The sequence below is a fragment of the Tachysurus vachellii genome, chromosome 22 (genome assembly GCF_030014155.1).
Source record: "Tachysurus vachellii isolate PV-2020 chromosome 22, HZAU_Pvac_v1, whole genome shotgun sequence".
NCBI classification, from domain to species: Eukaryota; Metazoa; Chordata; class Actinopteri; order Siluriformes; family Bagridae; genus Tachysurus; species Tachysurus vachellii.
The window spans coordinates 1054429-1110000 of NC_083481.1; the positions used below are offsets into that span (position 1 = coordinate 1054429).

Below are 55572 nucleotides of genomic sequence, written 5' to 3' on the forward strand. Positions count from 1 at the left end.
TGTGTTTGATTGTGTGTATCTGTGCAAATGTGTGTATTAATTCAATTAAATAAAGGTGTTCATCAATTCCTAACACATCTAAAGAGGTTTCTGTTCAGAAAGTAAATAAGAAAGATCTATATCAGTCTTCCTCAAGAGGTGCTAATAAATATCTTGGAAAGTAAACCTGACAGCTAGAGTAAACCTGCTGTTTCTTCTAAACTACGGTATTTACGGCATAAATTGATCAAACAAACCAGCGCGTTTTGTTACAGTGTTGTAATATAACGAAAGACTATTACAATTGGGCTCCATAATGTAATAATCATGCTATACATGTTATGTGTACGTTAGGCTTAACTACCACATGGCTGAAACCTTCTGAACTGACACACATCTTAGTTCATACCTTCTCTTAAGATGGTTTCATTTAAAGATCGATTAGATAGATATCTAAAGTCGAATATATTCTCCCGTGCATCCTCTACCAAAATGTAACATACTTTGATTCACATCTAGAGCTACAAACACTTACTGGAAAACCAAATGTGTTAGTTGTGGGTTAACATTAAATTGTTTAGTTCTGCTAAAGTAATCGTACTAACGTCATTTAAGCATTTAAAATACAACACATTTAGATTAGTTAACAACGCAACATATTTACGAAATAAAGTTCATGACGTGAGTGTGCTTTTTGTTATAAGATGTGATCCATATATCCAGCAGTAGTTGCATATTTGGAGAGCGAGCTTGGCTTCAATGAGAGAAGAGCACCGCCATGGGGTCAAAAGTAGTATAGCACTTTAGGCATTATGATCAGTCTTGACACGTGAAGCTGTAAGAAATTGCTGCAGACTACCAGAGCTCAGAGTTATACTCTACAGGTTTCTCATCTAAACATATCCCTCGTAATATCATATCTTAATAATAATTACATGCATTAAGAGAACAAAGTTTTAAATGATTCGTCGTTTATTTCAAACACACATTTTTTAAGCAAAAATAAATGTTTTTATCAGTGCACAATGTCTTCATTAAAATCCAGCTGTAAATCCAGCTGTACATAATGGCACATCTCATATAGTACCTGTTGTTATTTAAATAATAAAAGACCTTCTCTGTGGACTGTGCTGTAATGCACCTTTATATGCTCTTATCTTTTAAGTCCCAGAAAACGCCCAAAACATAAAGAAGAGATGAGAATGAGAAAGAAAGAGATGTGGAATGCTAGCAATGAAAGTGAAGCCATAACGCTGATTTAAATATCAGCCAGGTGACAATAATAAGTCAGACTCATAAAATATCAGTGTCACTGTATTAGATCCGGATTGCCCGAGCTGGTTTTTATGATCTGCAAATTACAATGTGCTGCAGCCGCAGTAAAAAGTGTTTTTAACGTTGAAGAGGAGGATGGGCTTGCTGTGCTCGGCAACAGAGAGGAGCTTCTCCTTTTCATATGCTGTAGAACGAGTCAGGATCTTACTTTGTGATGGTTGGATTTAAAAAAAATAACTCTGCCAGGCGACGGATGAAAAAAGCCACGCGGTGTATTGGGACGAAGGAAGTCGTATAAAAAGAACGCATGGACGCGGTGAAAGGTAAGATCTTGGGCAAAGACATGGGCATTTTTCTTTGCTTTTGCTGACACATTGGACTTAATGGTCGTTCATCACTGATAAGCAGTTAGTATTGATTATATCGTCTCATTGCTACGGTCTATCGATGATTTTGATGTCTCCAGTGGCGGGAAAATGAAAACACTTGCTATATTATTTGTTCTGTCAAGGTGCACTGGATTTTTATTTTTGCTGCAGCAAAAGGATATAATATTGTTTAATAGCAGGCGGTGTTGTTCACGGGTTGTAAAATAAAAATGTTTGCTGTTTTGTTTTGCACGTGACAGTGATGGGTTTTATGTGATAATGATGTGCTTCTTTTAAAAGGCATGATGTTCTATTTCATTTTCACAATAGTGAAACCATAGTTATGACAACAGCCAGATGCCTGTTTGTATTCATTTATTTTTTACAGAATCTGCATACACGCAACTCAGTGACGGCATTTGAATGTTTGTTTGTTTTATGTCTCAAACGCCGTATTTTGGCCGGTCTGTGCTAGCTCTCTGCATGAACGTGGTGCTGTATTTCTATAAAAATATAAATATGAAAATCATACAAAAAATACGAGCATTTATTTTTTATTTAGACCTTGCTATTGTTTAATGGCATGCACGAGTGAGTTAGGTTTTCCCAGCTGTACAATTGTTATTTGTTGGGCGGGATTGGGGGTGGATTGTCATTGTCTGAAAGTCGTTGACTGGGGAGCCCGTCCATTCCAGCTGATGCGTGGTTTAGGTAGTTTCATGTTGTTGGGATTCTACTTCCTGCCTCGGCAACAAGAAACTGCCTTGATTACGTCAGTTTGCCTTCATCAAGGGCGTCCACTTACTACAAATTACCCTTCTGTCTGTATCTCTCTCTCTCTCTCTCTCTCTCTCTCTCTCTCTCTCTCTCTCTCTCTCTCTCTCTCTCTCTCTCTCGCCTTCTTTTTGTTCCGGAAATGGTATTTTGGCATTTGAAATGAACCGCAGTCTCGCCTATGTTATCTACAGAAAACCCCTGCCTGTTCTCTTTGGTTTTATGTGTCAATAAAAGTCTTCAGTGAGTTAAATTGCGGCTGTAAAAAGAAAAAAGGGCGACCTCGATGCCTCAAGGCATACATACCTCGTTAGAGGAATTGATAGGACTTTTTTCAGTTATTTTCATTTCTGTGGAATTTGTAAGATTTCAAACATTATGCGCAAAGTTATGCATGAAACCTGATATCATGTTTTAAATCTTAAGTATTTTTGATTTTAAAAGGCAAATCGGCAAACCTCGGGCATTTTTTATTTATCTACAAATATTTTGCATTTATTATGTCAAAACAAGGCTTTTGTGGCACGATGAGAATAAAAAAAGTTTATGCAACACATATTTCAAAACGTGTGTATTATAAATTTAACGGCAGATTGGTGTGCAAAAGAGCTGCCTTAATAGGTGTAACATTAATTCTTCTGGAATGGAATCTACTGGCCAATCTAGTGCAATTGGAAGGCCAAACACTAATCAGTGTTTGTCTATACGTATTATTTTCCTACGGCAATCACTATGTTCACATTTAAACTGTTCTTTGGTTTTAGAGCATGATGGGTTCTGAAAGGTTTCATTTATTTTATCAGATCTTAGGTTTAGTTCTCACCATTGCCACTGATCTGTCGCGACTGGCAACATTGTCTCACAAGCAACTCCTGAGTCAAAGTTAGGAATGGTTAAGGTTAGGGTGAAAGGCGGGGTTAGCGGTCGAAGCTCAAGCTCCATTTGTATAAGCCGGCAATCCAAACGATTGCGTTGTTAACTCTTGCCTGCTTTTAATATAATTTTGTGTACAAAATACTATAAATAGCATAATTAGCACTATAATTATGCATTTTATGGCTTCTCGCCCTAACTTTTTTGAATGCTTACACTACAATAGCACTATATGAAGAATCAACATGGCACAGGAAAAGCTTTCACAAAAGAAATTTCTTAAATTGAGATCTCTTATGCTTAGATGCTTGGACATAACCTTCTGTGTATTCATAAGGGTGTTATTTCTCTAACCGAACTCAATCAAATCAACTAATAAACAGCAGGCGAGCGTTACCAGTTCTACAATCTTATAGCCAATATAGCATTAAATGCTAAAAAATATGCATGGCAAATAAATACCCTATTTTTTAATGTGTGTAAATTAAAATAACACAACAGGATATGTGTGGAATAACTCCGCATTGTTTTGCATTTAAAACAGCCAACTTCATTCTCTTTGCAGTTATGCAGCGCTTCATGTAAGGCCCAAAATAGGAGATTTTATTACAAAAAGAATACATACTCAACACCAAGAGGGACGAACTTTACGCCTACACTATCATACAACTCACCATGCTGCTTGTACAGCTGTGACTGTTTCCTGTAATGAGAGTGAATGTAAACAGCGGACGTGATAAGTAAAATAAATTAAATATATTTAGATTTCTTAGAAAGCTAAAGTTATGACGGATAGTAACTTGAGGATTGATAAATCTTCTAACTGTAGATTGTCTTTATTTGATCAGTTAAGTTTTTTCTATATGCAGTTAAATCACGTCAAGACATAAAACTCTTCTTTGAGATTTTATCTGTTTTAATAGGCTAATACATACATAAATGTAGAGGTAATAAAATTGCTTGATAAACACACATATTCATCAATTTTTCAGCTTGAGCATTAACGTAAAAAATGAACAGCTTACATTATTTTAGTGTTTGTTAAACTAGAGATAAAGCTAGACGGTATTAGCAGAAATTAGGCTAGCTAGGTAGCTGAGGTAGTTAAGTATCTTGATATTTTTCATTACTTCATTAGATCATTTAGATAAAAAGTTAAAAGATGAGTGTAGCTGGAACATTTTTACTGCAGTACAGCTAGAGTTTTCAGCATGTAGTCCATTTTGCAGTGTGGAGCATTATTGCAAACACCAATTACAGTACAAATAACCTAAACCTTAAACTATTTCATTAATACGACTAGAAAGACATATAAAGATTAACTGAAGGGTTTAGTTTGAAACTTATAATCGTTGTTCTGTTTTATTTAAAATAGATATTTTGCTATACACTTTGATGTAAATCTAACATACAACAAGTTATACACAGAGTTGTTTTTAAAAGATTGCTGAACCGTGTGCTTGACCGCAGCATGTTATGGCCTCTTTGTTAAGTTGGAAGCTTTAACAAATACCGTTAAATTGTTCCCGTTAATAAAATGTTTGAAGTGTTCAAGCCGTCAATGAAGCTTTATTATATGGATCTCATGAGGAATGTCTGAGCAAAACTATAACTAATATTTACAATATCTGATGATTTAACATGTAAATTAAATATAATTTTATTTACGAATTGAGGCATGTGAAATGGCTCCATGCAGTTCATACAAGATTATTTGTATTTATTAATGGAAAGCTAAAATAATATTATGATCTCCAAACATATTGAAATGTATAAATAAAAGACATAAAATCCTAGATGTCTTTTTTCATGTTGCAGTTTTGGAGATGCCAGACAAAATAAGCAAGTGAAATATAAGGCTTATAAGTAATAAGAATATAAGTATTTGTAAACGATTTGGAGCACGAACTCTCTGATTCCGGAATGAACTCCGTTAGTTAAAATTACTTTAGCAGTTTACTGTCTCATGGAATTGTTGCTTCAGCCGTAAGTTGTATGTTTCATGCGTTTCAAGTTCATATTGCGCATTTTATTTGTGCTGAGTTTTGTTAAGTGTCTACTAAATTTTACTGGCGTTAGGATTTGATTAGTCAAGGTCTCAGACGACAGACAGAGTTGAGTTTTGTTAGGTAATACTTTGGTAAACATTTTTCTTCAATAATGACCCTTGTTACGAGAATTACAAAAAAAATAAAATGCCAGAGACGACAGAAATATAGTGGCTGAGTTGATCGGCGACGCCCCGGTGCTATAATCCTTGGGAATGGGTGGGGGTTGGGGGTGTAGATGTAAAGCTCGTTATCATCAATGTATTTTTATTATTTTTAAATAAATCCAGTTTGAAAAAAAAAGTTTGATTAATGAAGCTAAAGCAAAAGTCCCTAGCGCATATTAAAGGTAGAACCAAAAGGCCTACTGTCCACATATTTCGACAGTGTGGATTTCCCCCCTCACGTGTTCAATGTCAACCAATGGCTAAGAAGAATACGAGAGAAAAATAATTACCTGTCTAGACTGTATCACTAAACACAAACAGACATTACACCCCATATTAAACCGAAAGCGCGTTTAGGAGACTGGGGACGTCGTCATGTCCGCGAACTATTTTGTGGATTCACTGATAAATAATGAACCTCAAGAGGTTTTCAAGGCCAGCGGACATTTCACAGACATGTGTTCATCGCCATTTTTATCAGCAGACTGTTCACACCTTTCTTCGTGCAGTTATGCATCTAAAAATGCTCTCTTTACTTCGGCGTGGGATCCTATATATTCACAAAAATCCGTCTTTTATGTCAAACATCCGGCCATTGGCGCAGACTCGAGATTTTTACAGCCATGGATTGAACCTGCAGTGAGCAGTAGAAATTACGACCTGACGTGTGAGGACTTATCAGACATGAGACATAAAGAAAATTCTTGTTATGTATATGATCCATCGACGCCTACAAAGTTTCAGCAGCTCAACTCTACTCCACTCAACTCCGGAAAGACTAAAGAAGACAAACCCGGGTTAGATCCCAGTAAGTCAAACGCTTTACATGTATTACCATGACGACAACTGAAGATAATGCAAAGTGGATTTATTTACTGCAAAATACAAAAAATACACGTTTTAATGTTAATTATATCTATAGCCCATGCACACTTTGGAATGGAAGATACATGTTTAAAACGTGTAGTCCGTTTAGAGGAAATGGCATTAGTAGATTAGATAAGACGATAAAATAGCTCTGTTTCCAATGGGTAGATGTGTTAGGTTGAATCATTTCATTTTAAATCATTTCATTTTAAATGGCTTATTTGATCTATTTTGCTGTATACTGTGTAATAACAAACGTTTAATATACTATTGTTTACATTTTATTGAAGCTAATAATCAGTTTTGTTGGCTGATGAAAATAAGAAAAACAGTAACACGGCCATTTAAAGCAACATTGACGATTTACTGTAAAATAAAAAAAAATAATAGTTCTTTAGTGTCTACACGATGGCACAAAATGTCACCTCCGGAATTCTTTTTTTATTTTTTATTTTTTACAAAGAATGAACTGGAGAAAATTAAACCGTTTTCACCTAACCATCTTGTTCTAAGCGCTTTAAAATGGAGGCTGCATTCAATCCAATTCATAAGATGTTGATACGACTCATTTGTAGTGAAATTAATAGTCTACTGTAATGTGTTATTCGTGAGAACATATATTAAGTTGTGTAGAGAATGGGTCATAAACAACAACAAATCTGATTTATTCTTTGGTTCTGTGACGTTGTCCTGTGTTAAACAGGATGTAGATTATAATTTGGAGTCACTGAATAACACTTTGCAGTATTTCTTTTACTACATACTGTAAACATGACACATTTAAAATTATTATCTCCAGAAAGTTTGGAAAGTCACCCAGAGTTTTATTCAATACGATAGATAGATAGATAGATAGATAGATAGATAGATAGATAGATAGATAGATAGATAGATAGATAGATAGATAGATAGATAGATATGCCATCCTTAAAATGCTGACGATGTATAGAACTCAACCTTGTTATGGGAGAAGTTGCTCAGACACATTCAAAGGTAATAAATCAAGATGAAGAGCTTCCAGCTATGTCTTAGTTATATTTATTTATTAAGGTGTTTATATTCTCAGTCTAATTATAGATAAAACTCTGCACAAAGTTTAATGTTATAAACAGACATGGGTCATAAAGAGGCTATTAAATCCAGCCTCGTGAAAATTAGAAAATACTATCAGACACTTTCAGCAAAATTCTTTATTTCTTGAAAGATTCCTATGAATTTCTGTTAAATTACACTTAGAAACACACACTCACTCACACACTCACTCTCTCTCACACACACACAGAGACACACACATAAACACACACACTTTATAGTGTCAGCATGTCAAATGTTTGCAACTAGACCTCAAGACAATATTATTGTAAGATTGTATTTTCGGCGTTTTAATGTTGACATTTAAAACATGTAAAATCTTACAAATACAACAAAAACATAGTAATTGAGGCTACATGAGGGCTTTAAAAAGTCTTTTATGAGGCAATAAAGCCATGGCATGTCCTTGCACTTTTATTTTGAAGTCTGTTTAACCTCAGTAACAGCTATAGCTTTGAAATGCGGACAGATATTGAGAGAATTATTATTTTTAAACATAATTAGCCTTCTTTTAATTTGGTGTAAATGATTCATATACATGAGATGATGATTGTTGAATATGCAAACAACCATAAAGAACAAATAATTCTTAGTTTGGTTATTTGTTTGTTGATTTATTACTTTATCTATTATCTATTTTCCAGATAATCCTGCGGTCAGTTGGATAAGTGCAAAGTCGACCAGAAAGAAACGCTGTCCTTACACGAAATATCAAATTTTAGAGTTGGAAAAGGAATTTTTGTTCAACATGTACCTCACCCGGGACCGTCGGTATGAAGTAGCACGAGACCTCAAACTCACGGAGCGCCAGGTCAAAATCTGGTTTCAAAATCGACGCATGAAAATGAAGAAAATGAGCACGGATATAACTCAAGACAGAAAGTCATGATAAATTAGCTAACATTTCTGGACAAAACAAAATGGATTGTATGTTTTCCAGGGAAAACCATTTATTATTATAAATATTATGTTACCTAAAATAATAAATGTAACATAGTATTAGGTTTAAAAGTGAAAACATTTAACGTCGTCTCAACTGGAACATGCATTAGTTTCTACATTTAAACGATTGTTTTTGTTTAAATTTTCTTAGCAGTATTTTTTTTTACTTTGTCTTTTTAGTGTACTGTTACACTATGTTACTGAAGGAGTATCCGTGATAGCTTGGAACATTAAGTATTTCGTATATCTTTAACAATTTTGTAAAAACATACCATTCTTCTGATGACAAAAGCAAAAGGAGGAAAAGTGTTGGACAGACTAAGCCCCTGCAGGGAGGTTCATGTAACACTGCCTCATTATTGTGTACTAAAATAATGTTTGTTTCAGAGTTTCAGAAACTTGAGCCGTTTAATGTGCCATGCTAAAAGACTTTCGTAATTGTATTTCATGCTTACTGATATTCCAACAAGAGGTTATAACGGGATTGTTTTCTGTCTGCGAAATATAAAACCTGGATTTGGATTTATAAGGTTTAGATATAGTTGGATTTTTAGAAGGTTTGGGTCAATATATATAAACATCTTTCTGCATATTACTTGCTGTTGTTTATCTCATTTGTTCACCTTGTTATATAGAGCCTTCTATACAAAAAAAAAACATCCAGGAGAAATTTCCTCATTTTTTAAACTGCACCACAAACTGTAATGACAGGATGTGGAGAGATTTTAAGGCTCTATCTTGCAAGTGTCTTCCGTTCGCAGCAATGCAGCTTTACGACACTGATTCGGAAGCGCTGTTTGTCTCGGGGGTCAAACAAAACAAAACCTAACTGGCTAGACGTCTAGCCTAAATTACTTTATTGTTTTTATTGGAGGCGACGCTGAGACTTGTTACAAAGGGGTTATTACACTTGTTTTCGGTCCGCGACAAACGCGTCCAGCCTGTTGTCCCTTATCACATTCCCGTCACTTAGAAAGGGGTTTTTTGTCAAAAGCGAATTTCAGTTTTCGTCAAGGGTGAGTACTGTTTTAGAACAAAAATATTGTACAGCCTATTCCTTTATTTCTTTGTCTTGTATATTTGATCACGATCAAATTATAATAAATTGAAATGCACACAGTGCACTTAAATGTCCTTTTCTCAAAACAATTAAATGAGTCAGATCCAATACAGAACCATTTTTGTAGGTTATTAACGAAAATGGTTTTGAAAGATGTTTAAATGATGTTTGAAGGCAAAATATTTTTTTTATGGATTTGTTGTTTTAAAACGCAAGGTTTGTTCATAAACCTTAAAAAAATACTTGTTTTCTAGACAACTAGCAAACGAGCTCATTCACAATAATGTGTTGAAGCAAACCACATTAGAAATAATTTAAGAATAAGTTTTGGAAGTCATCACGGAATACATTGACATGAAAATTAACTAAGATCATTTTTAAAAAGTACGATTAAGGAATATTAACTCTAATCAAAAATATACAAACCAAATATATTTATGCATTCGTACATTTATTTAAAAAAAGTATTGTTTATGTGAGTATATAGATAGAGGTGATACAGGCAAACAAATGATTCTTGATTTCTGTCCTATGGGTCTAACATGGATATTATTATGAACTAAACAAATCCAAAATGATCTTTCTATCAAGATAAAGAAAGTGTTAAATACATCGTTTATGGACCAGTAACTAAAATGACCACTAGATGTCGCTGATCATCCACCGTCAGATAATTCGAGCCTAACAAAATGGAGACGAAATGTTTTGATGGTGATGTGGTGCGGTGCAAGAAAGAAATATGCCAGTTGATATTAAAGCGTTCTGTTTAAAACCTTTAGTGTCATTGGTTTCATTAACACTTAAGCTATCATCCTAGCATAATAAGCCATATACATATATTTATATACACACACACACACACACACACACATTATATATACATACATTATATAAATTATAAGTGATATAGATTGTATCTATTTAATTTTCATTTAGACTCAATGGAAGCAGTCTACTCTTAATGTAGAGAGCAGTCTAAGGATTTTATAAACATATTTTAACATTACGGTAGATATTAAGATGGAGAGAGAGAGAGAGAGAGAGAGAGAGAGAGAGAGAGAGAGAGAGAGAGAGAGAGAGAGATCAGATAGTGTATCAGAACAACGCAAAGAAGGATTTACCACAAATTTACGGTTTTAATAATTATTTGTGGGGAAAAACATATTTTTTCAACAAATGAGAAGTCATGTGAGAATGTGCACCTGAGGCTTGTCATGCTCCCTACGGCTTCGCGGTTGATGCAAGCTGGAAATTGGTCTTTAAAAAAAGAGCAAAGGGACAAACCACACAAAAATGCCAAATATAAGAAGATATATTGAACCTCATTGTTACTACAAGAATTAAATTTAATCATTGACCATTTTTTGGTGTTTTACAGCAATTTTATATAAAGTATTAAATATAAAACAACTACCGATTGCACTGTTGTATTACAAAATAACCAAATAGATTAAATATATTTTAACCCATTTAATATGACTGCTATAAATACTTTGGATAAACTTCTAAGGATCCAATGCAAGGATCCACAGAAATGCCTCATCTCAATTAGACTAATATCCTCATGTAGCTGGTTTCATTTTGATTTCCATCAGCAGCATATTTATAAAGATCAAATGTATTGGATTTTGGTATATATAATATATTTCTAAATATCTAAACCACATTTAAAATCGACAGATGAAAAGTTTAAAGGAATACAATTATTTAAATGTACATGCATAAAGAAAAAATACCCTTTCTCCTTCTAGCACTTTTTTTTATCTCACTAGTGAACTTCAGAAAGTGTTTTTTTTTTCACACGGAAGTGAATTTTGTCTAAGAGATTTGTCTATTCTTAAGATCTTTGAACTTTTTTGATGTCCTAAAGGGTTGTAAAAGCCTGTAAACTTTATTGGACCATAAACTAATTAAAGTTTAAAAGAAAAAAAGGGGGAACCGCTGATATATTTGCAGCTCCAACACGAGTTCTTACATTTAAAAGCGTTGAGATTATCAACCAAATTTAATTACAACGATACTGCACAGGATGTGCAAAATATAATAATTACATTACACAGTATAATGAGAGAATAAATTATTAAATAAATTAAATTTGACCAATTTCACATAAGTCTCTGGTTATACATTGACTTGGTGACTGGTCATCTTATTACTACTAGCTGTTCTGTTTCTTTTTTTTTTATTTTTTTTTATAATATGTAAACCAACCCTTTAATATTATTTGTAGTGGTACTAAAACACTAAGCTGAACGGATGAGTGTATTGCATATTAAATGAATATTGAATAGTTTAGTGTGGGGCAATATGGCAATAACACAGATTGGCTAGTTTATATCTTTGTGGATAAAAGATAAAATGTAAATTGTTTTTAAGCGTTTAAAATAAAATAACAGGACTGAAAGACAGACGAATTAAGAAGGGAAAATAAAGCTAAAAACACCACAGATGATTGAAAAACGAAATAGTTTCCTAGTGATTTAATAATAAGTTAAACAAATTAAAATATGGATTATGGAGCTTTTTACAATTTTAGTGGTATAGGCCTAGGAACTACCCGTGTTTTGCAAGGCAACATTACAGAAAATAACAGTAAACCAATTTAGACTATTAAAAACTAAAATATGATTTCGGATGTCTGTTTTGCAGAATCTTTTTTTTCTTGGTTTAGAGGAAACGGATCATTCAATCTTTTCCACTGTGTTTTGGCTTATTCTTAAGCAATAATATAGTGTATACAGAGGTGAGTATACAGTGTATACAGAGGTGAGTATGTCGAGAGCTGAGTGTGTAGATAGTGTGTATAAAGAGACCCGGGTATGTATGGAGCTGTTTAAATAAAGAACCGCGTATGTATGGAGCCGAGTAATTAGAGAACCAGAGTATATATGGCACTGAGTATATAGACATCCCTGCATGTAGAGAGCCGAGTATATAGAGCTCCATGAACAGCTAAGGCTTGAAAGGGGGAGAAACACATTCCTGGATGTTTGGTGGTAAATTTACAGCTAAAGTAATAAAAACTTTACGACTGAATCGAGAAGGGGATTGGGTAGGGTTTGCCACGTGACCTGCTCTCCGTGAACATGAACTTTATGCTTTTGGCGTTTGGTTTGGTGACTCAGATTCACTCTCAATCTCTAAAAGAGTAGCATGCAGTTCTTACTGAAGCTTGATATAAAATAATAAAATAAAAGAAGAGAAAGCGTTCGGTATTTGATTTTTCAAATGTCTTCTTCATCAGCTTCCTCGCATCTTTAACCAGAACAGCTACAATCATTTATTGATCATAGACTATATAGTGTAAAAAATTTCCAGCACTGACACTTACCAAATACGGAATATTTGAATGAAATGACTGGTGCCATGATGAAGTCCCGAGTGTTGGTAAGTCGGCATTCTGTTTTGTTACTGGTTTACTGCATGCAACACTTTACGATACAGACTCATACAAGATGTTGTTTCAATTTGTTTATGGTCATCTATATATATATTTTTTACTTTATTCTAAATTAACAACTGAAAATATAAAATGTTTAATGAAGATCAAGATTTACTTTGTTTAAACATTTTCGTTATTGACTATCAGACATTAACGTGTCCAAATGGTGCGCCATATTTGTTGATTTAGGGATGCAGATTTGCATTTAATAATAAGCTACATGAAATGTAAGCACGTACTACTGTACAGAAAAGCATGACCGAGATCTGAATTATCTGAAGTGCAAGTATATAAGATTATATCAGTGTTTTTATTTATCGTTTTAGTGTTTCAGCATTTTATTGTTTACGCAGACTATCACTTTTTTATATAAACCAAAAAAAATTTATCTTGTATGCCATTCTTGCTGTATTTCCTCCCAATATTGTTTTAGATTGAGGACATTTTAGTCCTAGTGAGTGAAGATGTTTTATTGGGTCTTCAAGGCACTTCTGTATGTCGCTCTGGATAATGACGTCTGACAAATGCTATGAATGTAAATATGAATGTTTATTAATTTCTCCACGTTGGTAACGTTTTGCTTTACCTTCTGGAAGTGTTTTTTATGCTAGCAACAATAATCAATATCACTGAACAAATATTATATATTAACCATATCTTTCTATATTTAGAACGATAATAATAGAGAACATATTTAATACTGAACAAATATTGTATATGAACCATATCCTTGTTTATAAAGATCTCTGTAAAAAACTATATTTAGAAAGATAACTTTTCTTTGATCCTTGGAATATTTCCAGGTTTTTATATATAATAGAAATCAACTGTCCAACAGTTACAGGGAATATTTTATATTTAATGAAATGATGACTGTAATTTAAAGATAAAAGCAATTTAAGTTACTCACTTTACAAATAAAACAAATTTAGAGGTCATCGGTTATTAGTGTGTTTTATCTACAGAAACAGTGAGATTGAATGAATCCGCCCATATTTAGAAGAGTAGTTAATGCTGCCATCTAGTGTTCAGAAGTATATCGGTTTTTTTAAACAGCACCATCTCAATACACAGTTCATTTTCATTTTTAATCGGTTATAGCAGGCATACGATATATCATGTTACAGACAAATTAACTCACAGCAAGTTAAATCACAACAGCTACCACCTTAATCTGTCTGGCCAGTATTTCAATAATAATAATAATAATAATAATAATAATAATAATAATAATAATAAACAACTATATGTAAAACTATAAATTAAAATCTAAGTCAAAACTTAGATAAACAAGAAGATAAACAATATACACTAATCGTTACAATAAACATGCATGTAAAAAGTACAAAAAATACTACAAAGTTAAATAAAATGCACTTTTATACACAAATATCGTATACATTACACAAATACAGTTGTAAATGAATTAAATAAATTAGTAAAAACAAAAAAGCAAAGAACGTCAATATTTAAGAATAAATGGTTAAAATATGTGACAGTGTTCATTTATGTAATGAGGAAAGAACGCTGAAGTAAAACAAGTGTTTGAAATTCATAATAAAAAAAGCTGCTAAACATAAGCAATAGATTTTTTTTTATTTAAAAAACAGACGGCCAGTTTTTTGTCACTGGATCTTTATTTGTAAGTAAACCCTTTATTTTAAAACTTTCAGTTATTCTAGGGCTTTTGTTCTTTAACATTGATTAAGCAGTAAAAAAAAAGAGTTAACCGTCCGGCCGTCCGGACGGATGTGTGGTCAGCAGTGTGTTTTCTCTGTGACAGACTGTGTGCAGACATTTCAGTTTACGGCCCCAAAAGGTCGGAAGTCTCCTTCTGTTGTTCTTTCCAACATCAGCGACACTTCTTAATGGCGTTCAGGCTAAATGTGAAGCAGACACACACACACACACACACACACACACACACACACACACACACACACACACACACACACACACACACACACACACACACACTTTCTTCTGGCTATGTATTACTTTACGGCTAGGTTAGTTATGCAACAGTAAAATAAATCTAAGAAAGGTTTTAGAGGCTTTAGTGCCATAGCAATAAGTAGCAATTAATAAAAAAAAAAAATCTAAAAATTTCTTATATTTTGTGTCTCATATTAAAATCTTGCTCTATAATTGTATTATGGATCTATTTAAGTGGCCTAGTGATTATATGATGCATTCAATTGTAGATATATTTTTATATATAGATATAGATATATATTGCGGTTGCTGTCTTTTCTCTTGTATCACCGTTTTATGTCATTTGAAAAAAAGTTAGCATGTTTCCGGAGCCATGTTGTTATTTGTGTTATTTCCTTAGTCCTGTGTTGTAATCCATATTTATGACTTAATTTGCCAAAAAAAAAAAAATCTAAACTCAGACAGAGTTGGTCCTACTGCACGATGTCCTAAAACACTTTAGCCACCGCTGAAAACTGATCATCAGTCCGATTTCTATTTTGTATTCACATTAATCCCTCGCTAGCCGTGTGTGCACGCTACCGAGGCTCTGCAGTTAACTTTATTAACATTTATCCTTATATATTCTTTTATCTATTAATAAATCCAAATAGCAAGGACATCTTTAAAATTCAGAAACAACAACAACAACAACAACAACAACAACAACAATAATAATAATAATAATAATAATAATAATAATAATAATAATGTTCTGTATTAATAAAGTTACATTCCGATTTATGTTTATGTCCTACAGGAGCTTCGATAGATCAGAAAAAAAATCATTTGTCCAGTACATTCCGAGTCTGAACAAAAGGTGACACCGTAAAACACTCTACTGAGCAGTTCTAGTGCAGAAGCAATCCTCTCCCACAGTTATTTATAAATACACCGTGATCATAGTGCATTTTTTGTTTAATTAATCTCATTATTATAATACATACTTTAAATAAACAGTTAAAAGCTAATCACGTACCACTTTAAATTTGTAAGAAAGAATTCGCATTTGTTATTTTTGGTGATTCTTCAAGGCATCGTTTTCGTTAGTGATAAATGAGTTTGTAAACAGCGTGCTTTCTGTCTTTCTACTTTTTTTATCTTTGTCGTGTGAATGGAATGTTACTGTAAATTATATTTCTCTGACGAGTTCAGTTTCAAGTCAACCAGGTTCTCTGGTTTTTACATTTACTTTTATTTACATCAAAACTCTTATACAACACATTTAATAACACAAGCGTTTGTTTTTGTCGTAAACTACGGATAAGTACTATTTAACATTTTTTTAAAATCTGATATCTTATAGATATATGGACTAAGTGGTAAGTAAGTTCAATAAAAGTAATTTATTTTAGTTTTTAGACTTGCTTTCAGATACTCGGATTTGCTCTCTGTGACTCATATGGCTTCAATTATAGAATGGACCTCTAAAAGTGTCCAAAGTTACAGATCAGAGAGATGTTTCACTTTTGTAGATGACAGAGTGGAGTGTTTGTTAGTTCAAATAAATACTGCATCGGCAGCTTATAATATGGATCAGATATGGAAGCAAACATTTCCTTGCAGAATAAAAAACAGATACATTTTGCATTGTATTCTGCTCAGGCTAGGTTAGCTGGTTAGTGCTGGTCTGATGGAGGTTTAGCATGACCATTTTGATTGACAAACAACGCTTTGCTGGTTAAACTCTTTTATTGCTGGTTATTTTGAAGTCAGTGTGCCTTGTCTTCTTCTTGTTGTCGACCAAATGTGCTAGTCTAAGCTAGCCTTTTTTTCTCAGCGAGGATATCTGACGTTCCTTTTCTGTCTTTTTTAATGTCGTTTTGACTTTGAAGTGAAAATCCTTCAAGACTACATTAAGAAGAGAAATGTATTGATTTCTCACGTCAGTGTAGTTTAATTCACTAATTTGTGGCATTCAACGTTCAAAATAAATCAATTTCTGCTAGGCTCATTGACCGCAGTACATGAAAGGGATTTATTAAAATGTCTGTGGGCAAACTTTGCTGAATTAGGATCATTTTTCACTCCTGAAAATTAACTACAAACGAATCGCATTGGCGTCCGGCATTGTCTTTAGCAATGTATTCATATACAAACACATGAAAATTGCACAAAATAAAAAAAACGAAGTGAATTTAATTATTATCATTTTATATGAACATGAGGTCTTTGCTCTACTTGTAAAGACGCTTTTGTTGGAAGTTGACATTTGTCTGGTTTTATGACTTTCAGCTCAGGCGTTAAGCAGTAAAACTGCCATAAACCTCCGCCTGCCTCCCTATAAATTTCCCTTCTGCACAAAAGGAGTCAACACACTAAAGTATGCACACAACATGCCCAAGAATGCTTGGTACAATTATACAGTAAAATAAATGTATCTTTCTAAAATATTTTAGACGAGAATGACTTTCGGATTTGTCCACGATGATTTCAACCTCAATTTATTTTGTTTAGCAGCATAAGTTAATTAAATAGCACTATAGACAGCGGCACGGAATCAATAATACTTAAACACATAATAGATAGATAGATAGATAGATAGATAGATAGATAGATAGATAGATAGATAGATAGATAGATATCGAATATTCAACAACAACAACAATAATAATAATAATAATAATAATAATAATACAAAATGTCTTTATTTTTATATAAACCACCTTAAAATATTACTATACTAGAATAACAATTCATACATTCATTTATCATATATTTCAAATATTTCATTTACACCTCATTTTATATTATATTTGACTAAGAAAATTATTCAGTAATTCAGTAATTATTCAGTATTTATTCGTTTCATGATTTATTACTATATTAAATATTGTCCGCCTTTTTCTCTCGTCTAAAGTAAAAGATAAGACTCAACAGTTGTGCACATTAATATTGCTGTACATTATTGCATGATGTTATTAGAGTGATAAATTAAAAATGAACATGAAAGTTATTCAAAATGATAACACTACATTAAAGAAAATCGGCATTTTATTAAGATCTGAAAAAGTTTGGTGTCATTTTTATTAACGGAGGGGGAAATTAAGTAATATTGTGGAAATGTGTAGGATCAGACCAAGGGAGAAAGGGGCCCTGTAAGATGCTGTGTGTGTGTGTCTGTGTGTGTGTGTGTGTGTGTGTGTGTGTGTGTGTGTGTGTGTGTGTGTGTGTGTGTGTGTGTGTGTGTGTGAAAGAGAGAGAGAGAGAGAGAGAGAGAGAGAGAGAGAGAGAGAGAGAGAGAATATAATATGTCGCCTTCCAAAAACTGTATAATCTGATTTTATGGGAGTGAAGGTCGAAAATTTCGACTTCATTTCTCTTTTCCCCCTCTCTCTCACTCTCTTTCCATAATCAAGTCTTTCATTGGTTGAAGTGTGGTCAGCTGACCCAGTCATCTCTGTCCATCTTAGTAAGGATGCTTTGAAAACACGTTGAGCTGCGCGCGTGCAGTCTTTCATTGGTGTCCCGAAATAAATTAGACGTCATACAGCAGTGGCATTAGAGAGAAAAAAACTGAAACAAATAAAGACTGCGAAAAAGAAGAAAAGAAAGAAAAAGCGTGAGTGAGGGAGGAAAAGAAGTAGGGAGGGAGTAAAATAGAGAAAGCGAGATCAGAGAAAGTAGGAGAGGGAGGGAAAGAGAAGAAGAGAGGTTTGGAGTGAGAGAGAGAGTGGGTGAGTGAGTGAGAGTGGACGGTATGAATTCCTATTTCACCAACTCGTCCCTCTCGTGCCACTTAACCGGAGCTCACGAGGTTTTGCCCAACGTGGCCCTGTCCAACTCGAGCACCTACGACCCTGTGGTCCGCCATTTCCCGTCGTCCTATGGCGCCGCTAACCGGATGTACCGCGCGCCCTTCTACCCGCCGCAGGAAGACGTGATGTTCGGCGCAAGCCGCGCACCGTACGACTACGGATCTAATGCGTTTTACTCGGACAAAGACGCGATTTCCGGTTGCAGACAAAGCTTCGCGCAGGACTTCACAACTTCACCGTCTTTAGAGCAATGCAGAAGCGCGTGCCAGGAGCCAAAAAGCAGCAGTATACAGATTTATCCCTGGATGCAAAGGATGAACTCGCACAGTGGTGAGTTTACAAGATTTGTTTATTGTTGGTATTGTTTATTAAATATTTAAAGTGACACAACGCTGCATGGGCTTTAAACACGTTTCGTGCTGTACTGCCAGAGAAAAAAACTTTTTATTGTTTTATTACCCCATAAAGCATTGGACGGAGCTCCTTTGTCGCTCAGGCAGTAAATGTCTAATCACTCAGGGAAATAAATCCCGTTTGGTCAAAAAATAACCAAAAACATTTTTAAAACAAAACCCTGAAATAGGGAGTTTGATGCCACTGTTTGTAGACAAGCGTACTCAACAGGGACCTTTTTTTTTGTTTATGGTTATTCTCAAAATGAACAGTGAAATGCATATATGCATGCATAGGAAACTAAAGTTGCTACATGCTCAATCACAAATATATTTTATTTAATCACAAACGTGTTTTGCATTAACAAGTTGTTAGTTAGTGATGAATGAGCTGGCATGTGTGCGAGTTCATAATAAAACCATAGTATTTAACAAACAAACAGGACAGACATGTCCACAGTCCTAAGTGTTACTTTAATCAGTTCATCTTTTCTTTTCCTCAGGTGTTGGTTATGGGACTGACAGGCGCAGAGGTCGTCAGATTTATTCTCGATACCAAACACTGGAGCTGGAGAAAGAGTTTCACTACAACCGATATTTAACACGGAGAAGAAGAATCGAGATTGCCAACACGCTGTGTTTAACAGAGCGACAAATTAAAATCTGGTTTCAGAACCGCAGGATGAAATGGAAAAAAGAGAACAATCTGACCTCCACTCTAAACGAACAGGAAACACGGAAAGAGGTTACAGAAGAATCCACTAATGACACTAAGGAGTAGATTTTTTTTGCATCAGGCACGTTGTATGTACATGAAACTACCTAAAAACCCATGTGCCATAATTATGTGTGATATTTCATACATATATGTATATTGAACAATATGGTTAGAAAACTACCTATCAATCAAACTACCTGTTGAATTTTGCTTCACAAACTGTTATGCGTATATATATACTTCACGTATTCGTCATATATATAAGTACGGCTATATAAAACTAGCAGTTAAGATTACCGAACGAAATTTGTTACGGATTCAAATTAGAAGGGAACCTGACTAATTATTTGGATTCATAATTATGTATACATTTGCATATATGGAAATTATGTTTATATGAAATTACCTTTCCTTAGTTATTAAATTCTATTAGACAAAAAAATATTGGACTGTAATGATGTGCCTCTTACATGAATACAAGGACATTTTTGGTTATACGGAACTGGTATAATTTTTAAATAAACATCAACATGTATCCACAAAAACGAGTCCAAACTGTGTCACTTATGTGTTATTTTAAATTGCACCAGCATTAGCAATATTCTCTATAGATTCAGATTCAGGAATAAACTTTACACTATACAGTTCCTAAAATATTTATCAAAGCGTTGAACATTATATTCCTTATAATTATTGACATTGTACTATGTTTAATTTGTAAGAATTGAACTCCACTGCATTCCAAAAAGTGATCCGAATTCTGTTTACATGAAATCATGGCCAACAAAAGGTCTATAGATAAGTTGAAAATACAAAATTAAAAACACATAAGCAAAAAAAACTAAATACTTAAGATAAATTACACCCAGCTCGAACATGTTTTTATCAAATGTTTGGGTATAAGCATGCTAGAGGTTTACATTTTAACAGAAGAAGTTAAATATGACTCCATTATAGATTACAAAATTGTAGATCAAAAAAGAAGTTTGAAAATAATTTAGAAATATTGCATTGTAGCTTTTACACCGTAATGATGTGGGGAATAAAAGCAAAGGCATATTTGATAATATATATTTACATACAGATTCTGTTTCCTTTCCCGTGTATTCATTGGAATAATGAGTGTAGTAACAGCACTTAAATCTTGAACTAAGTCTAAAGATTAAACCCCGCTACATCAAATGTTCAGTATACAAACAAATATCAAGGTCACTCCAAGAAGCACCAAACCGGAAAAATGTACATGTTTAAGAGCACAGTTCTGCTAGGCTTGGCTTTATTTATGGGAGTGAACTTCGAAATTTGGGTCATCAGCGAGACTTTCAAAGTGCAAAGTTTACTAATCAAGTAAGATTAGAACTCTTGGTGCCATTTATCAGTAGCACAGAAAATAATTCCGTATACAAATTATAAACTAGTGTTTTTACTAAAACTATTTCAAACTTTACCCCTTAAACCCATCACGAAGGAGAGCTCTTCAAAACGTATGAATTAAAAATGAAATGATTCCACCCTGCTAATAGATTTAGGTTCAGAGATACACAAAAGAGCATTATTTTAACTCATATACAAAAAAAATGTCAATCTTTTTAATGTCTTGGAAGAAGTCAACTAAAACGAATCAATATATATATATATATATATATATATATATATATATATATATATATATATATATATACATATATATATATATATGTAATGTAATGTTTGAAAACAATAATAACTTAATATAACGAGTTAAATTCCTAACAATGTCACTTGATCAGCAAAAAAAATGACCAAATGACAGAAGTATGTGACAGATCTGACGGTTAATAATATAATTATTCCATCAGAAGATCTTGTCTGTCACACTCTCTCCATTTTTCGCTATTTTATTTTAAAATGGTAAAACTTGTTTAGTAAACCTGTAGCGGAAAATTACTGAAATATAAAAGTAACTGGTAACTGGACGATTTTCTCAAACGGATCCTAAATTTAAGCTCTTAATAGGTTGAGAGACTAAAATGTGACGCTCGCGCTACTGTTTACATATATATTGCTTTTCGGAAAACTCAATTTAGTGTAGTATTTTACAATAATATTTTCAGTAACTTTAGAATCCTTAGTTTAAAAAAATGACGTCTAACACAATAATCACACGTTAGATTGGTTGTGAACAGTGTGTGTAAGTCTGAAATATCAGAAAAGCTATTAATAAGCATTGTTTCTGTGGTGAATGTGCACGCAAAAACGGAAATAAAAAAGAAGATTATTGATGGGAAGAGTGTTCATGGTAAAAAGCACACTTTAAAACAATGGTATAGCGAACATGTGTGAAGTAAATCTTGACATTTACATCCTGCTTAACAATATCCATAATGCTCCTACTACTACTACTACTACTACTACTACTAATAATAATAATAATAATAATAATAATAATAATAATAATAATAATAATAATAATAATAAATCTTATTATTATTGTTGTTGTTATAATTGAGGAATGTAAATGTTTTAAGTGAAACCTTTTAAAGCATCCGATTATCATACACAGTCACTTGTACTTGAAAAGTGCAAACTGCATAGGTAACTGCCGCTTTAAAAAGTCATTATTACGTGTGCCTGACTCCTCTGTTTTTCTACTTTTGGAGTGAAATGAATAAAAGTTTGTTCGTTATAAAAAAAAAAGTGAATTTGAAATAAATTCACTGTCCTGTACATTCTTAATCAGCAGGTGACGCTATTGGTCCTTCTTTCGAGTGTTACTGTGGCGCAACTTATCATGTTTTCACATCTCCATTAATAAAAGCCCTGACACGATGTAACCAAATATATGACTGGAGGAAACAAGCACGTGATCCACTTGAAACGATCTATATTTGGCCAATAGCGAATGAAGAAGGAAAAAACTTTCACATATAAACTCTGGATTAATTATATACAGTTCAAGCAAGACACAAATCATACGCATTTACAGCAAGAAATGTAACAAATAAATAAACAAATAAAAAATAAACTCCCAAATTTTTTTAACGCTTTGCGAGATGACATCTTACGTTTCCGTCTGAAGAAATCGAGTCACGAAGCGTCCGCCCTCGAAAAAACCAAACAACCGCGCCCACGAAGTCCACGCGAACGCACGCGCCCTGCCCACGTTACTGCCACCGCCGCCGTCGCCGCGTGCGGGAGATGAACTCCGGTCCAAATGCTGACCAACATCACCACCACCACCACCACCACCACCACCACGACTATGACTGCACCTCCAAACCGTGTTACGATGCACGAACCGGAGACGCGGACGACGGGAGACACGAGGTCGAAAAGAAAGCAAAGAACGGTGCGGAAAAGAAAGTGAAAGCCGCGCAGCTCGCACACACTCGACCGCAAATCTACCCGTGGATGACTAAACTGCACGTGAGCCACGGTAAAAAGTTTTCTCCTGTCCTCACTTTCGCTCCTTCGTGTGTTTTCCTCTCAGTTTCCTCCCCCTCGTTCTTTCATTGTTATTTTTTTCCCCGAGTTTTATAGACCTCATTCGGAAATAATAAAACCGACGGTCGTAAATTTTTATGACAAAAGGCTTCAATTGCTCGTAAAGCTGTCTGCTCGCAACCAAGAGACCATCCGCGATTAAATTTATGATGGCCTAATTGGATAAGGGAAACAACAAACCACCAAACCGAGCTAAAACTCTGAATCAGTTAAATAAACAGGAGAAATAAATAAATAAAAAGGAGACTCCAAGTGTCCTATAAACTGCTATAAATAGAAATGTTACGTTATGCCAGAAATATCTGAAAGAGTGTTTGCACTCTCTGAGATGAATAAACGTTAAATACCTCATGGTGTTATTAAACTATGGTGTTATTACATTTTTATTTACTGATATTGATAATAAACCAATTTTTTTCGATGGTTATTTTTCCTTCTACCCCTGAGTCACCAGAGCTTTACCGTGTTAAACTGATTAAGGTGTTAATAGCGTTAATACGGCGCAGTGTGAAGAAATTTAATAGCCCTTGCACTCAACAATTAAGGTTTATCTGTGAATTCAATTAACTGTTACATTTAGTAAAGCAGTACCAAGGCAGCAGTGCAACACACCACTAATGCATGTGGCCCATTTTCTACACCCGAGTTTTACGAGTAGACTTTTGTATGTTTATTCTTTCTCTCCCTCTTTTTTTTTTTTTTGTGAAACTTCAGAATCAGATGGGAAAAGACCGAGGACGAGTTACACCCGGTACCAAACATTGGAGCTGGAGAAAGAGTTTCACTACAACCGATATTTATCCAGACGAAGAAGACTCGAGATCGCGAACACGCTGTGTCTGAATGAGAGGCAGATCAAAATCTGGTTTCAGAACCGCAGAATGAAATGGAAGAAAGACACAAAGTCACAAAATTAAAAAGTAAAATTAAATCAAAACTAAACTTAAGTCTTAAAAAAGTCTTACATCTTACAATGTCTAATTATTATTATGTTTGATCCGATATTACAATTTCTGATCTTGATAATCACCTGGCATTTAATTTTATCATGAAATTTTACACTCAATAAAACATTCTTGTTGCTAGGGTGCCAACCTCAATGGCACAGATGCTGTACCTTTATAAGCCTATATATTTAATGTGCATGTGGATGTAATGTGCACTCTACAGCCCACGTGTGGAGCTTATTTTTGAACGAACGCTATCCACATTTCGGGGGAGAAAAATACAAACAAGTAAAAAAGATAAAATATACCATTTCAGAAACAAGGTAAGGTACCTTTCAGTACTCATTTTCTGAGTGTGTGGGTATTTTTAAAATCCTGTCGACTCGTTAAGCTGCAATATCTCCATGTTTTACTTTTATTGAAATTTGTAAATGTACATCAAGAAGTGCACTTGCACTTCTCCTTCATTTCATAATCTCGAGTCTTTACATACCAGGCCTTATGGCAGTGTAGACACGGGAGATGCTGCACAAAATGGCCACCTATTGAGGAATCTTTCTCCAAAATAATAAATAAAGCTCAAGAGGGTCTTGAAAGCCCGATGATGTCCTCACTAAATATCATAACAGATGATCGGCACAAGCCTACTACTGATATTAAATTATGAATGTCATTTTTACAGTTTAACTGATTTGAATGTATTAATTTGTAGTTATTGTAGTAATACAATAATGGAGTTAGCACACTTAAATATAGGCCTAATACTGAGATGGAATAATATAAACGCTCAAAGATTTATTTTTGTCTAATTTATGAGACCATAACGCTAATCCTTTCTATTTCTTTGCTGAAGTTCTTTAATTCACTCTCAACTTCATTAAGCGACCTTTTCTCTTTTTCTTTTTTCCCTTTTCAAAATTGAGTATTTATTTTAAGTCACTAATAAAACAGATGCACACAGGCCACATAGATGTGGAAATGATGGATTCAATGCAATAACTGAAATCCTGTATTTAATAAAATATCTTAAAGTGCCACTTGTGCGAGTCGGTGTGTGTGAGTTGTGTGTTAATTCGATGATCAGCTGCTAAAGAGACACTGAGTAATTTCCGCTCATGTCACTTGTCCAAACAGCAACATCCGCAAAGTGTCAGGTTTATTTCCAGTATGTCAGCCGAAGGAATTTCAACTATGCGCTCCATTAGTTATCACAATAAAATAGTAAATAAAATATTTTTTAAAAAGTTTAAAAGATACAAGAATGATTAGCTTATTGGGAGAAATGGAATATATTGGAATATATATCAAAATAAGCTCAAAACCATTGGGGAGGTTTAAAAGGCTAACCTTAGTCTTTTTTTCTCTAGGTTCTTTACTCCTGTCCTTCAGTTCCTCTGTAATTATTTACAGTACAGACAGATGCCTGTAAAACGTTTTATGGCCCTGACACCTAATAAAACTTTATGGCTCTAAAACGACGACAGTTGTATCCTGTCTATTGAAACAGATGGGAAATGAGAATAGGTTATATTCTGACTGTTTGCTGTTCTGACTTTGATGTCCATTCCAGAGTTGTGTAACTTTTAGCTCTTTATTAATAAGCATACAAAATTATAAATGTTAAATGTTTAATGAATTAATAATACATTAAGCTTAAATACTAGCGACAGAATTTTTCATCACATTTGTGGAGATAATTCAGTGGTTTAAAAGGTCAGAGGATGTTGCAAATAAATATCTAAATAAATAAATAAAGACATAAACAAACCAGATTTATACTACAGATATATGTAAACTGTACTTCAACACATCTATGTTAAGTAATGTCCTATAAATTAAGCAGGATACTCACCACTGCAGCGTTGCTTAAAGGCCACAATAACAAAACACAAACAAACTAATGACTAATAGAAAATACATTTTTAGCATTAGCCACAGCTAGAATCCGTGCCGATGCGTGTTTTTATCCACTTTTTTTAACTTTTGCAACCTGAAGGAGGCCTATAGGGAGTGTGTGTGAGTGGCCCTCGTGCAGCACGTGACGCCATTAGAACAAGTTTTATGGTTTATAGGCAGAAGTGACAAAAAAGGCCATGCGAGTGGACTGAAGACCACAGAGGGTCCCCTGGATGATTTTTTGACTCGAAAATCGTTCTGTAAGTTAATAACCTAAATCGTAATGAAATAGTCACGTGCCCTTCTACCACCCTGGGGGGGTTAATTAATACTCTAATTCAATGTTTTCTTCAGAAAATGTTCATTTAATGTTTCCTGAGCAAATGCTTGTGGTGTTCCCCGAGCTAATGTGTTTCAATTAGGCTTTTTAAATGCTGTGGGCAATCTTATTAAGGTTGGAGTTTCTTTGCTTTTGTTTTTGTTATTTTACAGCGTCAAGAGATTCAAATCCACTTTGTCGACCATGAATTCAGTGCAAATGGACAAGACGTTTAACTTTTGGTTAATTTATGTCCATTAAAAAGAGAGATTATATTCGCTGTCTTATTAGCTTTAGCTAACAAGTCTCTCTCTCTCTCTCTCTCTCTCTCTCTCTCTCTCTCTCTCTCTCTCGCTCTCTCTCTCTCTCACCGTGAAATTTTCACATACTATCTAAAGTGGATTCTGCATTTGGCAAGTGTTTTGTTTGAAAAGTTATAAATTATATCAGCAGAAAACTTGAGACAATGAATAAAACTGGTGAATAAAACTATTTTACGTGGAAAAAATAATGTGATACGAGAATTTGTTAATATATTTGGAATTGAAATCCATTTGTGATTTATTTCCATATATTTTCAGAACGTCATGAATTTTAACTCGCAGGTCATGTACTGTGTGTTAATACGGTTATATGCTAGAAAAATGCGAAGGTGCATCTATTTTATTTTTCTGCATTGCATAATCTTTATGATGGCGTTAATTTCCAAAAGGTAATTATCAAATTAGTAAAGCTGCCCCACAGGCACGAGGCCTTAATGCTAAAAACAGCTCTCTCTCTCTCTCTCTCGCTCTCTCTCTCTCTCTCTCTCTCACACACATCTTAACAATAATAATAATAACAATAATAATAATCATAATAATAATAATATTAACAATAATAATAATAATAATAATAATAATAATAATTATTATTATTATTATTATTATTATTATTATTGTTGTTGTTGTTATTATTATTATTAATATTATTATTATTTTACACAGCAGCTAGTCACAGGTATCAGTTATAGTAAAACGATCCACAGCAGTAAGATGACGTTTTTATTAATTATAATTTATTTATTATACTTTAACGAACACTCAATCTATTATATGTCATTTAGTTAAACTCCCAAATCTGAATGTTACTTGCGAGTTATTACTGACAGAAAAATCGCATTAAAAGGTAGTTTAAAACAAAACCCAGACAAGCATCTTTCAGAAAGCATCAGGAACATGACGCATATTAAGTCTACATTCAGGCGTGTGGATGAAGGGAGGACAAATGGCGTTTTGTATCGGGACAAATTTCATTGACGGTGTCTCATCAATAACTCCTTGGCAGTGAACTATTGAAAGAGATCTTATGGCGGGGTGAAACGTCGGTCACCCTGTCTAATATTAAAATATGTCCTCAGCAAGAGAGAGAGGGGGGGGGGTAAAATGGGGGTTGGGTTGGCATTGAAGGTTTCTGGAAACATAGTATGAAAGCAGCTGGATTTGATCTGCGACCAATTTCCTTTTTTTGTGAATTACGTTTTGGTATATTATTAAGATTAAGCTGATTGTACAGATAAAATACTTTCTTTATTTTCTTGGTTACTGAGGTCAGAGTTAATGAAGTGTTCGTGTTAATGTAGCATAGCATTAAGTAGCTACAGTAATAATTATGTCAGTGCGAGGTCTTCACAAAAATAGTAATATTGTGTGTGTGTGTGTGTGTGTGTGTGTGTGTGTGTGTGTGTGTGTGTGTGTGTGTGTGTGTCGTGACATGCCACTAAATCATTTGTGCTGTCATTTGGTGCTATTTGTTTTTAAGTCGTCTATATGCACCCTGTAGAACCGAATTTGTGTGACATTCGGGCAATCGCAAATTCGCATCTACGGGACTACATGGGCGATTTCTAACCTCTGAGTCCGTATAGTACACTGTGTTTGTATTTAAACCAGATTGGATCATACTAATTGTATGTGTGTTTGTGTGTGTGTTTAAACAGAGACGTGAGACTAGATGACTACGTTTATAGAGGTGTGTAAATTATATTTATCCCATTTTGGATATGAGTACAGAACCGAGAGAGGGGGTTTTGTGGGGGTCTACAGTACTTACAGATCGGGGTTTACAGTTTCAGTAACTTTTCTGACTGCTGTAAAAAGTAAACACTTGTCATTAGTTATTATTATTATTATTATTATTATTATTATTATTATTATAATTATTATTATTAGTATAATTATTATTATTATTATTATTATTATTATTATTATTATTATTTGTTTACTTTTAAACTTAATATCCAAAACCCCAACCTTTCCCTATGATAACAACTAGGATATTTATCCGAGGGATATTTTTCGGTTTTTATTTAAAAATAAATAAATAAATATAAAACAATTTAACAGGCAACGATAGACACTGACAATTAATTTCTTTAGAATTTAGCAGGTTTAAATACAACAAAATCATTCGCATATGTGCCTTTAACCATACATAAATTGACAAATATTTTCTCGGTTTAAATTCTTGCACAATAGATCTGAGAACCTCCTTTTAGATTTCAAATAACTCTTATAAAAATATCCAAATCATATCACAGAATCTCTTATACAAATAAACAAGTACGGTGATGGTTTATATATTTATTTATTATTTGCATAATACTTGAGGGGTTTTGGATGTTGCCAAGAAAATCTTGGCTTCCTTATCCGGGTATTTTGACCCCAGTGGCTGCTATTGGCCTGAGCCGAGTCTCGTGATCAAAGAAACTTTGCAGGCTCCGCTTCAGTGCTGGGAGGGGTGGGCTTTTATAGAGCAGTAAAACGACACAAAGAAGGAAAATTTATTTCTTCCCCCTCCCTAAATTAATGATCATGAGCTCGTATTTGATGAACTCGAACTACATCGATCCTAAATTTCCTCCGTGCGAAGAATATTCGCAAAATGACTACATCAGTGCTGAATGTTACAGACGCGCCCGGGACGCCGACTACCACCAGCAGGAGTTGTTATATCCTCAAAGTGTCACCTACCAAGAGGGCAAATATGAGTGTGAAAGCATTCCCGAGCACGGGGGGCATTTACATGGGGCAAAAGCATACACACCTCCGACTGCTGCCCCTGCCACCCCGACAACTGCCCCTGAACTGCCCTCCGACAGCAAAGAGCCTGTGGTGTATCCCTGGATGAGGAAAATCCACTCCAGTGCAGGTAGGCAAACGCATAAAGCCAGGACCACCTATAGCTGATTTTTGTTTGTCATTTAATTCTTTGCACTGTTTGAATTGGTCATTGTTTCCTAGTCCATTGATTCCTAGTCCATTCCTAGCACATATTAGTGTTTTCCTGACTTAACACATGGATTTTATCTTCAAGTTGTAAATTATCTGATCAGCTGAAATCAGACCAGGAAAACGCTAAAATGTTCACTACAGGAGAGAAAATAAAGGAGCACGTATAAGCAACAGCTCTCATTCTTCTCGTTCTTCCATCTCCTTCTCTCTGTTTATGTTCCCTTCCCTGTTTTACTTTCCCTTTATGTTTGCCATTAAAGCCCACCAGTCACTCCGGCTATGTGATGTTTGACGGCATTAAGAGAGAAATCCTTTGAAGCGACACACACACCAGGCGGATTTACTACCGAGCGTCGGCTATTACACCCGCCATAAATTTTACAGCAGGGCCAATAGACCGGACAGCTTTTTTCAGTTATGTGTGTGTGTGTGTGTGTGTGTGTGTGTGTGTGTGTGTGTGTGTATGTCGGAGGAGGGAAAATATTTGAAGAGATCCTCAAAAAATTCCCAGTGATTAATAATTCAGACCATTCATTATTTGTATAGTTTAAATAGACAAAGACCAGAGTTCATCTAATGCTAATGCAAATTAGCATGATCAGATATATGAATGTGGAGGTTATAAAAATTCTGGTGTACTACATGAGGTTTCTGCTTTACAGGATTAATCATTAGATCGCTATTCGGTGCACTGGAGTGAATTTTACTCACATGGAATGAAAATCTATCTTGCTAAAAGGGAAAAAAAAGTAAATCGTCGTTTAAATTAAATTAGCCGTTTTTCGTGTCACGTCTGTAGTGTGCATTACACTGTAGGTCCTAACCTGTAGAAAATGTCACTTTTAGTGTCCTTTTGTTGTAAGAAACTGCTCAATGAAGCGGGCTCAGTGTGAAGTGAGGTCGCAGGCGCATCCAAGGCGAATGGAGGGCACTTTATTTGTAGGATGATTACTGAAGAGCATTGCACTTACTTCTTGCATTCTTTTAGGTAATCCAAAACCTTCCAAGTTAAGTTAACTCATGTAAGTCCAGTTGGAAATTAATGTAATTAAAAAGCATAAACTAATTCAATAGGCTCAATACGTTCATTCTTGTGTTCTGTTTGCGTCAAAGTCCCGTTTTAGATTTTATTTACCCATGATAATTTTTCACTGGTACAGTTTAAGGCCTGTGTGTGGCTCATGTTCTGCACTAAACATAAAAAACAAATATACTTCTCTGAAGTTCTGTGGATATTTTTTCTGGTTGACCGGAGATAATGCAAATAACTGGGATTTTTTGTTTGTTTGTTTGTTTGTTTACAAAAATAAAACAAATTAATTTACTTTGAGCCATATCACCTCCTTGTCTTCTTGCATTCACACCTGCTGGTAGGTGGACCTCCATGTATAAGAAGTGTTTTGTGTCTCTACTATTCGGTCTCTCAAAACCCTGGATGTGCATTCGTTTTAAATATGGTCTGTCACAGCTGTCTAAAGTCAATCTGCCCCGTGAGCATGCAGTATCCATTACAAACATTACACAAGGATTAAAGATAAGCATCACTGACACTGTTTATGTTATAAATACACATCTCTTAGCGTGAGTAGTTATTGTTAACAAGTCCGTTTATAACCATTTTTTCTTGTTTTCTTTCAGCGAACTCGTATGGTTCAGAGACCAAGCGTTCCCGCACCGCTTACACCCGCCAGCAGATCCTGGAGCTGGAGAAGGAGTTTCACTACAGCAGATATTTAACCAGGAGGAGAAGAATCGAGATCGCCAACACGCTGTGCCTGAATGAGAGGCAGATTAAAATCTGGTTTCAGAACCGCAGGATGAAATGGAAGAAAGATCACAGGTTACCCAACACCAAAGTCCGACCTTCATCCTCCTCCTCTTCTTCCTCTTCTTCTTCGTCTTCGTCTTCAAACAGTGCAGCGCAAGACCAGGACATCAAAAAAAACTTAGACTAAAAGAGAGATTTCATGGACACCAGTACGCTATACAACATTTTATCGCCTTAGTTTAAACAGAATTAGATGTTTATTTATTTATTACTTGTGTTTACAATTAAAATCCATTCAATCTAGCCAAATCGTAAGTATTTCTTTCGTTTTTTTATGTTAATATTTGAACGGCACATATTCTGTCGCCGTCCATTTGCATCTTGCACATTTTTATTTATTTATGCAATTAATTTATCTGATATTTATTAATTATTATTAATGTAATAAGTCTAAAGGTTTTAGCTTGCTATAATATACTGCACTTCCAGAATGACAAAATAAATGACATTATTTTTTTTGTGTTTGTGATGCCCGCTGAATATTAGATGGTGGTTTTAACTTAATGTAAAGTGGACATTGTGTTAATTTGTGCTGTAAGTGACTGTGGTCAATAAACGTATTAATGCATTAAATGTGACCGAAATGCATTTTACACTTGTTTCTTCCCAGATAAAGTTTTACGACACATAAATGAAACACGTCAAAGCAAACGCAGCGACGAGTACTTATCACTTATCATGAAATTATAGCGGTATTTGTGCAGTATGTGTTTATATCTGCTGAATGATTCCTGATTAAACTTGTTTAACGAACTGTATTGCAGTTGAGCTTAAAAGAAAATGAGCAGCTGTTTTTGGTCGCTCATGTTCGCTTCATGTAAACTCACACACAGAATTCTTCAGGCAGATGATGAGCAGCTCGTGGGTTCAGCTGGAGGCCAAGTGTCTTCAGCTAATGGGTGATGACCTTTTCATAGGCGTTCCCCACCACACAGGCATGTATGTGTGGGTGGGTGCGTGCGTGCGTGGGTGCGCGCGTGTGTGTGTGTGTGTGTGTGTGTGTGTGTGTGAGAGAGAGAGAGTGCGCGCGTGCGTGTGTGTTTGTGTGTGTGTGTGTGTGTGTGTGTGTGTGTGTGTGTGCGTGTGCGCGTGTGTGTGCGTGTCACAGATGTAAACGTATGAATTTATTACTTCACAGAGACAAAAACAAACAACCAGTATCCGTTTGGGTCACATCATATTTTAACCTACGGTCCAAATTTTAATCTACGGGTGAATATTCCCACATTTATGAACAACCTCAAAAATACTCAGAAATACAGGCACTAAACTATTTTTATTTGCCAGTGTTGTACCTTTAGTACGTATATGGGGAATACGCATGTGGTCATATTATATCCTTTAAACTACTGTTTAATGATTACGTTTCATGTAAAATATCCATATTAAACAGTAAAAAACATGTTACATTACTCGTACTTCCATCTGGTGCCTTATTTCTGAAAGTGAAGAAATTAAAGAAAGCTATATTAGTTTCTAATTCATAAGCAGTTGGCGTGATTTTGTTATACTGGAATATATATATATAATATATATAAGTTTGTAGAAAAAATATCAGAAAGACAGACTGATTTGTTTTGTCACATTTAAACTAATTACTCGTTTCTTCATATTTCCATTAAAATTATATTCCAAATTTAGAGTTTTGGCAAAATAGACGTTAGACATATTAACTAAGGACCAGACATGAAGGCATTAAAGAGGAATTAAAAAAACTACACTTGGCCATATTTAGGGTGTCAGGCAGTAACTTGGGTATGTGCATAAGCATAGCCTACTGTGAGAAGAGAGAGAGAGAGAGAGAGAGAGAGAGAGAGAGAGAGAGAGAAGGGGGTGGCTCGTTTTCGTTTTTCTAAAACGCTCAAACTGCAGTCCCAAGGTGAACCAGAGGTCATCTACTTAATCTGTTGAAGAAGAAAAGAAGGGAAGCTCTGGGCTGCTGTTCTCTATCCCCGATTGCGCAGGCGCAGATGAATATTCGAGTTGTATCGAAAAAGTAAAATTGTTTGGTACGAAAACATTTACATGTCGTGCCAGTTACATTTCCAACATAACATGAGGGAATTTAAGTAAAAAAAAAAAAAAATCGGATGGTGCCATTGATAAAATAAAAAAGCAAATAAAAAATAAAAACAAACAGACTTCAAACTAATAATCGTAATAATCGATTTATTGACTGCAGCATTTTATAGACTACACATTAAATCGGAATAAAATTCACACGAGTGTGTAAAAAACAAAAATAACAGACGACTAGCCATAAAAAATGAATAAATAGAAATGAATCTTCACGTTTCACTTTTACAAAATCATCTTAATGCTTATTGCCAAGTTAAATAGAATCAAAAAAGTTCAGTCACCGTTATTTCTATTTCTATTCTTTATGACGACACGAGAATTAACGCAGTTATTAATCAAAAGTTGAGGCGTTTTATTTTCAGACAGGATGCAGCTTCAGGCCACTCCATGCTGCAGTCAAGATATTTAGTGCGACGTTGAATACATTTCTAATGAATAAACATTAAGGTGTAATGTCAGTGCAATTTTAAACGTGTGTCTGTGTTTTCGATCTCTGACGCCTCAAGCTGTCCCTGATGGTAATGACTTAACGGGGTGCAAAGAAGAGAGCACACACTATTCTACCCTAAAACACCAGACATCTAAACGTCTGTTGAGCCCATTCAGAAATTAAGTCGGGAAGTAAGGAGTTTTTGTTATTAGAAAAAGTGTAATTATCTATTCATTTCTAGTGACGGATCATCAGGAGTTCATTCAAAGTTCACTCCAGTCTAGAACACCGAGAGATCATCCTCTAGATCATCTCTAGCCTCCAATTTCTCAATAAAATATTGTGGGGGGAAAATGCATGAACATGATCATGTCAGATAAATTAAAAAAAAGCAATGTTTATATGAACATATGTTTATATGAACATCTTCATGTATGAGTTTTAGATAAAAAAAATCACGTGACAGAAAACGACGACGATGATGTAATAAATATCATTTTAAATTAAAACTGCTTGTATGAATAGAGAAATTCACTTTATTTCATATCAAAAGATTTTTTCCAAAAACATCTCACACAAGTTTATCTGCCTTATGGTTCATGTGAGAATAGAAAGCGAATTTAACAGCAGGGGATATGTTTAAAGGTCTTCTTTTGTTTATTCACTAAAAAATCCAGAGCTGTTACATATACACAAGCTTTCATGTACACTACAATTTTTACAAATGTAAATGCTCTCAGAAATTCTGCACTTATTTAAGCTAAATAATAAAGAAAATGATACTATCTGTTAAAAATCATTAAAACGTTGTCATGGTCATATTTACTGTAATACAGTGATTATTATGAAGGATGCTTGAATGAGATTCAGGATTATTTGTACTGGAACGCACAAAGCTCCTTAATTCAGCATTTTACAGATTACACAGCTCCTAAAACATCATAAACAAACCCGAGGTCTTAAATAAACCATTAATAGAAATTGTGAATCAAGTGGGAGATCTATAAAGCTGATAATAAATGAACTGCTCCATTGGGGAAAAATATTGGAGACAGGTTAAAAGTTCAAGTGGATCAAGGGGATTTATAAGTGAGGAAAAACAGTCTATAAAATAACTTGAATTGAAAGATGTGGCAGATGTTAAATAGATAAATATCAAGAGAGACAAGGTTTCCAGTTTCAAATTGTAGATAGTCAGGATTTTACAAAATTAATTCTTTAATGTTCAAACACATTCCTACATTTGTACACCAACTTGGAGCACATCTTGTTTTGGACCTATTGGTTGCTGCGGCCTAACCATCTGAAACCTGTACAATATGTTAGTGAACCTGTTGATAGAATGTTATCTGTGATGGTCTAGTTGCTACAATAATAGGTTCTCACACTTATTTTTTACTTCTTTTTGTTTAGATCAAATGGGCTGTTGGAACAGTGCAGATGTAATGAGTATCCAGGAGCTGGGACACTTGACTCTAGCAAGACATCAGTTATTAATGTCACAAATATCACCAGCCTCTGATCAGAGAAGAGAAAACAAGTCACAGCAGTTACACACATGTTACACAGACTAACATGAGCAAATCTAAAATGATGTTATAAAGTCACCAAGCGGAACACAAGAAGTTCACGCTACCTCTGGGGAGATTCAGTATAATACTGTAATAATTGTAATACAACCGTACCTTTAAATTGATTAAACTGATTCAAATCATCCATGTTGCTCCGTTGTTGTCATCGTTTAGGAGACTTTACAGGACATTTACACACTTGACCTTGATGTAGCGTCCTGAACAGTGGTATTTGCAAAAATTCACCGTCCTGCACGAGTCCAAATGAACAGAAATCAGACAGTAATTACAGTAAATTTGCTTCCTATACATCAAGGTTGTATTTACAAGAACTGCACTACCTCTGCTTCACACAGTCTCAGTACCAAGGCTGTATTCACACACTTCTTTGTATATTTACTTCTACTTGGAGTCGAGTAGCAAAAGAGTGTTGCCTGGAAACCGAACAAAAGAACCTTCCCATCACTAAAGATAATCCGTGTGGTTGCATTTACAATATCAGAGGGAAAATAAAACATCTGCAAACCTACACCTTGCAAATGAATTATAAATTAATTCATTTGCAATTTCGCTAATCAGTCTAGCTAACGAATATTAGCTACCTAGCTAGGCTAACATTACCTAGCACTGCCTAGCTCTACTTCAGATTAAACTTGTTACTCTGACGATATTCTTTAATCATTAAAAAGTATATTTTGTCCAAATTTTTGACTACATAAGAAAAAACTAATTAAATTAGTAAAAATAATAAGGTGAGCACGGGCACGGTGAGTGAATGAGTGTGTGTGTGCGCCCTGCGATGGGTTGGCACTCCGTCCAGGGTGTATCCTGCCTTGATGCCCAATGACGCCTGAGATAGGGTTAGGGTTAAGATTTAATGCAGTGTTTAACTTATTATATTTCTGTAGAGAGATTTATTAGCTTTGTTTATATTAGTAGTCACCTTTATAGTGTATAGTGAATATACAGTGCATATTGTGCAATTTGAGACACAGCCCTCGTTGACTGATTGAGAACCGATTTCTCTTAGAAGATGCTACATTTATTGAATCATCATAGGAAGTTAAGTGAAGTTAAAACATTCATTTTAGCTGCTGCATTTATAGCAATAAAACCATCACATCCCCATGAAGCTGTTTCAATGACTCACTTTTAGATATCTTGCATTATTGCTATGGCAGCTTTACATTTCTCCTGGTTAAACCACAGAAAAGATGATCAAATGTTCTTCTAGTCTTTATATAATCACATCAGATCGGTGCAGGACCAAAACACATCTGATCAGATATTTTCCTCCTCTCTCTCTCTCTCTCTCTCTCTCTCTCTCTCTCTCTCTCTCTCTCTCTCTGTGATGGCTGTGTTTCATCACCGCTGAACTAGACGTCGCAGCAGCATCACACTGAGAAATGAGCGTACAATGATGCGTGTTCAGGTCAAAGGTCAGACTTTTATAGTATCAGGTCAACTGGTCAGAGCTTGTAATCTCACCCAGTATTGTCATGAAGGTGTGAACTTAACATAACCACCTAACACGCTGCTTCGTGAGATAAACGATCCTGACTAATTATGTCGCTTTGTAGAAGCCAACATTCTGTTTTCCTATTTAAGCTTAGACAAAAATGTATAAAATTTAATGCAGCCTAGAGCTTTCGAGCCACATGCACCAAATTCAGTTATGTTGTAGACGCTGGTCTGAAGTTTGTTGCTATTACTTTTCTAAGCGAGCCGAGTACCTGTACTTTTGTCTTTTTTCCCATAGACTCCCATTATAAACTTTGGAGGTTTATAACTATAAGGCAAGCTTTCGAACGCTCTACACCAAACTCGGCCAGCTACTTTAGGGTGATACTCTGAACAAACTTTTACATTGGTGTACCGACTGGCCTTCCGGTTGTCCCGCAGCTCCGCCCCCAAAATATGCAAAATCAAAAAACTTTTTACAACATGGACATGTGACATATCAAAACACTCAGAACAATGAGGGGAACTTCCTCACGTGTATTCTGATGATGTCACGTGATGTCACGTGAAGTCACGTAAAAATAAAAACAATTTGCACAACATGGGCATGTGATATATCAAAACACTCAGCACAATGAGGGGAACTGCGTCGCGGGTATTCTGATGACGGCATGTGACGTCACGTGATGTCACGTGAAAATCAAAATTAGCACAACATTGACAAGTGACATATCAAAACAATCAGCCCAATGTGGGGAACTTCCTCAGGAGTATTTGGATGATGTCACATGCTTGTCTCCACTTACCTTCAAATGATTTGGCAACCTAGCTTTCAAAAGCAACACTAACCCTCATGTCCACTTGCCTCCAAAAAGCACCATCAATTGCGAATACTTGCATATTTGCAATACTTGCCAAAACAAATCTAGTTAACTGTGCTTTTAATGGAAAGAAATTAATTAAAATATGTAAATTTGGGACTGCAGAAAGGAAAGGTTTATGCAATTTTTATAACACAAAAAAAAAGGGAAAAAAGGAAAAAACATGAGCAAAACAAAAGGTTATTGGAAGGAAAGCAACAAGGGATAAATAAACATGATTAAAATCAATTTATTTAGGAGTGCAAATGCAGGAGAGAAACAGAATGAGCCACATCCATGAAAACACATGGAACTGAAATAAAATTGAGTGAATGATTTTCTATGTACACTGTGTATTAATATAAATTCATTTTGAAATTCAAGTGGTTTTATTCAATTCATTATTATTCAAATGTATGCTGTAGACTTTCCATGTTCATGTTTATAAATGTGCAAAATATGTTACGCCCAGAGCCACAGAACACGTATAGTACTAGTCATCATGGAAATTCTGTTCAAGTGAATATAGACATATAGAACTATCTCTTTGTTACACGTGTGTATATTAATGTATACCTTTTTTATACACATGTATTTGCATGCATGTCAAATGAATCTAAATTATCGCCCTGTTCTTTGCAATAAAGCCACTTTGAGCTAAACTGAATGAAAAGAGAGAGCGAGAGCAAAGAGAGACGGCGAGCAAATTGATATTCTGAGCATAAACAGAGGAGCTGCCGTGAGACATTCATCATGTGGAGTGCGTGTAGGAGAGACGCAGTGAGACACGTGTCCCCTGGACGACCCCGGGAATCTGTCACACGCAGAAATATACGCTTATTATGCAAATGTATAATGTGGTGCTATTGATTGCAGCCTGTAGCAGGCCATTACCACTCCCAGCTGGGACTGTGTGTGTGTGTGTGTGTGTGTGTGTGTGTGTGTGTGTGTGTGTGTGTGTGTGTGTGTCTACCGTCACCCATGATGATTTTTTCTGCTTTTTGGTTGCAGATCCGATCATACATCACAGATGAGCAGGACAAATGACAGTAGTTAGAAAGCTCTGAAGACCTGGAGAACACCTGCTCTGCACATTTAACAGTTTTTTTGCTTTAACACCCACTAAAATCATCTCATCACTTCACACACCTTCAGGAGGACAAATACGACCCGTTTTATTTTCTGCCTCCTCTTATATAGGACATAGGACACGGTGAACACAGTAAACCTTCTTCTGAACACAGTTCATACTGAATCTACTTTTTATTTATTTTTATATTTAAAAGTTCACGGCATCACAATCATGTTCAGACACTTTAGGGTCATCATGCATCACAAGATTTTAGTGCACTGCTCATGTGACAATGTATTTTTAATCGAAGATTACCTGCTAGTTTATCAGCCTACCTGAATTTACAGGTTCTTCACTTTCTATTTGGATATAAATAAGGAGGCTGTAGATATAACCTTAGAGGAACAAGCCAAAAAAAAGGATGATTCAGATTGTAAGAGAAAACATGAACCCAGCTATTTTCATAGATTAACATAGACATGTAATCTGTGAGATTCTGTAACATTATTCAGTCAAATGTAATCATGGAACGACTTCCAGTGGGAGCAGTAACGAGGAGAGAAGAAAGAAAAACAGGAGGATGTTGCTGTAGCTGAAAGAGGTTTATTTTCTAACCTTGTCTTGACATCTGGCTGTGGAAAGATATCCACAAAGTACATCTAAATTTTCACCATGTGTAGGTTTTTGTGTATGAGAACAAAATAAAATCAGACGACTCGCTCAGGTGTTAGCGACAGTTTGAGCCGCCATGTTTATTTTTTCATTTTGGAAGTCATAACTAAAGATACAGTTCTTATTCCCAACAATAAGCCTTCTTATGATTTCATAAAACACGTTAGTTTTTTACACGATGCAAAATATTTAAAAAATATTAGGTACATTAACGTGTGAATTTCCTTTACGAGACTCAAATTACCAACATTTTATCTGATTGCATCACTGCTTATCATGTCAGAAAACCAGCGTTTGATGTGAATTGTTTTTTTAATGACACACTTACATTAGTTCTGGATATCCACAGGGATCCAAGTCAAGCGTGCCAATGTTCTTGTTCCTTTTTCCAGTTTTAGATTTATTTTGCTGCCAAACACCAAATAAACACCTTTAGGTCTGGTGAAGTAATGCTATTAACAGAGAACGGATCTCATGTTATATCTGAACTCAGAGCAGATTTATTTAAAAATATAGCAATATATTTCCACAGAAAATAATACATTAGGGCTGTGATGTATAAAGATTCCACCAACCAGCCTGGATCATTTTTTTTTCCAAATATGATTCAGACACACTGAAGGTTGGAATGTAATCAGCGTCCTATATTTTGCAAGCTCACAGATAAAACTGCCTTCATCTTGTATTTATATTAAGATTTATAAACAAAATAAACCATATAATTGAGTTCATTCCATGATTCTGTGCAAACATCAGGACGGTTTGGGAGTGTTCCCTCCACCACAATGCTAACATCATTTGATATACATCAGTGTACATTTGGAGGCATTTCGCTGATCCCTCCGTCCTACCGATATTGTTTAATGTGGGTTTTTGCCCTGATTTAATGTGGAAGATCACAACAGAGAACACAGTGTTCATTACTGACATTAATGAACACTTTGAAGCTATAAACTGACTTAACAGGCTTTTTCCTATACGATGATACGGCTCAAAAAGGATCTGAAAATAAACCAAAATCAACTGACGGCCTGCAACCATGTTTACATATTCTTATGAGTGTAAAAAAAAATCTCTCATAAACAGTAAAGTGCAAAGGTAGAAGTTGTTTACAAGCAGGTGGGCGTGGTTGGACCTGTTGTTTATGAATGGATATGAGCAGTGATTGGCTGAGGAGGTTCATTCATTCATCCATCTTCTACCGCTTAACAGAACTACCTCGGGTCACGGGGAGCCTGTGCCTCAGGCGTCATCGGGCATCAAGGCAGGATACACCCTGGACGGAGTGCCAAACCATCACAGGGCACACACACACACACTCTCATTCACTCACACAATCACACACTACGGACAATTTTCCAGAGATGCCAATCAACCTACCATGCATGTCTTTAGACCGGGGGAGGAAACCGGAGTACCCGGAGGAAACCCCCGAGGCACGGGGAGAACATGCAAACTCCACACACACAAGGTGGAGGTGGGAATCGAACCCCCAACCCTGGAGGTGTGAGTCGAACATGCTAACCACTAAGCCACCGTGCCCTGCTGAGGAGGTTAATTAATTAAAAAAATAATTAAATCTCATTTAACAAACTTTCAGTACAAATGTGTCCATATTGTGGGGGGGAATGAGGGCATTTAAAGGGGCGAATGAGGGCATTTAAAGTTTCATTCACAGTCAACTGGACTGGTGCAACATGATCTCTGTAGCAGTCTAAACCAGAGAGAGAAGCTTTTTACTCACTAACACTGCCACAACCGGGGCATTAAAAAAGCCCCACTGTAATTAAATACTTATTTTATAAACTAAAACTCTACAGTGACATTAAATTCTGACATTTTTTCCGACATCAGGATTATTTCAGATCTCAGTAACATTAAAGTATTTGGAAAAAAATCCCTTTTTATAGTCTTTTAGATGAGAAAACCAAGGCAGGGGAAAGAAAGGAAGGAAAAGAATGAGTGAAACATATATATTCTTAAAAATGGGTCTCTACCATCTCTACCAGAAGCGTTATCACGAGGGTCGCACCTGTTCCTGTATCGCTTTGGCCACGCCCCTAATCACCAATCTCACCTGCGGTTAGTCTCAGGTGTCTCGTTCTGCTAAAAAACATACACCATCAAGCCCAGTGTCGAAAAAGCTCTAAAAAAAAGAAAGAAAGAAATAATCTTCCACCGAATTTACATAAAAATAATAAATACTTATAAAAATATTAGGGTTAGGGTTGGTAAAAAATATATTACACGTTTTAAAAAGTTAGCACTGTTTTATCTGTTTTTTTTTCTTTTTATCTAACTGAGAGCAAGTTAATAATTACAAGGGAGTTAAATAAAGATATTTACAATATGATTTGTTAGTCTAATACGTTTAACTTACAGTAGGTGAAAACATGGTGTCCATCATCGTCGTCATCATCATCATCATCATCATCATCATCAGTCCAAGATTCTGTAGGATGTAAATTTAATACGCATCAGAACTATAACCTGGTGTTTAAGCAGTTTAATTATCTGATGCTAATAACCACGTTCTCAAAAGCTGTTGTTAGAGTCACGTCTACTGCAAACAGGAGCTTAGCTAAATGTTAGCATGCAACGTTTTAAATACTGTAAACATCTTTATCTAAAAGATTAATATAAATAAGAATTAAAATGGGGTTCAGACATATTCTCAATTTTTAGCATCATATGCTAATAACAGTCAGGCAGTATTTAAGCACATATTTGTAAATCTTTCTAATCTTCCTTTTAGTTGCCTAAGTAAACGTCAGCTAATATTATGAATGAATTCTGATTGTGATTATTAGATTATACATATATTTTATAAACAGAGAATTATCTCTGCATCACGGTAGCAACCACTATTAGCTAGCTGGTTAGTTAAGTGAGGATTTACACAAATCACTTTTAAAAAAAATCCTGTTGGGTTAGCTCATATTTAGCTTAGCTGGCTAGCATGATAACAAACATTACAGGACATCTAGCACAGAGAGGACTGTGTGAATGAATTATTTAATCTCCTCATGATGTTCTGTTATCTTGTTGTCTTCATTGTAAATGTTAATCAACTTCCTAAACATTAAAGTTTTAAAACATTTTAAAATCATCTTGTCTAATGTCAGCTAGCTACAATTTACATTTACACTCTGTTATCATGTTAAAAGCTAACTTTAGCCTATACTTTTGTATAAAATGGAATGATTGCTCATAAAAACTGTTATATTTAAAGTTATAATGTTAAAATAAAGTTTTATTTTTGAAAATTTCTTTTTTTCCAGATCATCACACACAGATTAACATGATATAAAAAGCCAAAGGTCACTTTAAGAAAGATAAATTACACATTCAGTGGCTATTTCCAACATTTCTGTCCACACACATCTCTAATTACACACTGGCTGAATGAAACATCGTTTAGATTAATCGTTTTTGATAAGCGAACTGCATGGCTGTGTGCTGATTTAGCATTTTTACAAAATCCAGAGTGATTTAAGAAACTGAATGTGCTTGATCTAAGTTACATTTATTCAGCCAATTGCCAGCCTGATAATATGATTCGTCACAGCTAGCATTTCTTTTCACTTCATTTGCTGTATATAGATTACGTTTGGGCTAAAATACTAATATTACATTATTAATATTACCTGCTAGCCAGTTCAATAAACAGGGCTAATATTAGCTATATGATTAGCTTAGCCAACATTAACATCATGTTCTAACTATTGATTGTGAATATTCATGATATTTAAAAGAAAAGATCTTCACTTTAGTCATTGTTTCACTTCTAGTCAGCCAGAGAGAATAAAAAGTCAATTTAAGATATTTTTGTCTTTGATCTGTAACATTGCTATCACACTAGTTAACATTAGGTCAATTACTGTAGTGATCGTATGTGATCAAATAAATATACACAAGAAAAAAGTCTGATTTCAAACAACCCTCCAGGATGTAGCAATTCTGTGATTGCAGAAATTTGGACCCTTATGCGTCATGTGATGACATAAAAATGTACACTTCAGTGAAATTCATCATCAATTCATGTGTGAGAAAGATGAGTGTCATCTCTCTAGCTCTCAGATAACATCATCATACACAGTGTGTGTCTTGACTGATAGGCTTTTAAAAGAACAATCCTCACAAAACCATCACAAAAAAGCGAAATCCTGGAGGGACGTAAAACACACTGCACTGATTATATTAGTGAAAGACAACACAATCATGTGATACAGTAATTTAATTTGATATAATCGTTGTATTAGCTGAAATGAACACATGGGACCTTTGACCTTATGGTAATTAGCACGGAGTAATCAAGGATCTGGCGTTTCTGTGCTGCTAATCGAGTCACACGTTGTAGTGTAATAAAGACAGAGCTGACCGTGATTAACACTGAGCAAATAAATAAAGCACTAATACAAACAGAAAGGGACATGGAGGGAGGAAGAGGAGAGGAAGACCACTGTTCTGCACCATCTCTGCATCTCTGAGTAACAATGATCAATGAAATCAAATAAAATTCAGTTTGTTTGTTTATTTCTGTTATTATTATTATTATTATTATTATTATTATTATTATTATTATTTACCTGTGTGTTTACTGACTGTACGTTTTATCGGCTATTTTGTGTGACCAGCAATTAAGTGAAGAATTACATCTTTTCTGTTAAAAAATAAATAAATAATTTAAATAAATAAATATACATCAGAGGAAAATTGATCGAACATGCAGCACTTTTGATAAGAAAACACTTAAGGAAATTACACACACATCCTCCGGCTAATTCATCTTCTATCTAACAAGGCAGGAACATTTATTATGTTTAAAGCACAAAGCAATCCATTATCCATCTCGGCTACTCACATGATTTATTTTTGTTCTTGTCTCCTGGTTTTAAACCCTATTTAAAAACAAAGACCTGTTTTTACAGGATCGCTAAAGAATTCTACACAATTTCTGACCAATAAAATAGACATTGTAAATTCTATTAAAAAGTAAATTATAGTAATGTACCAGAGTCATTAATACTGTATAAACCTGAGCTACAGTCAGATCTGCTGTCAGTTAGAGAGAATTAATCAACACCTGATGACCAATCAGAGTCCAGACCTGAGAAGCGCTGTGATGTCAGTGATAATAAATAATATAATAAAATAATTTTAACTAATCATTTTTCATAATAATACATTCTCTTTTTTATGTGTGAAATTTTCACTTAAATAAGAATAATAATTCTTCATCTCTCTCTCCTTCTCTCTCATGCTCCAAACACTAGTCATATCTTTCTTTCTTTCTTTCTTTCTTTCTTTCTTTCTTTCTTTCTTTCTTTTTTGTTACTTTAGTTCTTTCTGGAACTATTTTTTTTCTACTACATCCTTCTCTGTTCGTATTCTATTTTTGTCATTAATTTTCATAATTCTTTATTTACAATCTCACAATTTTCTTTCTTTCTATTTTTTTTCATGTCTTTCTTTCATATCAGATTTTTCCTCTCTTCATTTCATTCTCAACCATTTTCTCATCCTCTCCTGATCGTCTCAGTCTCTCTCACTCTTTTCTAGTATTTGTTCCATTAGTTCACACTCCATCTTTTTTCTTCTTTCTCTTTCTCTCCGTTTTCCTCTCACTTCCAGTCGCTTTTTATCAGTTCCTATTTAGTCTCATCCATTTCTCCATCATTCCCCTGTGCTTTTTTTATTTCCTCTCACTCTTCTCACTCTTGCTGTCTTTTTACTGTTTGAGTGTGTACATCTTCCACATTTCTCTCATCCTCTTTCATTCTGTTTTCTCTTTTCACCATCTCATCCTTTTCTATCCGTCTCTTTCCTTCTCCCTGTTCCCTCTCTCCCTCATTTTTTTTCATCTCTACCCGGCTCCATTCATCACGCTTTTCTCTCTAATTCTGCTTTAATAACCCAGAGCCTTCATTTATCACAGTATTGAAGAGCGTCGGGTCATTCGGAGGTCACCGTCTCTCTCTCTCTCACACACACACACACACACACAAACACACACACAAAGCATGAAAGAAGAATGCATAAGAAATTTATTTAGAAACATTTCAGAAAATAAAACTTTAATGATGATTATTTTAAGGCAGATTCACAACAAACAGATTTGCACACACACAAACACACAGACACAAACACAAACACACACACACGGGACGCACAGAAAGACACAGGAGGCTGAAAGACAGACGAAGTATGTGTGTGTCCACAGCAGACGGCGGCTCCCACTGGCAGCTAGCGAGGTTCATCAGGTTAATTGTCGCTCCCGTGGTGTTCAGCGCTGTGTTCAGTCTCATCTACACTGTTTATATTCAAATCAAATCAAATATCTATTAAAATCATTTAACACTTAACATCAGAATCTCACAATGACCTCAGCATCAGTTCTGAAACCGAGCTCTAGAAATGACATAAAAAATAAGAATTATAAATATTTACAGATTTATTGTAATTCTAATCAGATCAGAACGACTGACTGCTGTAAGTTACTCAGTTCATATTTTCACTCCACTTTCTTTCTGTCAGAAAGAAAATAGAAGACAATTACTAAAGAATTTTTTTATTTTTATTTTTAAAATCCCCAAAAAGATTTCTTACATTTATATTTTACTGAAATTATTATTATTATTATTATTATTATTATTATTATTATTATTATTATTATTATTTTATAATTATTATTATTTTATTATAATCAGAAAGTCAAAATGTAATTTTAAATGTGCTTTTTGAAACAGAAATATAATCATTATTTACAGAAAATATTTATAGATTGTCACTTCGTAAATAATGAAAATAAAAATATAAAACTGGAGAGAAAAGAGAAACTCATGTTTAATGTAGTCACATGTTCTGAGACAAATAAGATTTTTACAGAACATTACAGCGTCTGATGATCCGTTTAAATAACAGAACAATGTTCATATGAATCTAATCACACGTAATTAGCCGATTTGCTCGGACTGGATTTTAATAAAACGTCTTTTAAGGGACCAGATTTAATAAAACAAGTGTAAAGAGCTGTGACACATGAAAATACAATATAAAAGAGACTCCGCCCACTTTCTGTATATAATATTTACAGATTCATTCAGCACAGATAAGATGTGTTTCTCGTTCTTTCTTTCGTTTTTTCTTTTCTTTACAACATTCTGTTGTCATTTTTATTACATATCATTCCATTTGAGTTTATGTATGTATCTTTCTTCCTTTCTTTTTGTGACCATGATGTGATTTAGCCAATTAGCATTGCATTGTGAAGCGAGTTTCAGACACAGAACGACTCGTCTGATTGACGATATTTGAGGTAAAAGGCGCTCTGAGTGTAGTGTAGTGTTCTTTATATAAAACAATATTTACACATAAAAACATTCTGTAAGTATTTAGTCACTGTGTGAGCAAACCCAACACCCCGATCTGCTCTAATTTGGCACGAGCTACAGAAGCCCAGCCCTTATTGGCCAGTGGGTTCCTGGGTGAAGGATGCATGATTCCCTCCACCTTCACTTGCAGTCCTGCTTCAGCGAGGCCACGCCGCGCTCGCTGCTCTGCCACCTTGCCCACACCGATCACCATGGACACGCCAAGGGCGCGTACCACCTGGCACAGTGCGGCATCACAGTGGACCAACAGGGCATCTCGGTCCTCAGCGGGCATCTCGGGGGGCGTCACATTCCTCCCTGTCTCACTCATAAACATCAGCGGGCACAAGTTATGGACAAAACAGTGACGGAAAAAGCGTTCAGGTTCTCCACAGAGCTGCTGGAAGAAACTCCAGAACCGAGCGCCGCTCACTTCACTCTGAGAGCAGAGAAAGCCTCTAATTGGACGTTTCGGATGCTCATTAGGAGGATGACCCACCTCGCCGGAGATCTTCAGCCAGTCACGCACAGCCTTTACCTCACCGAATGGAACCTGGAAGGGAAAATAAAAAAACAGAAATAATAATAAAATAATCATTTATTTCCTCCATTTACACTGAAGATTTCTTCTGTAAATGTTAAATAAACATCAAAACATTATGTCATCAATTCTACCGTTACAAACGATTTTGTTAATCTCCACATCATAATGTATACATAATTGTGTTAATTATAAATCTTATTATCGTAAACTCATTCATATCTATAAGAGCTGCTGTGATCGTACTCCGGTCTGCGCCATGCCGAACGGCCCAGGGTTCATCCCCAGGAACAGGACGCTCTGTCCGCTGTGGCAGTATTTCTCAACAAAGAGATGGTGTGTGTTCCATGCGTACTCCAGCGGGTTGTACACATAACGCACCGGATCCTTAAAGGTCAAAGTGCGCAGCCGGGCGCTGAGTTCCAGCTCAGCCTGAAGAAAACCAGCCACCGTCTGGGAACAGTTGGGGAACAGACCGTCTGGGTTTGAGATGATTTTCTCAGCATGCTCTTCCTCCTCTTCCTGGGATGAACCTTCATTATCCAACCTGCAGGCACTAACACGGAAATCAATTAGTTATCAAATGGATCTACACACTGATCTTCTTCTGCTACTTTCGTCTTTTCCCGTTAGGGGTCACCACAGTGAATCATCCACGACATCCTCTACTCTCACACCAACTACCTTCATTTCCTCATTTAACACATCCATATTTCTCCTCTTTGTCCTTCTTCTTGCAGCTCCATCTCCAACATCCTTCTACCAATATAACCATCTCCCTCCTCTGTACATGTCCAAACCGTCTCAATCTAGTCTCTCTGATCTTGTCCCCAAAACAGACAACCTGAGCTGTCCTTGTGATGTGCTCGTTCCTAATCCTGTCCGTCCTCGTCACACCTAAAGAGAACCTCATCATCCTCATCTCTGCTACCTCCATCTCTGCCTCATGTCGTTTCCTCACTGCTACAGTCTCTAACCCATACAGCAGAGCTGCTCTCACTACTGTCTTCTACACCCTTCTGTCACACGACACTCCTGACACTTTTCTCCACCCACTCCAACCTGCACTCGCCTCTTCACCTCTTTTCCACACTCCCCGTCGCACTGGATGTTTGACCACCAAACACTTAAACTCCTGCACCTTCTTGACCTCGGTCCCCTGTAACCTCACTGTTCTACTGCCTTCCTTCTCAATCATACACACGTATTCTGACTTTATACGACTGACTTTCATTCCTCTTCTTTCCAGAGCAGACCTCCACCTTTCTATGTGTTCCTCCACCTTCTCTCTACTCTCACTACAGATCACAATGTCATCCGCAATCATCATTGTCCACAGTGATTCCTGTCTGACTTCATCTGTCCACCTGTCCATCACCACTACAAACAAGAAGGGACTCAAAGCCGATCCCTGATGTATCCCCACCTCCACCTTTAACTCCTCTGTCTGACCTACAGCACATCTCACTGCTGTCATACTCCTCTACTACTATATCCTGAACTACTCTGATGTAGAGGTCTTCTTGGGTCTAAAGAAATCTACCCGACCCGAAGTGACCCGAATCACTTTTTACCCGACCCCGAAGTGCATAATTTTTTTTTTTAAGAACGACCCGACCCGAGACAAACCGCGAAAAAATTAGACCCGAGTCCGACCCGACTGGTTGGCAATTTTTTTTAACCCGACTGGACCCGAATGTTGCACACACCGATGATGACCCTGGATGTTTTACCTCAGCATATTCGTTGTCCCTCAGCTTTTTAGCGATGTCAGATGTTGCCTCCATGCTTATCTGATTCGGATGACGACTCTAAAGTAACCGCTACAGCGTGGATTCAAAATTGATTGACAGGTCTGTTTCAATGGAAATTAGCTTACCGCCAGCTACACGATGTTGCAAGCGGTCTTGGCAAACAGAGGAGAGGTTGGAAAAGGACTCAAGTCGATGCACACACGCGAGATACAGTAGTTCGGGTCTTCTCGGGTCCATTCGGTAAAAATACATTCATTTTAAATTACCCGAGACCCGACACCACTATTATTATACCCAACCTCGGGTTTTCGGATCTATGTGGACCCGTGAAGACCTCTACTCTGATGTACTTCTCTGCCACTCCTGACATTCTCATACAGTACCATAGCTCCTCTCTCGGCACCACGTCATACGCTTTCTCTAAATCCACAAAGATGCAGTGCAGCTCCTTCTGACCCTCTCTGTACTTTAGTAACAATCTCAGAGCAAAACTTGCATCAGTCGTGCTCTTTCTGGGAATGAAGCATTATTGCTGCTCACAAATATCCACTTTCTTTATTAGCCTAGCCTCCACTACTCTTTCCCGTAGCTTCATTGTGTGGCTCATCAACTTCATACCTCTGTAGTTGCTACATCTCTGCACATCACCCTTGTTCTTAAAGATCGGCACCAGAACACGTCTCTATTCCTCAGGCATCTTCTCACTCTCTAAAATCCTGTTGAACAATCTGGATAGAAACTCCACTGCTCTTTCTCCTAGACACTTCCACACCTCCGCAGATGTGTCATCTGGACCAACAGCCTTTCCACACAATTTGTCTCAGATCCTTCCTCACCTCATCCTTTCTAATCTTTCCTATTTCTTGCTCTACAATATTCACCTTTCCCTCATCTCGCATGTCAGTACATTTCCATCTCTACGGTTCGACACGCTGATATTGTCATTATTATAAACCATGAATTTTGTAAGTTAGAAAATAAGCAATGATTTTAATCATCAGCACTGACGCTAATCCTTTATTTAACTTCTTAATTTCACGTTTATTGATTTTTAATTGATTGAGGGGTTTTTTTTGTTTTGTTTTTTTTAAAAAGCTACCAGAATAAAAGTTTGTGGTGGAAAAGCTCCTTTCCTTCTGTTCTAGGAAAAGATGTTACACTGCATCGTAACTGAAACAGTCGAGTGAACTATTTTTCCCAGACGCTTGCTGGTTTCTGTAAAACACAAGCAGAAAGGGTTTTATTAATGGATCACACCAGAAACCCGGTGAGAAAAACTTGCTGTTTTTAGCCTATTTTGTAGTGGCATTTCTAATAAATATGTTATAACTGATGTTAACTGTGTTTTGTCCTCATTCTTATAGAGAATGAAGAGCTCAGTGATGTGCAGTGAGAGGAAGCTTCTGGTATCGTAAGTGTTACTGATCACGATATCGATACTATCGTCACATCCCGCAGCTCTAACGGAGACCTTCGAAGGGAACAATGTCTAGTGCACAAACAAATATGTTGTTTTCAGTACAAAAAAAAAATACACTTTATGCCGATAAATGTTTAATCTCGAAAATAACAAAAGCTTCATGCCAAAACACGTGTATTAGAGGCTTTTTGCTGTTGTTTAATGACAATTAGTGAAATAGACCGAATAAGCAAAGTTTAATCTCCTTCGATCGATTTTATATGTTTGTTTATTTTAATGAAAGAACACACAATAATGTTTTTACCTCGGAAGATCATTGTGTCCTAGCATTCTCGTACAGCTTTCCGGCAACAAAGGGACTGTGGAGCCGCGGTGCATTCTGGGATGTGTAGTTTTGTTGTTGTTTTTAACAGGCGAGACTCTTTTACGATTTATATCATAAAACAAGTCTTTTAACTCGAGTTTTAAGTTAAGTTTATATGATTACCAGCTCATTTGGAAAGAAAACTCTGAGGAATTTCACACCATGATTAACAGAAAACTCACACTAACACATTCAACACATATTTTTGGAAATAAAAGCCTATATTTCATCTTCATCCCATCACATCCTTCTATACATAAACATCATGAAATGTATTAGTAAAGTGTATTAGATACATACATTACACAAAATGCCATGGTTTAATACAGAAAGTCTTCATTAACTATTTTCCAAACTTTAAAATCTTTTCCTCCTTCTACACCAGATAGCGTGAGTTCATCTAACGTTATCTAACGTACCTAGCAGTTTAGATATCTGCTAATAAACTCAGATTAGTATCATATGACATCACCATGATAATCATTATCTATTCATGAATATTTATTAGCTGTGTTGGCTAGATAGGAAAATTTGCTAACCAGTTTTATAGCTTCTAGGTACCACATCATAACAAAACCTATTAATACAAGATCAGTCATATAGCAGCATTTCTATTAAAACAAGAAGTGACAATAGCTACCTATGCAACTCGAACATGTTTATGCTAGTTTTACTATGTAGCGTGTAGGATAGCTTAGCTATCTGCTTTAAAACAAATGGTTTCTTGACTAGTAATATTTCTAGAAGATGTTTATTTATTTTGTCCTTTGTGCTAATTCTGGTCTTATTTTAAGGTCCGATGTTTTTTTAATGTTTGCTAGATTCTTTTTATGTAGTAAAATTTCTATCCAGAAAGAGTTGAAACATTTATACACAATATTTACTTTATTTTTACACTGATTTATGGTTAAAATCAAACCAGCTGTTTGGGATGTGCTGTTACAAACATGGATGATGTAAATTCTATGGTCACTGTTTAGTGCTAGCTGATGTAGCATGCTAACCTAGACAGCAAAGAATCCTGCGCTGGCTACCACAGCCTGGTAGAAGATCTCTGACATCTTGCTGAGAGCATTAAAGAACCTGCGTTTCCTCAGAATGTAGAGTCTTTCTTGTACACAGTCTCTGAGTTGACCTTCTAGTCCAGGTTTTTGTTCAGATGGACACAAAGGCATCTGTAAATGTCAACAAGCTCAGTGTCCTGACTGATGATGGCATCATCCTCTTCCTCTTGTAATCCACCACCATCTCCTTGGATTTGGATATAGGAGCAAATAGTTCTTCCTACACCACTCCACAAAGTTGTTGACTAGGTCCTTGAACTCCTCTTCTGGTCCTTCCCTGGTGCACCTGAGCACCACAAAGTTGTCAGAAACCTCTGAATGTGTCAGAGATCTGACCTGTACTGATGGTTTGTGTTGTACAGGGTGAAGAGGAAGGGGAGATCATGTTTTCCTGTGGTGTTGCAGTGCTGCTCAGCAGGCACTTAGACAGACGTCTTTTCTTCTATGGTGCATGATGGGACCATGCAGGAGCCCCTGTGAGCTACTGTGTTAGCGACTGATGATTATTATTGAGTGAGTCTAATGAAATAAAAACTGAAGTTTGGTCAAAAACCCTCCTCCTCCTTGTGTCTTTTATTTGACCTCTATGCCGCTCACATAAGTGACCTCCTTGTGTCCGGCTCTCTCCAGAGGAAAGGTCGACCTTTAGCACAACACTGACTCTGTCCTTTTACACAACAGGACAAAACCCCACACTTTACATGACCTCAGGCTTCTTCTAGCTTCAGGAAGATCAACAGCTTACTTTAGCGACCAAAACATTGTAAAAGATGCAGCAGAAACAAAGATAATGTTATAATTTTGTATTCCACTGTTACATCATCATTATATATTGTCTGTCAGCAGGCTTAGTGTTTCCTGAAATAATCAGAAAAGAAATGATGGAATGATGAACGGAAGAAATGAGAAAACAGACAAAGAGAAATGGAGTGAAAATGAGCGTGAGAAATTATGTAAGAAAAAAAGGAATAGAAAATGGTCCAGAATAGAATGCAGGAAAGTCTGAAAAAGAAAAGAAATATAATAAAGAAATGAGACTAGGGAATTAGCAAGAAGAAGAATGCTAGTCTGTTCCATGGCCGTGTCTTAGGTTGCTAGCTAAGCTAATGTTTTTGCACATAATGTAAATATATTTTTATCTTGTTATATTTACCAGACACTGAAAAACAACAGCTGATTTTGATCAGGAAGCCCCACCATTTCATCACTATCTAGATATAATCTTATTACAGTTAATGTTTTATAGCATCCATGAGACGATTCAGTTCCTGTTGTCACTTCCGTTGTAGCAGCTACAAACTCTCAATCCCTCAGCAGCTGAACTTTACTCTCTCTCTTCAAGTTAAAAGAAAAAAAGACAAAAAAGATTGACAGATTTTTATAAACCTGTGATTTGCAGCTGTGTTTCTGTCAAAACTGCTGTTCTAGAGAGTTAATCAATTCATTAATAACCTTTATTTGTCACCTGTATGGAACTGTTTGTGTGTGTGTCCACATTCCTGCCCTGCTAGTCTGCAGAGAATAGAATGAGAGAGAGCAAGAGAGAAAGAGAGAGAGAGAGAAAGAGAGAGAGAGAGAGAGAGAGAGAGAGAGAGAGAGAGAGAGAATAAAAGAGGGAAGTGAGACATTCGCTGCAGTGCCACATTCAACAGGAGCCCTGTCTCTATGTGCTGTCTGCTTCTGTTGCCATGGCAACAATGGTTAAAAAAGTGTCTAGCACAAACACACGCCTGACCTCTGTCTGAACCTGCCTGAGGTCAAAGGTCACAGCTCTACATTGACACTGAGTGATGGGAGGAGAAAATGAAAGAAAGCGAGAGATGGAGAGAGTGTGTGTGTGAGAGAGAGAGAGAGAGAGAGAGAGAGAGAGAGAGAGAGATAGAGGTGGATGGCGAGAAAGAGACAGAGAGAGAGAGAGAGAGAGAGAGAGAGAGAGAGAGATAGAGAGAAAGAGACAGAGTGAGAGAGAGAGAGACAGAGAGAAAGAGACAGAGAGAGAGAGAGAGAGAGAGAGAGACAGAGAGATGAGTGCCACATGAAGATGAAGAAGAGAGGAACGTGAATGTAAAATGAAATATAGTAAATTATGGAATGCAGTGATCAAGGGAACTAAAATCCAAAATAATCTTGTCACATTAAACATATTGGCCTAGTTACTGATTGGCTGATTGTCTCAGATTCCATGAACGTAGATCTATGTCAAGGTTCCTGATACAAATAATAGAGTCAATGAAGTATCATGCTAATAACTAATAAATAAACTGGAGTGTGTATTTAATTTAACATGACAATAACAGCTTACAACATCTATGTATTGATGTGGTGCAGTTTAGAAAAGAAGTGAAATAAAATAAGTTAAAAAAGGAAATAAAAGTGAGTGGCTATTTTCATGTTATTCGGTTCTGTAAAACAAATTCTGTTTAATATGTGTGGTGTAAATAAAAAGGCTAAAACATGGCAAAACTGAGGCAAAGCTAAAACATGGAGTTCTAACACTGTAATGTTTTTTCTAAGAGGTGAAGTTTAGCTGAAGCTAACACTACCAAAAGGTTCCTAGCTAGGAAAACTCCATTTTACTAATTATAACCAGCTAGCATTAAATATTCTGTCTATGCTGAGAAAAGACATCACATGATAACATTAGCAATAACATCATATACTGTAATTTTAGCAAACTATCGATAACCACATGTGGTAGCTTTAGCCATTAGCCTTCTTTAGCTAGCTTAAAAAATGTTTTTATAGGTTTATGAGAAAAGGGCCTAAAGGAGTAAAAAAGGAATGTGAGTGTGTGTGTGTGTGTGTGTGTGTGTGTGTGTGTGTGTGTGTGTGTGTGTGTGTGTGTGTGTGTGTGTGTGTGAGAGAGAGAGATAGAGAGAGAGAGAGACAGAAAGATCCCATCTGGTGGTGACATGAACTAAAGGGTCAAGTGAGCTTATGTCTGACTTCTGACCTTTGAGCATGTCTGTGGAGTGGTCATGGCTGTGTTTATTGCTTTCTTTGCTTTTTTATGGATATTAATTAAGAAATGTCAATTCATGTGAGTCAGTGGAAGTTTCTCAAAGGCAAGAACATGAAGAACAGGCTTGTCTTCCTCAGAAGAACCCTCCAGCAAAAACTAACAGATTTCTTTTAGTAAAATTTGCCGCAGGAGATCAAGTCAAGAGTCAAGAGGTTTTTATTGCCAAGTGCAGGAGAGAGTGCAAGACAGTCAGGATTAAGACAATATTCTTGTGTGCACAGAGCAATGCTGAGCAGGTAAACATGATATGGGTGTAAACATCCAAGAGTCAAGTCAAGATTTTATTGTGTGCAAAACAGCAATTTAAAGAATCTGTAAAAACAGTGATTGCGTGAGCGTGCAAGCGTGTGTGTGCATGTTTGTGTGTGTGTGTTTGTGTGTGTGTGTTTTAGTTCGGTAACAGTTCAGCACTGGG

General features: G+C 35.7%; 5 protein-coding genes across 6 annotated transcripts; 4 read left to right on the forward strand and 1 right to left on the reverse strand.

Moving 5' to 3' along the window:
* Positions 1–5820: 5820 nt before the first annotated feature.
* Positions 5821–9613, forward strand: LOC132838041 (homeobox protein Hox-C9a-like). Its single transcript, XM_060858143.1, has 2 exons — positions 5821–6292; positions 8088–9613. The coding sequence occupies exons 1-2, from the start codon at positions 5860–5862 to the stop codon at positions 8330–8332; spliced, it is 678 nt and encodes a 225-aa protein (XP_060714126.1). The 5' UTR covers positions 5821–5859; the 3' UTR covers positions 8333–9613.
* Positions 9614–18117: 8504 nt separating this feature from the next.
* Positions 18118–20272, forward strand: hoxc6b (homeobox C6b). Its single transcript, XM_060858589.1, has 2 exons — positions 18118–18949; positions 19515–20272. The coding sequence occupies exons 1-2, from the start codon at positions 18562–18564 to the stop codon at positions 19790–19792; spliced, it is 666 nt and encodes a 221-aa protein (XP_060714572.1). The 5' UTR covers positions 18118–18561; the 3' UTR covers positions 19793–20272.
* Positions 20273–22906: 2634 nt separating this feature from the next.
* LOC132838292 (homeobox protein Hox-C5-like) lies at positions 22907–25196 on the forward strand. Its single transcript, XM_060858549.1, has 2 exons — positions 22907–23144; positions 23927–25196. The coding sequence occupies exons 1-2, from the start codon at positions 22907–22909 to the stop codon at positions 24127–24129; spliced, it is 441 nt and encodes a 146-aa protein (XP_060714532.1). The 3' UTR covers positions 24130–25196.
* A 3611-nt stretch (positions 25197–28807) lies between these two features.
* LOC132838339 (homeobox protein Hox-C4a-like) lies at positions 28808–31999 on the forward strand. Its single transcript, XM_060858615.1, has 2 exons — positions 28808–29563; positions 31285–31999. The coding sequence occupies exons 1-2, from the start codon at positions 29221–29223 to the stop codon at positions 31599–31601; spliced, it is 660 nt and encodes a 219-aa protein (XP_060714598.1). The 5' UTR covers positions 28808–29220; the 3' UTR covers positions 31602–31999.
* A 14442-nt stretch (positions 32000–46441) lies between these two features.
* On the reverse strand, positions 46442–51076 carry smug1 (single-strand-selective monofunctional uracil-DNA glycosylase 1). Of its 2 annotated transcripts, none has more exons than XM_060858592.1 (3): positions 51012–51076; positions 47780–48089; positions 46442–47545 (listed from the first exon to the last, which is right to left on the reverse strand). In XM_060858592.1, the coding sequence occupies exons 1-3, from the start codon at positions 51035–51037 to the stop codon at positions 47018–47020; spliced, it is 864 nt and encodes a 287-aa protein (XP_060714575.1). In that variant the 5' UTR covers positions 51038–51076; the 3' UTR covers positions 46442–47017. The 2 variants fall into 2 exon arrangements, with proteins under 2 accessions (XP_060714575.1, XP_060714576.1); XM_060858593.1 differs by having other exon boundaries at positions 47780–48080; positions 51012–51048.
* Between the last annotated feature and the right edge of the window lie 4496 nt (positions 51077–55572).

Excerpts from the sequence above, each read along its gene's own strand:
- LOC132838041 (XM_060858143.1), top strand. The coding sequence starts at position 5,860 with ATGTCCGCGAACTATTTTGTGGATTCACTGATAAATAATGAACCTCAA. Across the intron at positions 6,293-8,087 it reads CAAACCCGGGTTAGATCCCA|ATAATCCTGCGGTCAGTTGG; the intron begins GTAAGTCAAACG and ends TCTATTTTCCAG.
- hoxc6b (XM_060858589.1), top strand. The coding sequence starts at position 18,562 with ATGAATTCCTATTTCACCAACTCGTCCCTCTCGTGCCACTTAACCGGA. Across the intron at positions 18,950-19,514 it reads AAGGATGAACTCGCACAGTG|GTGTTGGTTATGGGACTGAC; the intron begins GTGAGTTTACAA and ends TCTTTTCCTCAG.
- LOC132838292 (XM_060858549.1), top strand. The coding sequence starts at position 22,907 with ATGAACTCCGGTCCAAATGCTGACCAACATCACCACCACCACCACCAC. Across the intron at positions 23,145-23,926 it reads TAAACTGCACGTGAGCCACG|AATCAGATGGGAAAAGACCG; the intron begins GTAAAAAGTTTT and ends GTGAAACTTCAG.
- LOC132838339 (XM_060858615.1), top strand. The coding sequence starts at position 29,221 with ATGATCATGAGCTCGTATTTGATGAACTCGAACTACATCGATCCTAAA. Across the intron at positions 29,564-31,284 it reads GAAAATCCACTCCAGTGCAG|CGAACTCGTATGGTTCAGAG; the intron begins GTAGGCAAACGC and ends GTTTTCTTTCAG.
- smug1 (XM_060858592.1), bottom strand. The coding sequence starts at position 51,037 with ATGCTAGGACACAATGATCTTCCGAG. Across the intron at positions 48,090-51,011 it reads GGACACAATGATCTTCCGAG|TGCCTGCAGGTTGGATAATG; the intron begins GTAAAAACATTA and ends TTTCCGTGTTAG. Across the intron at positions 47,546-47,779 it reads TCGGCATGGCGCAGACCGGA|GTTCCATTCGGTGAGGTAAA; the intron begins GTACGATCACAG and ends TTTCCCTTCCAG.